The sequence below is a fragment of the Bos javanicus genome, chromosome X (genome assembly GCF_032452875.1).
Source record: "Bos javanicus breed banteng chromosome X, ARS-OSU_banteng_1.0, whole genome shotgun sequence".
NCBI lineage: Eukaryota > Metazoa > Chordata > Mammalia > Artiodactyla > Bovidae > Bos > Bos javanicus.
Genome location: NC_083897.1, coordinates 95947422 through 96019510, shown reverse-complemented (window position 1 = coordinate 96019510; position 72089 = coordinate 95947422). Strand labels below are relative to the sequence as shown.

The 72089-nt window shown below is 38.2% G+C and overlaps 1 long non-coding RNA gene across 2 annotated transcripts; it reads right to left on the bottom strand.

Annotated features, from left to right (window-relative positions):
* Positions 1–21615: 21615 nt before the first annotated feature.
* LOC133243402 (uncharacterized) lies at positions 21616–62500 on the bottom strand. Of its 2 annotated transcripts, none has more exons than XR_009735073.1 (3): positions 48810–62500; positions 43108–43246; positions 21616–24454 (listed from the first exon to the last, which is right to left on the bottom strand). It is a non-coding gene; the product is annotated as an uncharacterized LOC133243402 (long non-coding RNA). The 2 variants fall into 2 exon arrangements; XR_009735072.1 differs by having other exon boundaries at positions 43108–48946; positions 49365–62500.
* Positions 62501–72089: the final 9589 nt, after the last annotated feature.

Sequence of the window (72089 nt, the reverse complement as noted above, 5' to 3'; positions counted from 1 at the left end):
TGGGAAAGACTAGAGATGTCTTAAAGAAAATTAGAGATACCAGGGGAACTTTTCACGCAAAGAGGGGCACAATAAAGGACAAAAACGGTATGGACCTAACAGAAACAGAAGATATTAAGAAGAGATGGCAAGAATACACAGAACTATACAAAAAAGATCTTAATGACCCAGATAACCACGATGGTGTGATCACTCACCTAGAGCCTGACATCCTGGAATGGGAAGTAAAGTGGACCTTAGGAAGCATCACTATGAACAAAGCTAGTGGAGGTAATGGAATTACAGTTGAGCTATTTCAAATCCTCAAAGATGATTCTGTGAAAGTGGTAGATTCAATATGCCAGCAAATTGCAAAAATTCAGTAGTGGCCAAAGGATTGGAAAAATTCAGTTTTCATTCCAATCCCAAAGAAAGCCAATGCCAAAGAATGCTCTAGTTACTGCACAATTTCATTCATCTCACACGCTGGCAAAGTAACACTCAAAGTTCTCCAAGCCAGGCTTCAACTGTATGTGAACCGTGATCTTTCAGATGTTCAAGCTGGATGTAGAAAAGGAAGAAGAACGAGAGATCAAATTGCCAACATCCATTGAATCATCAAAAAAGCAATATAGTTCCAGAATAATACCTACTTTTGCTTTACTGACTCTGTCAAGGCCTTTAACTGTGTGGATCACAATAAACTGTGGAAAATTCTTCAAGAGATGGGAATACCAGACCACCTGACTTACTTCCTGAGAAATCTTTATCCAGGACAAGAAGCAACAGTTAGAACTGGACATGAAACAATAGACTGGTTCCAAACTGGGAAAGGAGTACACCACGGCTGTAGATTGTCACCCAGCTTATTTAACTTATATGCAGAGTACATCATGAGAAATGCTGGACTGGATGAAACACAAGCTGGAATCAAGATTCCTGGGAGAAATATCAATAACTTCAGATACGCAGATGACACCACACATATGGCAGAAAGCAAAGAAGAACCAAAGAGACTCTTGATGAAATTGAAACAGGAGAATGAAAAAGTTGGCTGAAAACTCAACATTCAGGAAACTAATATCATGGCTTCTGGTCCCATTACTTCATGACAAATATATGAGAAAAAGTGGAAACAGTGACAGACTTTATTCTGGGGGGCTCCAAAATCACTGCAGATGGTGACTGCAACCATGAAATTAAAAGACGCTTGCTCCTTGGAAGAAAAATTATGACCAACCTAGACAGCATATTAAAAAGCAGTGACATTACTTTGTCAACAAAGGTCCATCTAGTCAAAGCTTTGGGTTTTCTGATAGTCATGTATGGATGTGAGAGTTGGAGTATAAAGAAAGCTGAGTGTTGAAGTATTGATGCTTTTGAACTGCGGTGTTGGAGAAGACTCTTGAGAGTCCCTTGGACCAGTCCATTCTGAAGATCAGCCCTGGGATTTCTTTGGAAGGAATGATGGTAAGCTGAAACTCCAGTACTTTGGATACCTCATGTGAAGAGTTGACTCATTGGAAAAGACTCTGATGCTGGGAGGGATTGGGGGCAGGAGGAGAAGGGGACACAGAGGATGAGATGGCTGGATGGCATCACTGACTCGATGGACGTTGAGTCTGAGTGAACTGTGAGAGTTGGTAATGGACAGGGAGGCCTGGCATGCTGTGATTCATGGGGTCGCAAAGAGTCAGACATGACTGAGCGACTGAACTGAACTGAAATGAAAGGAAATCAGTCCTGAATATTCATTGGAAGGACTGATGCTGAAGCTGAAACAACAATACTTTGGGCACCTGATGTGAAGGAATGTCTCATTTGAAAAGACCCTAAAGCTGGGAAAGATTGAGGGCAGGAGGAGAAGGGGATGACAGAGGATGAGATGGTTGGATGGCATCATCAACTCAATGGACATGAGTTTGAGTGAGCTCTGGGAGTTTTTGATGGACAGTGATGCCTGGTGTGCTGCAGTCCATGGGGTCACAAAGAGTCGGACATGACTGAGCAACTGAACTGAACTGAAATGTAATCAAGCATACATATACTTTTTGCAGATGTTTTCTTCTAGGCAGATGTTTCCATGAAGGATCTTAATGCTTTTCTAGATTTGAAGAAATGCAAGAATTGGGCTCATAAATTTGCCTCCTGGAAATATCTAATTATCTGAAGACCTGTACTGTCAGTTTAATCCTAGAACACAGAGTGCTTCATTCCTGATCTCCACCATGAACTCCTTTAAGGGGATTGCTGAAGATCAGCAGCTGCAGCAGCTCATAGTTTTCTCTTTGTAGAGGCAGATGGCAAGTGCCAATTTATAGTTGATGGGCAATTATGATGTGTCATTGTAGGTTCATCAGTTGTAACAAATGCACCAGTCTGGTAAGGGATGTTAATAATGGGGGGAATTATGCATTTGGGGCAGGGAATATATGGGAGATATTTTACCTTCTTTTTAATTTTACTGTGAAATTAAAACTTCTCAAGAAAAATAAAGTCATTAATTAAAATATAATGGATAGTGTTACCCTGGTGGTTCAGTGGTAAATAATCTGCCTGCCAATGCAGGAGACAAGGGTTTGATATCTGGTCCCAGAAGATCTCATATACCATGGAGCAAATAAGCCCATGCCCCACAACTTCTGAGCCTGTGTTCTAGAGCCCATGAACCACAAGCACTGAGTCCACGTGCTGCAACTCCTGAAGCCTACATGTCCTAGGGCCTGTGCTCCACAAGACAGGCCACCACAATGAGAAGCCCACACACCACAGCAGAGTAGGCCCTAGTTCCCACAACTAGAGAAAACTGTCACACAACAATGAAGACCCAGCATGGCCATAAATAAAATAAATAAATATTAAAAAAAATAATGGACTCAGTATGAGAAGGAGAGGGTAGGGTGATTTGAGAGAATAGCATTGAAACATATATATTACCATATGTAAAATAGATAGCTGTGGGAGTTTGATGCATGGTGCAGGGCATTCAAAAACTGGTGCTCTGTGTCAACTTGGAGGGGTGGAGTGGGGAGGGAGAGGGGAGGAAGTTTCAGGATAGAGGAGTTGTATGCCTATGGTCAATTCGTGTTGATGTATGGCAAAAACCATCAATATTGTAAAGTAATTATCCTCCAATTAAAATTTTTAAAAAAAATAATGGATACTGGGCTTGGTGAACTCTTTAGTACATTGGTAACATGACTTGGAAATACGGAAATATTCTTATTGTCTGTGGTTTAAGGTAGGAATAAGTAATATATCTTACCTACCAAGCTTTACATGTTGATTATACATTGGGTTATCATTTGGGGAAAAAAAAAGAGAAATAAAGCACAAGCTCTGTAATTTTAAACACTTAGAAAAACTGCTAAACCAAATCAACTTATTATATAAAGTTGTTATATGATGATGGATAAAAAGCAGAGACATTACTTTGTCAACAAAGGTCTGTCTAGTCATGGTTTTTCCAGTGGTCATGTATGGATGTGAGAGTTGGACTATAAAGAAAGCTAAGCACCGAAGAATTGATGCTTTTGAACTGTGGTGTTGGAGAAGACTCTTGAGAGTCCCTTGGACTGAAAGGAGATCCAACCAGTCTCCTAAAGGAGATCAGTCCTGGGTGTTCATTGGAAGGACTGATGTTGAAGCTGAAACTCCAATACTTTGGCCACCTGATGCAAAGAGCTGACTCATTTGAAATGACCCTGATTCTGGTAAAGATTGAAGGCAGGAGGAGAAGGGGATGACAGAGGATGCGATGGTTGGATGGCATCACCAACTCAATGGACATGGGTTTGGGTGGACTCCAGGAGTTTGGTGATGGACTGGGAGGCCTGGCATGCTGTAGTTCATGGGGTCACAAAGAATTGGACATGACTGAGTGACTGAACTGAACTGAACTGAACTGAATGTGTGCTGCTAATCAAAAGCCAGCTGTATACATCACTGCTGTGTTATCTTCAACTTTTAAATTCATCCTGTAATGATATTAATCATTGTTAGGTGAAAGTGAAAATGTTAATTGCTCAGTCATGTCTGACTCTTTTTGACCCCATGGAGTGTAGCCTGCCAGGCTTCTCTGTCCATGGAATTCTCCAGGCAAGGATACTGGAGTGGGTTGCCATTCCCTTCCCCAGGGATCTTCCTGACCCAGGGATTGAACCCAGGTCTCCTGCACTGCAGGCAGTCTCATTACCATCTGAGACACCAGGGAAGCATTTTGTTAGGTATGTTGATTTAATAAGAACTAAAGCAGGCCTGTAATGCAAATTATATAAAAACTATGATGCCAGATTTTATCAAAAGGGGGAATATTTGTGTTGAGTAAATTTAATGTTCTTGCTTCATTGTGAAAGAATTCAGAGATGAAATGCTAATAAGAAGTGGATTTATTTGGAGAGAAACACTCCAAAGACAAAATGTGGACCATCTCTAAAGGTAAGAGAGAGCTTGGGAGAAACACTACACAGAGTGTGGCCCATCTCAGAAGGCGAGAGAGAGAGAGTGAGCAAGAGAGAGAGAGAGCAAGAGAAAGCAAGGCTGCACTTCAAAATATGACATGGTTAGATTTTATGGACTGAGTAACTTCATAGGCTAATGGGTGAGAATTTTTCCAATTATTTGGGGGAATGGGGAGGAATTTCCAGGAACTGGGCCACCTCTCACTTTTTGGCCTTTTATTCTTGGCCTCAGGACTGTCCTGGCACTTTTGGGTACATCTTTTAGCATGTTAGCTTACTACAGTTAGCATATAATATATAATGAGGCTTAAGGTCTACTGTAAGTCAAATCTTCCACCAACTTTGACCCAGTGGTTCTAACCAGTCTTTGTCATGTCCTATGGCTATATCATTCTTTTAAAGGATGTTCCCTACCCCCTTTACTCCAGTTTTATTTGTGGGAAAAATAAACTTAACTGAAAAAATAAGAAAGAGAAATTAAGGAATCAATCTCATTCACCACTGCAGCAAAAATAATTAAATATCTAGGAATAAACTTACCTAAGGAGACAAAGAACTGTACACAGAAAATTATAAGATACTGATGAAAGAAATAAAAGATTATATAAACAGATGAAGAGATATTTCATATTCCTGAGTAGGAAGAATTAATATTGTGAAAATGAGTATAATACGAAATGCAATCTAGAGGTTCAATGTGATCCCTATCAAATGAGCAATGGCATTTTTCACAGAACTAGGAAAAAATGTCACAATTCATATGGAAACACAAAAGAACCTGAATAGCCAAAGCAGTCTTGAGAAAGAAGAATGGAGCTAGAGGAATCAACCTTCCTGACTTCAGATTATACTACAAAGCTACAGTCATCAAGACAGTATGGTACTGGCACAAAACAGAAATATAGACCAATGGAACAAGATAGGAAGCCCATAAATAAACCCATGAACCTATGGGTACCTTATTTTTGACAAAGAAGGCAAGAATATACAATGGGGCAAAAACAGCCTCTTCAATAAATGGTCCTGTGAAAACTGGACAACTACGTGTAAAAGAATGAAATTAGAATACTTCCTAACACTGTACACAAAGATAAACTCAAAATAGATTAGAGACCTAAATGTAAGACCAGAAACTAGAAAACTCTTAGAGGAAAACATAGGCAGAACACTCGATGACATACATCAAAGCAAGATCCTCTATGATCCACCTCCTAGAGTAACAGAAATAAAACACAAAAGTAAACAAGTGGGACCTGATTAAACTTAAAAGCTTTTGCACAGCAAAGGAAACTATAAGTAAGGTGAAAAGACAACCCTCAGAATGGGAGAAAATAACAGCAAATGAAACAACTGACAAAGGATTAATTCCAAAATATAAAAGCAGCTCATGCAACTCAATGCCAGAAAAACAAACAACTCAATCAAAAAGTGGGAAAAAGACCTAAACTGACATTTCTCCAAAGAAAACATACAGATGGCTAACAAACACATGAAAAGATGCTCAACTTTGCTCATTATTCAGTCAGTTCAGTTCAGTTGCTCAGTTGTGTCCGACTCTGCGACCCCATGAATTGCAGCACGCCAGACTTCCCTGTTGATCACCAACTCCCGGAGTTCACCCAAACTCATGCTCATTATTAGAGAAATACAAATCAAAACCCCAATGATACATCACCTCACACCAGTCAGAATGGTCATCATCAAATATCTTTAAACAATAAATGCTGGAGAGGGTATGGAGAAAAGGGAATGCTCTTGCACTTTTGGTGGGAATGTAAATTGATACAGCCACTATGGAAGACAGTATGGAGATTCTTTAAAAACCTAGGAATAAAAGCACCATATGACCCAGCAATCCCACTCCTAGGCATATAACCTGAGGAAAACAAAATTGAAAAAGACACATGTATCCCATTGTTCATTGCAACACTATTTACAATAGATAGAACATGGAAGCAACCTGGATGTCTTTATCCATAAATGGATAAAGAAGTTGTGGTACATATACATAATGGAATATTACTCAGCTATAAAAAAGGAACATGTTTGAGTCCATTCTCATGAGGTGGATGAACTTAGAAAATATTATACAGAGTGAAATGAGTCAGAAAGACAAAGATAAATATCATATTCTAACACACATATACAGAATCTAGAAAAATGGTACTGAAGAATTTATTTACATAAATCGATGCTTTCAAACTGTAGTTTTAGAGAAGACTCTTGAAAGTCCCTTGGACTGCAAGGAGATTCAACAAGTCCATCCTAAAGGAAATCAGTCCTGCATATTCATTGGAAGGACTGATGCTGAAGCTGAAACTTCAATACTTTCACCACCTAATGTGAAGAATTAACTCATTGAAAAATACCCTGATTCTGGGAAAGACTGAAGGCAGGAGGAGAAGGGGATGACAAAGGATAAGATGTTTGGATGGCATCACTGACTCAATGGACATGAGTCTGAGTGAGCTCCGGGAGTTGGTGATGGACAGTGAAGCCTGATGTGCTGCAGTCCATGGGGTCACAAAGAATCGGACATGACTGAGTGACTGAACTGAACTAAACTGGTCTTTATGATTTCTTTCCGCCACCTAACTTTAGTTTTTTTTTTGTTCCTCTTTTTCTAGGTGCTTTGGGTGTAAGTTTAGGTTGTTTGTTTTATCTCTCTGTCTCTGTCTCTCTCTTTTTTTTTTTTTTTTTTGAGGTTGGCTTGTTTTGCTATGAAATTCACTCCTAGCATTACTTTTACTGCATTCCACAGGCTCTAACCTAAGGCACAGCCTGGCCTTCTCACAGAAAAAAAGGATTGAGCAAATACCGGGGGAGAGCTAGCCAGCCATGGGCTGGCCCATCCCCCTGACAGAGGCAGAGAGGCAGGCAGGCAACAGCAAGAGCCAGAAGGCAAGGGGCATTCTAAGCCCCAGAGAGGAGATTCTCTATCAAATTGTGAACAGGCTCCCAGTTGCTAACCAAGTCTTTCTGGGATCCTGGACAGTTGACATCTGCCAGGAGGGTTGTTGCCGGAGATCAGCTCCCCAGAGGAGACACAAGGCACACCTGAGACAGCGGTCTCACAGTGCACCCAGAAAACTAAGTAGCTGGGACCAGGGAGGTGATTAGGATGCACAGCCCACCTGAGATAGTGCACTCACCAAGCACCTGGCCAGCTGAGTTGCTCAGACCTGGGAAGGGCACAAAACGCAGGCCCAGTTGAGTTTGTGCCTTTGTGGAGTACCAAAGAACCTGAACCTGACCAGCTTAGAACTGGGAAGTGTACGAAACCCAGGGTCTGTTTTGGAAAGTTCCCTGCAGAGCAACCTGGAGCCAGAGCAGTGTAGACCAGGAAAGCACATGCACCATGAGCTGGGGAAAACTAGTGTGGTCCATACACTGTGAGTACTCCCCACACATGCCAGTGATATTTGTTTGCAGTGTTCCTCCCTTCCCACAACACAACTGAACAAGTGAGCCTAAATGAGTGACCACCTTCACACCCTTGGGTCAGGGCGGAAATTAGACACTGAAGAGACTTGCAAACTGAGAAGGCCAAAGTAAACAAAGAAGAGCGAACTGCTCTGGGAGTGACAGGTGCAACAAATTAAAACCCTGTAGTTAGCATTGACTAAGCATAGGATGAGGCCTATAGAACTTGAGAAGAAAATAAGCTGTAATAAGGAACTATCTGAAACTGAACTGACACCACACTGCCTTCAACAGCTCCAGAGAAATTCCTACATGTATTTTACTATTATAATTTTTAATTTTTTTTAAATTTTAAGCTCTTTATTACTTAATTTTAATTTTTATAAACTACTATTACCTTTCAAAAAAGGCCCTATTTTTATTTTTTTATAAATTTATTAATTTTAATTGGAGGCTAATTACTTTACAATATTGTAGTGGTTTTGTCATACATTAACATGAATCAGCCACGGGTGTACATGTGTTCCCCATCCTGAACCCCCCCTCCCACTATCCTCCCCATCTCATCCCTCTGAGTCATCCCAATGTACCAGCCCCAAGCACCCTGTCCCATGCATTGAACCTGGACTGGCAATCCATTTCACATATGATAATATAAATCATTCAATGCCATTCTCCCAAGTCATTCCACCCTTGCCTTCTCCCACAGAGTCCAACAGTCTGTTATAGTTCTATACATCTATGCCTCTTTTGCTGTCTCACATATAGGGTTATTGTTACTATCTTTCTAAATTCCATATATATGCATTCATATACTGTATTGAAGTTTTCCTTTCTGGCTTACTTCACTCTGTATAATAGGCTCCAGTTTCATCCACCTCATTAGAACTGATTCAAATGTATTCTTTTTAATGGATGAGTAATACTGCATTGTGTATAAGTACCACAGCTTTCTTATCCATTCGTCTGCTGATGGACATCTAGATTGCTTCCATGACCTGACTATTATAAACAGTGCTGCGATGAACATTGCAGTACACATGTCTCTTTCAATCCTTGTTTCCTTGGTGTGTATGCCCAACAGTGGGATTGCTGAGTCATATGGCAGTTCTATTTCCAGTTTTTTAAGGAATCTCCACACTGTTCTCCATAGTGGCTGTACTAGTTTGCATTCCCACCAACAGGGTAAGAGGGTTCCATTTTCTCCACACCCTCTCCAGCATTTATTATTTATAGACTTTTGGATCACACCCATTCTGACTAGCGTGAAATGGTACCTCATTGTGGTTTTGATTTGCATTTCTCTGAAAATGAGTGATGTTGAGCATCTTTTCATGTGTTTGTTAGCCATCTGTATGTCTTCTTTGGAGAAATGTCTGTTTAGTTCTTTGGCCCATTTTTTGATGGGGTTGTTTATTTTTCCAGAATTGAGCTTCAGGAGTTGCTTGTATATTTTTGAGATTAATTCTTTCTCAGTTGCTTCCTTTGCTATTATTTTCTCCCATTCTGAAGGCTGTCTTTTCACCTTTCTCATAGCTTCTTCATCGTGCAAATGCTTTTAAGTTTAATTGGGTCCCATTTGCTTATTTTTGCTTTTATTTCCATTTCTCTGAGAGGTGGGTCATAGGGGATCCTGCTGTGATTTATGTCTAAGAGTGTTTTGTCTGTTTTCCTCTAAGAGTTTTATAATTTCTGGTCTTACATTTAGATCTTTAATCCATTTTGAATTTATTTTTGTGTATGGTGTTAGAAAGTGTTCTAGTTTCATTCTTTTACAAATGGTTGACCGGTTTTCCCAGCACCACTTGTTAAACAGATTGTCTTTTCTCCATTGTATATTCTTGCCTCCTTTGTCAAAGATAAGGTGTCCATAGGTGCGTGGACTTATCTCTTGGCTTTCTATTTTGTTCCATTGATCTATATTTCTGTCTTTGTGCCAGAGCCATACTGTCTTGATGACTGTAGCTTTGTAGTATAGCCTGCAGTCAGGCAGGTTGATTCCTCCAGTTCCATTCTTCTTTCTCAAGATTGCTTTAGCTATTAGAGGATTTTTTGTATTTCCTCGAATACAAAATTGTGAAATTATTTGTTCTAGTTCTGTGAAAAATACCATTGGTAGTTTCATAAGGATTGCATTGAATCTATAGACTGCTTTGGGTAGTATACTCATTTTCACTACATTGATTCTTCCAATCCATGAACATGCTATATTTCTCCATCTATTTGCGTCTTCTTCAACTTCTTTCATCAGTGTTTTATAATTTTCTATATATAGATATTTTGTTTCTTTAGGTAGATATATTCCTGAATATTGTATTCTTTTTGTTGCAATGGTGAATGGAATTGTTTCCTTAATTTTTCTTTCTGTTTTCTCATTGTTAGTGTATAAGAATGCAAGGGATTTCTGTGTATTAATTTTATATCCTACAACTTTACTGTAATCATTGATTAGCTCTAGTAATTTTCTGGTGGAGTCTTTAGGCTTATCTATGTAGAAGATCATGTCATCTGGAAACTGAGTTTTACTTGTTCTTTTCCAATCTGGATTCCATTTATTTCTTTTTCTTCTCTGATTGCTGTGGCGCAAACTTCCAAAACTATGTTGAATAGTAGTGGTGAGAGTTGAGAACCCTTGACTAAAGGGATAATGCTTTAGTTTTCACCATTGAGGATACTGTTTGCTGTGTGTTTATCATATATGGCTTTTATTATGTTGAGGTATGTTCCTTCTATGCCTGCTTATCAATAATTACCTTAAATGTAAATGGGTTGAACGTCCCAAACAAAAGACAAAGACTGGCTGAATGCATACAAAAACAAGACCCCTATATATTCTGTCTACAAGAGACGCACGACAAATTAAGGGACACATACAGACTGAAAGTGAAGGGCTGGAAAGGGATATTTTACACAAATGGAGACCAAAAGAAAGCAGGAGTATCAAAGCTCATATCAGATAAAATAGACTTTGAAATAAAGGCCATGAAAACAGACAAAGAAGGACACTACATAATGATCAAAGGATCAATCCAAGAAGAAGATATAACAATTATAAATACATAGGCACCCAACAAAGGAGCACCACAATATGTAAGGCAAATGCTAGCAAGAATGAAAGGGGAAATTAACAGTAGCACAATAATATTGGGAGACTTTAATACGCCACTCACACCTACAAATACATCAACTAAAAAGAAAATTAACAAGGAAACACAAACTTTAAATGATACAATGGTCCTGTTAGACATAATTGATATATATAGGACATTTCACCCCAAAACAATGAATTTCATCTTTTTCTCAAGTGCACACTGAACCTTCTCCAGGATAGATCACATCCTGGGGCATAAATCTAGCCTTGGTAAATTAAAACATACTGAAATCACTTCAAACATCTTTTCTGATCACAATGCAGTAAGATTAGATGTCAACTACAGGAAAAAACCATTAAAAATACAAACATATGGAGGCAAACACGCTTCTAAATAACCAACAAATCACTGAACAAAGCAAAACATAAATCAAAACATGCATGGGAACAAATGAAAATGAAAACACAACAACCCCAAACCTATGGGATTCAGTAAAAGCAGTGCTAAGGGGAAGGATCATAGCAATAAAAGCTTACCTGAAGAAACAAGAGAAAATCAAATAAGCAACCTAACTCGACATCTAAAGCAACTAGAAGAAGAAGAAATGAAGAACCCCAGTGTTAGTAGAGAGAAAGAAATCATAAAAATTAAGGCAGAAATAAATGAAAAAGAAACAAAAGAGACTACAGCAAATATCAACAAAACTAAAACCTGGTTCTTTGAGAAGATAAGTGAAATAGACAAACCATTAGCCAGACTCATCAAGAAAATAAAGGGGGAAGAATCAAATCAATAAAATTAGAAATGAAAATGGAGAAATCACAACAGATAACACAGAAATACAAAGGATCATAAGAGACTACTGTCAGCAACTATATGCCAATGAAATGCACAGCATAAAAGAAATGCACGAATTCTTATAAAAGTATAACCTTCCAAAACTGAATCAAGAATAAACAGAAAATATTAACAGAGACATCACAAACATGGAAATCAAAACTGTAATAAGAAATCTTCTAAAAAAACAAAAGCCCAGGAGCAGATGGTTTGACAGATGAATTCTGCCAAAAATTTAGAGAAGAGCTAACACCCATCCTACTCAAACTTTTCCAGAAAATTGCAGAGAAAGGTAAACTTCCAAACTCATTCTTAGAGGCCACCATCACCCTAATACCAAAACCAGGCAAAGATGCCACAAAAAAGAAAACTACAGGCCGATAACACTGATGAACATAGATGCAAAACTCCTCAACAAAATTCTAGCAAACAGAATCCACCAACATATTAAAAACATCATACATCATGACCAAGTGTGCTCTATCCCAGAGATGCAAGGATTCTTCAATATTCACAAATCAATTAATGTGAAACACCACATTAACAAATTGAAAGATAAAAGCCATATGATTATCACAGTAGATGCAGAGAAAGCCTTTGACCAAATTCAACATCCATTTATGATTAAAACTCTCTAGAAAGCAGGCATAGAAATATACCTCAACATAATAAAAGCTATATATGATAAACCCAAAGCAAACATTATCCTCAGTGGTGAAAACTTGAAAGCATTTACCCTAAAGTCAGGAACAAGACAAGGGTGTACACTCTGACCACTACTATTCAACATGGTTTTGGAAGTTTTGGCCACAGCAATCAGAGAAGAAAAAAAAAAAAAGGAATCCAGATTGGAAAAGAAGTAAAACTCTCACTGTTTGCAGATGACATAATGCTCTACACAAAAACGTAAAAACACCACCAGAAAATTACTAAAGCTAATCAATGAATATAGTAAAGTTGCAGGATATAAAATTAACACAGAGAAATCCCTTTCATTCCTATACACTTAAAATGAGAAAACAGAAAGAGAAATTCAGGAAACATTTCCATTCACCATTACAATGAAAAGAATAAAATACTCAGGAATAAATCTACCTAAAGAAACAAAAGATCTATGTATAGAAAGCTATAAAACACTGATGAAGGAAATGAAAGATGATACAAATAGATGGAGAAATATAGAATGTTCATTGATTGGAAGAATCAATATAGTGTAAATAAGTATCCTAGCCAAAGTCAACTATAGATTCAATGCAATCCCTATCAAGCTACCAATGGTATTTTTCAGAGACCTATAAAACATAATTTCACAATTTGTATGGAAAAAAAAAAAAAAAAACCTCGGATAGCCAAAGCAATCTTGAGAAAGAAGAATGGAACTGGAGGAATCAACCTGCCTGACTTCAGGCTCTACTACAAAGCCACAGTCATCAAGACAGTATGGCACTGGCACAAAGACAGAAATATAGATCAGTGGAACAAAATAGAAAGCCCAGAGATAAGTCCATGCACCTATGGACACCTTATCTTTGACAAAGGAGGCAAGAATATAAATTGGAGGAAAGACAATCCTTTTAACAAATGGTACTGGGAAAACTGGTCAACCACTTGCAAAACAATGAAACTAGAACACTTTCTAACACTATACACAAAATTAAACTCAAAATGAATTAAAAATCTAAACATAAGACCAGAAACTATAAAACTCCTAGAGGAGAACATAGGCAAAACACTCTCTGACATAAATCACAGCAGGATCCTCTATGACCCACCTCCCAGAATAAGGAAAATAAAAGCAAAAATAAGCAAGTGGGATCTAATTAAACTTGAAAGCTTTTGCATAACGAAGGAAACTATAAGCAAGGTTTAAGGACAGCCTACGTAATGGGAGAAAATAATATTAAAGGAAACAACTGATAAAGAATTAGTGTTCAAAATATACAGGCAACTCCCACAGCTCAATTCCAGAAAAATAAATGGCCCAATCAAAAAATGGGCCAGAGAACTAAACAGACATTTCTCCAAAGAAGACATACAGAAGGCTAACAAACACATGAAAAGATGCTCAACATCACTCATTATCAGAGAAATGCAAATCAAAACCACAATGAGGTACCATTTCATGCCAGTCAGAATGGTTGCATTCAAAAAGTCTATAAACAATAAATGCTGGAATGGGTGCAGAGAAAAGGGAACCCTCTTACACTGTTTGTGGGCATGCAAACTAGTAGAACAATTATGGAGAACAGTGTGGAGATTCCTTAAAATGCTGGAAATAGAACTGCCATATGACTCAGCAATCCCACTGTTGGGCATACACACCGCAGAAAGCAGAATTAAAAGAGACAAGTGTACCCCAGTGTTCATCGCAGCCCTGTTTACATGTCTACCTGCAGAAGAATGGATAAGAAACTGTGGTACTTATACACAATGGGATATTTCTCAGCTACTAAAAAGAGTGCATTTTTATCAGGTCTAATGAGGTGGATGGAACTGGAGCCTATTATACTGAGTGAAGTAAGTCAGAGTGAAAAACACCAATACAGTACATTAACACATATATATGGAATTTAGAAAGATGGTAACGATGACCCTATACGCGAGACAGCAAAAGAGACACAGACATAAATAATAGACTTTTGTACTCTGTGGGTGAAGGCGAGGGTGTGATGATTTGACAGAGTAGCACTGAAAGATGTATATTACCATATGTGAAATAGAACACTAATCCAGTCTTGATGCATGAGACAGGGTGCTCAGGGCCAGTGCCCTGGGTTGACCCCAGGGATGGGATGGGGAAGGAAGATGGGGGGGGGAGGTGGTTCAGGAAGGGGAACACAAGTACACCTATGACTGATTCATGTCAATGTATGGCATAAAGCACTACAGTATTGTAAAGTAAATAGTCTCAAATCAAAATAAATAAATTATTTTTTTTAAGAGTCTTCTCCAAAACCACAATTCAAAAGCATCAATTATTCAGTGCTCAGCCTTCGTTACGGTCCAACTCTCACATCCATGTATGACTACTGGAAAACCATAGCTTTGACTAGACACACCTTTGTTGGCAAAGTAATGTCTCTGCTTTTTAATACTTTCTAGTTTTTCATAGTTTTCCTTCCAAGGAACAGGCATCTTTTAATTTCATGGCTGTAGTCACCATCTGAAGTGATTTTGAAGCCAAAGAAAATAAAGTCTATCGGTGTTTCCATTCTTTCTCCCATCTATTTGCCATGAAGTAATGGGACCTGAAGCCATGCTATCTCATGCTACGAGACTACATATCTCATGGCTTTACTTAAAAGCTTAGTTGCAAGCCAGGTTTTGCAATATAAACTTAGTAGTTTAAAAAGAGTTGGAATACAAAGTTGGAATTAAAGTTGCTTGCTCAGATGATTTAGACTTACCATCTGTAAGCTTTGGCTGAGGGAGCATTCCCAGCAGTTTGAATTTTAAAACTACCACTTTTATCCCCTTGGTTTCAAGTCTTGCCTGATTGAGGTAACTAGGTTCAGTGTCAGGTCCTTGTGGCCTGAATTTACATTTTGGGTTTTAGAGATTTGCAAGAGAAAGTCAATTACTTTTAGTTTCCCAAAAAACAGTTCTATTACCTAATACTAAATTAGTGACAAGATTTTAACTAAACTGAAATTTTACAAGTTCTATGTTCTGTAACTTTAATTTATCATACCATCAAATATTTGTTTAAAGCATTCAGCAAAGACCTGAGCTTACTGATTAAACCCAAAGCCAAATTACTTTTTAAATTTTTATTAGTCCTTTCATATTAGTTCTCAGTTTTTGCTCCCTTGTATGGCTCATGCACTGAATATGCCAGCAAACTTGGAAAACCCAGCAGTGGCCACAGAACTGGAAAAGGTCAGTTTTCATTCCAATCCCAAAGAAAGGCAATGCCAAAGACTGCTCAAACTACCACAAAATTGCACTCATCTCACACACTAGCAAAGTAATGCTCAAAATTCTCCAAAACAGGCTTCAACAGTACATGACCTGAACTTCCAGATGTTCAAACTGGATTTAGAAAAGGCAGAGGAACCAGAGATCAAATTGCCAACATTTGTCGGATCATGAAAAAAGCAAGACAATTCCAGAAAAATATGTACTTCTGCTTTATTGACTATGCCAAAGTCTTTGACTGTGTGGATCACAACAAACTGTGAAAAATTCTTCAAGAGATAGGAATACCAGACCACCTTCCTGCCTCCTGAGAAATCTGTATGCAGGTCAAGAAGCAACGATTAGAACTGTACATGGAACAACAGACTGGCTCCATATTGGGAAAAGAATACATCAAGCCTGTATATTGTCACCCTGCTTATTTAATTTATATGCAGAGTACATTATCCAAAATGCCAGGCTGAATGAAGCAGAAGCTGAAATTAAGATTTCCAGGAGAAATATCAATAACCTCAGATATGCAGATGATACCATCCTTACGGCAGAAAGTGAAGAAGAACTGAAGGATCTTCTTGATGAAAGTGAAAGAGGAGAGTGAAAAAACTGGGTTAAAACTCAACATTCAGAAAACTAACACCATGGCATCTAGTCCCATCACTTCATGCCAAATAGATGGGGAAACAGTGGAAAGAGTGAGAGACTTTATTTTGGGGGGCTCCAAAATCACTGCAGATGGTGACTGAAGCCATGAAATTAAAAGACACTCGCTCCTTGTCAGAAAAGCTATGACCAACCTAGGCAGCATTTTAAAAAGCAGAGACATTACTTTGCCAACAAAGGTCCATCTAGTCAAAGCTATGGTTTTTGCAGTAGTCATGTATGGATGTGAGAGTTGGCCTATAAAGAAAGCAGAGCACCGAATAATTGATGCTCTTGAACTGTGGTGTTGGAGAAGACTCTTGAGAGTCCCTTGGACTGCAAGAAGATCCAACCAGTCCATTCTAAACGAGATCAGTCCTGGGTGTTCATTGGAAGGACTGATGCTGAAGCTGAAACTCCAATATTTTGGCCACCTGATGTGAAGAACTAACTCTTTGGGCAATTCCCTGATGCTGGGAAAGATTGAAGGCAGGAAGACAAGGGGATAACAGAGGATGAGACGGTTGGATGGCAGCATCAACTCTGTGGACATGAGTTTGAGCAAGCTATGGGAGTTGGTGAAGCCTGGCATGCTGCAGTCCATGGGGTTACAAAGAGTCTGACACAACTGTGCAAGTGAACTGCACTGAACAGTGTAATAATATCAAATCTTGTTTTTAATCACATAGATATCCATTTTACTTATCCCATTTTGAATAAGCATTTATAGATTTCTTTATTCATTTAATATAATTTCTCTTAAAACCTTTTTTACCTTGTTGCAAATATTGCTAGGCTTTCCTTACAAGTGTTTTATTAATGTTAATTATTCTAATGTTCTTACTGGCAACTGTAAAACTCATTGAGGAGAAGTAACGTCCACAATATAAGCTTCCCAAACAAGTTGTTCTTACTTGGTCTATTTAATATCAGATTTTTTTTTCACATTTAACTTGATTTTTTGTTTTATAGGTACCAATAAAACAGCTGTTTACATTGAGAGGGCACAAGGTTTACCAATTTTTAGTTTCTCCGATTTTATTTATTTATTAAATTATTTTAGTTGGAGGCTAATTACTTTACAATATTGTAGTACTTTCTGCCAAACATTGACATAAATCAGCCATAGGTGTACATGTGTTCCCCATTCTGAACCCCCTCCCACCTCCCTCCCCATCTAATTCCTCAGGTTCATCCCGGTGCACCAGCCCTGAGCACCCTGTCTCATGTATGGAACCTGGACTGGCGATCTGTTTCACATATGATAATATGCATGTTTCAAGGCTGTGCTCTCAAATCATCCCACCCTCACCTTCTCCCACAGAGTCCAAAAGACTGTTCTTAACATCTGTGTCTCTTTTCCTGTCTCACCTATAGGGTCATCATTACCGTCCTTCTGAATTCCATGTATATGCGTTAGTATACTGTATTGGTGTTTTTCTTTCTGACTTACTTCACTCTGTATAATAGGCTCCAACTTCATCCACCTCATTAGAACTGATTCAAATGCATTCTTTTTAATGGCTGAATAATAGTACATTGTGTATATGTACCGTGGCTTTCTTATCCATTTATCTGCTGATAGATATCTAGGTTGCTTCCATGTCCTGGCTATTGTAAACAGTGCTGCGATGAACATTGGGGTACATGTGTCTCTTTCAATTCTGGTTTCCTTGGTGTGTATGCCCAGCAGTGGAATTGCTGAGTCATATGGCAGTTCTATTTCTAGTTTTTAAAGGAATCTCCACACTGTTCTCCATAGTGGTTGTACTAGTTTGCGTTCCCACCAACAGTGTAAGAGGGTTTCCTTTTCTCCTCACTGTCTCCAGCATTTACTGTTTTTAGACCTTTGGATAGCAGCCATTCTGACTGGCGTGAGATGGTACTTCATTGTGGTTTTGATTTGCATTTCTCTGATAATGTATTTCTCCAGTTTTAAAAGGGTCCATCATTTGGACACCAATAAAATATATGTCAATAGATATTCAAGTCATTAAGACTCAATAGACCACCCCCTAAGTCACTGGGGGAGGATGTTACCTAAATTTGGAGAGTTTATTCTAAAAAACAGTGTAGCAAAGGACAAGTTTTTAAAAACGTGAACAAACAAAATGCACAAACACAGAGTGACCTAGGGAGATCAGGTAGAACTGTATTAACATGTAAAAGACATAGAAAAATGCAAATTTCCTCTTAGAAAGCCTTTATTTAAATCAGAATTCTGAAGATATTTTTATCAAGCCAGGTTGTTAACCTTTATTGAGTGCTTACCCAATAAAAGAGCCCCCTCATTTTAGGGCAAGATATCCTTGGTTAGATGGCATCACTGACTCAATGGACATGAGTTTGGGTACACCCCAGGAGTTAGTGATGGACAGGGAGGCCTGGCATGCTGTGGTTCATGTGGTCACAAAGAGTCGGACATGACTGAGCAACTGAACTGAACTGAACTGATACTTTAGTATAATTCCCCCAATTAACTAGGTATGAGTTCTGTACTCACTGTATGTGAATCTGGCTAGGGTGTTAATTGGAAGTTGACTTTCTGATGCCCCTTGTTTTTGAGAGATTTTATTTCCCATTTTAAGTTGAACCTGGCAGGAATAAATTTTACTAGTGAGATTTTTTGGTGGGCCTATATGGTGCTTGTGGGCTTAACTCCTCCAGGAGTCATCCCAGAGTCATTTCAGCTCATTTTACATGTCTTGAATTCTCCCTCCAGTGGTCTAAGACCATAGAGGATGCTCAGATCACTGAATTGCCAGTTCTTATTTGTGACCCCTGGATGAGCAAGTGTTTTAATTAATAAGTAAGTTTCCCTATGGGACCATTTCATGGTAAGAGGACTCAGCCTCCACCACCACTGTAAATTTCTCAGTCACCTGAGAAAACCATAACTAGCTGGGAGGAGTCTTGTCCCTTTACTTTAGAGCAAAGCTCTCATGCAGTATCTTCACTTTTTTTTTTTTTTTTGTCCAATAAATTCTGTGAAGGCAGCCGAATTGAGGAAAAGCATCAGATAAGATCAGCCTCTTACCTAACTACCCAGCACAGACCACACAGTCTCCTACAATGGAGCAACCTTGGTATCTTTCAACCAAGCCCCAGGTATTCCTCTGTATCTTTCAACTGAGCCCTCCCCACCTTTCCACTGAGTGGATATTCCCTGGTATCTTTCTCTTTTTTTTTTTCCTGGTATTTTTCAATCAACCTCCTCCCAATATCTTTCAACTGGGTGGATATTCCTGGTATCTTTTAACCAAGCCCCACCCAGTATCTAGACCTTGAGTGAGTATGCCCCAGTGTCTTTCAAGTGAGAGAGGGTAGGTACCTGCTATACTCCATCAAATAAAACTCAGGATCATCAACCAGTACAGAAGATCTGAGAACCAGGAGAGCCTCACTTAAATCTGTCTGGACTCCCAGAGGAGGCAGATGGGCAAAAGGGGCCACTGCTGGTATCAAGGCTCTAGATCCTTGTAGAGTTCAGGTGGAGGAAAAGAATCTGCTCTGCTGCCTTCATTGATTGCCATAGCTGTTCACTTAAAAAATCGTGACATCCTAAAAGTTGAGAGTTATGTTTTATTTAGTGGAAATTTTAAGGTCTTAAGCCCAGGAGGCAGCATCTCAAGTAGCCCTCAGAGAATTGCTCTGAGGAGAAAGGGGCAGGGGGGAGTCAGGTTATATAGAAGTTTGCAACAAAGGACAGGTAGTTTTAACATCAAAAGTATCTTTGTGAATTAAAGAAAAACAAGTATCAAGGAATTTAGTGCTATTCCATGTATGGGAAGATGCATGAGTCTGGACTCACTGAAATCATTCCTTTCGTATGCATCTCAGCTATCTGGGGCCAGAATCTTGCATTTTTCACATCCTGAGCCCCTCAGTGCTCACCACAGGTAGTGCCTGCAACCTTATTACTTCCAGATAGCAGGTCTTTTTCTTCTTCCTGGGTGCCTCCAGGGCTCAGAAATTCACATTTGGAGGGTTGCTGATGGCTTTACCATCCTTGTTTACTGACATTGCAGAAATACTCCACTTCTCAATGCTAAAGGAAACCATCAGGCTTACCTGAACTCACATAACATGAAGCTAATATCAAGGAGCTAATACTACCAATAATGGAGTTTTTCTTTGCCTCTAGGATAAATTGCACTGGGTTTAACTTGTGTATACAGAAAAAGGGACTTGGTCCAAACTTTTAAAGGCATTATAAATTGAACTCTGAAGTTCTCGTAGAATTCTTGATTTCTAGTTTAGTTGGAAATCTTCTTGAAGATATAAAGAGACAAATTAAAGAAAATGTAGCTATACAAATCAATCTTTGTATAGAATTTAGGTAGCAGAAATGTTCTTTGGGAAATTAAAAGCAACTATTTTTGTTTTACAAATCTCTACAAAGCAGAAATGTAAGTACAACCCACAAGGACTTGAGAAAGTCTAATTAACTCAATCAAGTAGATTCAAAACCAGAAGAAAAAGAAAGGGAAAAGTCTTTAAAAGTTAAGAGTTCTAGATATTATATGTAATTAAAAGTAATAAAATTAATAAGGGTCACATCTTTGTATGAAAGGGAGAAAGATACAAGGAATAGAAATGCAGTTTAAAGGGAAAAGAAAGTAATTTTTTCCTGGAAAGAAAACAAACAAACAAAAAAAGGGTTAATAGGACAAAATTTGAAAGTAAAAAGGAAAATTGTAGAAGGTTTGCTGGAAAAGAAATCTGAAACAAGAGTTTTGTGCATGGTCAGGATTGGGTGATATTAAAAGAAAATTTAATTGAGTAAATAAATTTTAATACTAAAAGTAAGCTGTTACAGACCTAGAATTGGTTTTCTCTCCATGTTGTTTTCCCCTATAATATTCAGATGATATAATATAGTAACATTTTCCCTATTATATTCAGGTGATAAGACAGTATTATCAAAGAGATTACAGAATCTTCTTTGGTGGTATCAGTGATGCTCAAAGTTTAATGTATAGGTGTTGATAAAAGTTCTCAAGAAAAAACTTCACTTATACTGAAGGATGTAGCAAAACTTTTTTAGAGATTCTTGTTAATTCTTAACTAATATTCAGAATAGTATGAACTAATGACTGATTGATAATAGTTTATCTCCATCCAGTACTGTACATACAAGTACAAGAGCCAGTGGCGGGTTTCTGATTCAGCTCATTCTCCTTTATTTCTATATCTTACTACATAAGTAAAAATATCAAAGAGAATGCTTAAATATGATTTTTGCTTCTTTTTTAGTGCCTGAAAGAGGTAATTCAAACTTAAATCACTTCAGGAGTAGAACAGATAACAAATATTCAGAGCTCCTAATGAATGACAGTAGGGGTCTGTGAACTGTGACTAAAAGTATTTACATAAGCACACACACACACACACACACACACACACACACACGGGGTCTGTGAACTGTGACTAAAAGTATTTACATAAACACACACACACACACACACACACAGAAGTAAAAGCCTGAGCCAATGTATCTGGGAGATATTCCTGACCTCAAGTTATAAAAATCTCCTAAATGGGAGGATCATCCTCAGGATGAATATGACCTGCAGCTAATATAATCTCAACAGACCAAGACTTGACTGATGCCAAAAACACATCTTTGGTTTTTCAATTTGTTCAAAGCCATGAGTGATTAAATTGGGTCTCAAAATATAATAAGAAATAAAGCTGTACAAACATAATAATAAGAAGTAAAGAAACTACAGCTTCCCTCCAATAGCCAGCTTGGTCGTCGTTTCTTATAGTGCTCTCCCCATCACCTCAACTGACTTCATCTCCTATGTATATAAAAAAGCATGCTTCTCTTTGGTCCTTCTCCTCCTAGGGTGTTAATGTCAGTGGGAGGTTGAAACAGGGAGGTAGGTGGTAGGTATATCTCTCATAAGCATATTTCCATAAAAGCCCATAAAGGTAATGAGAGCTAAATACAACTTATTATATAAATAGAAGAAATAAGCAATTTTACTGCCTGGGTTATATTGACCATATTATTTTTGATACATGGTATAATATAGTTTGATCCAAAACTTATTTAATCTATTAACTCTGATTTTTTTTTCAAATAATAAGACATTTTAATTTTGAATATTTATAAATCATAAAAGTGAAACCAATAATACTTTAAATGATTTAACTGACAACTGAAAACTAAGAATCAGACAAGCTCAAAATCGCACAGCTGATTGAAGACTCAAAAGTTTCCCAAATTCTTGGAAAATATATTCTCCCAAAAACCTTGCTGGCTTATCCAGAATGATCTCTCTCCATCTAGGTTTGCAGATTTAGCAAACAAAAGTACAGTCGTTTAAATTTGAATCTCATATAGATATCAACTAACATTTTATTTTATTTTTTAATTTTATTTTATTTTTAAACTTTACATAATTGTATTAGTTTTGCCAAATATCAAAATGAATCCATCACAGGTATACATGTGCTCCCCATCCTGAACCCTCCTCCCTCCCCATACCATATATATAGAATTTAGAAAGATGCTAACAATAACCCTGTGTACGAGACAGCAAAAGTGACGCTGATGTATGGAACAGTCAACTAACATTTTAGTTTAACTATGTTCCATGCAATATTTAGGACATACATGTGCAATATACATAATACATATTATGTGATACTAAACACTAAAATATACTAATTTAACAGACTAAAAACTGCAATACTTACAACATATTTATACTAAAAATATTTATTGTCTCTCTGAAACTCAAGTTGAACTGAGCACCCCGTATTTTATCTGGCAATCTATTTATCCCAATAGTGTTTTAGAAACCGCTTAGGCTGCAGTCCATGGGGTCGCAAAGAGTCGAACATGACTGAGTGACTTCACTTTCATTTTTCACTTTCACACATTGGAGAAGGAAATGGCAACCCACTCCAGTACTCTTGCCTGGAGAATCCTAGGGACAGGGGAGCCTGGTGGGCTGCCGTCTATGGGGTCGCACAGTGTTGGACACGACTGAAGTGACTTAGCAGTAGCAGTTAAGTTTTATGTTCATTTTTTCTTTTTATGGCAATTCTAGTTCACTTTTTAGTCATCTACATTGTCTACAAAACAGATGTGTATAAAGCATAGCTTTAAGTTTATCTGATAAACTTAGGTCTTCATAAATATATAAAAACCAATCTTATTACTTTTTTGTCACTGTCTCATTCTCATTTCAAAACTTGTTCCTTGTTCTTTTTGGTATGTGTTCATGGTCATCTAAGTCCTTATAGAAGCTGTATAAGTTTGTCTTATAATTATAAATTTATTTGGACCTTATGATCTAAAGCTTATATATGAAAAATCCAGGTCAGGAAACACTATCGGTTAACTTGTAAGGCATATTAGCAAGTCCAAATTATCATTTTAATTTTGGAAATGGCTGTTTTCCTTGACCTCACTTCGATGTACCATTTTTTCTGCTAAACTCAAGTATAAAAAGCTTCAAATGGGTTCAGCCAGTTCATGAACTGAACCAGGTAGGTGTAGTTTGCTGCCAACAGCTTGCCCCCATATTCTTCTAGGATGCTTGTAATGCTGGTGTGTCATCATCCTTCAGTACTGAATGCTGCCTGCAATCAGAGGTCTTGGGAAAGAGCTCTTGGGAATTTGTTACCACATCAATTGACATAAACCTGAGAGTGTGGCTTGCATTGCTTCTAAGACTCTTCAAATAGTTTCTGAACTTCCTTTTATTCTGAAGGTTTAATTCAAGGACTCTTATGACAAACTGCTTTCTTGTATAAAATGAGAAATGTCTCCCTCTCAAGGAGAAGGAGCTGGGTAGGGAGTCATTAGTACGAAAGTTCACACAGCTGTTTTTAAAGAAGTTGTTTGTCTCGGCTTTTCCACAATATTTTTCATTTGTTGTCATTGTCAATGGAGCTTATAAAAAGTGAGGAGGAAAAATGAAAGCATTTTCACCCAGAACTGTTCTTCTTATTCAAGAAAAGATTAGTTCATTCATACTTTATCATAACAGTCATTCCTCAGCCTCAGCAATTGAGCAAATGCATTGTAAGTTGAGAAATTGCCTCCTATTGTATCTATTTGTTAGTACTCCATTTGTTTCAATTTCTCTAAAGGAATAGAAAAAAAAACATATCAATATACATTATATAGAACATTATTTTATTTTTAAAAATTAATTAATGTTTTAATTGGAGGATAATTACAATATTGTGATGGTTTTTGCCATACATTGACATGAATCAGCCATAGGTGCACATGTGTCCCCCCATCCTGAACCCCCTTCCCACCTCCCCACCCCATCCCTCTGGATTGTCCCAGAGCACCTTAATATAAAATTCCTGTTTTATTATTTTTATGCCCCAATTCCATTGTTACAACACACAAAACTTTTTTGACATTTTAAATATTTAATCTTAATCAAATATCTGCATTGTAATGACACACTGAAGAAATGACTTGATTATGATCATTGTACTTATAGTACACATTTAAGAGTATAGGGCTCCATGTACACTGAGCTCACAAACATACAAATCACTCTTAAAAGACAAAATGATAAGAAATACACCCTGAGTGCCAAATATGTAAATGGTAACCTGAATTTTCTTACTTTGTTGAAAAGCATGAATCATTAAATTTACAGTTAAAAAATACATACAGAAAGTGCATAATTACATATAATATAACCAAGCTATAAAATACACTTACTTGCATATTATTCTAGAAAGCTATGTGTGTGTGTATATATATATATATATATATATATATATATATATGTGTGTGTGTGTGTGTGTGTGTGTGTGTGTGTGTATGTTTGATGTAAACAGTCTACTAGGGACGAGATTATAGTATAGGGGAAAAACAAAACAAATTTTATTTCTTCACATGGCATACAAAGAGTGTGTGTGTGCTTAGTAGTTGAATCATGTCGGACTCTTTGAAACCCCATGAACTGTAGCCCACTAGGCTGCTTTGTCCATGGGGATACTCTGGGCAAGAATACTGGAGTGGGTTGCTATACCCTCCTTCAGGGGATCTTCCCAACCCAGGGATTGAAACCACGTCTCCCTCATTGCAGGCAGATGCTTTATTGTCTGAGCCAACAGGAAAGCCCATCCCTTCTCCAGGGAATCTTCTCTACCCAGGAATCGAATCAGAGTCTCTTCCACTGCAGGCAGATTCTTTACCAGCTGAGCTACAAGGGAAGCCACATGGTTATGTTTAAAATAGGAGCTTCTCAGGTGGCGCTAGTGGTAAAGAACCTGACTGTCAATGCAGGAGACTTAAGATACATGGGTCCAATCTCTGGGTTGAGAAGATCCCCTGGAGGAGGGCATGGCAACCCACTCCAGTATTCTTGCCTGGAGAAGCCAATGGACAGAGGAGCCTGGCAGGCTACAGTCCATGGGGTTGCAAAGTCGTACACAACTGAAGTGACTTAGCAGGCACATGTAAAGATTATTCATTTTTTCCACAAAGAAGGAAATTAATACAGGCAAGGTGTTAAGCTAACATTCAATATTTATATTACTACAACAGTATAAATATTGAGAACTGACTTATCAGTAAAACTGTGGTTACACTTCTTTATTAGAGACACAGCTTTCTTTCCCCACCCCACCCCTAGGATTAATCAGGTCTAATTTCTAATATTAACGTATTATTTGGTTGTTTAATTTGCTCCTGTGGCATATAAATATCCTATGGAAATTGCAAATACTTCAGAATTCTGCCATGTTTTCCTTGTTAGGCCATCCCAGCTTCAGTCTCTGTCCTCCACTTCCATTCACACTAATTGCCTGCTTAGCTGCACAAATCTCATCTTGAATGTCTCCTCTCCTTCACCCCTTCTTCCTCTTCCATGGATCTATTGTTGTCTGAAACCCAAGACTTTCCATTTCTCAGTTTACTTCCTAATTTAATGGAGCATACCCTTTAATATTCCCAAGGTTCATGGGAATTATTCAGATTTTCATTACATGTCTGAGGATAACTTTATCTTCCCATTTGATAAAGGTGAGCTTTTGAGTTGAAATCACTCTTCCTCTGGATTATTAGGAGATCACTCTATCTTCTTCTAGCATTTAGAATTTCTACTGAGAATTTCAATACTATGCATATTGGAAATATTTTGTATGTGAAATGTTTTTCCCTCTGAAGACTTCTAAGCTTTTCATTTGCATTTATTTCATTAGAATTTCTATTAAGAATTAATAATCGTACATGTGTAGAGAGTTTCTTCTTATCCATCATTAAGGGAATTTGATGATCTTTAAATATTGAAATTCAAGTTTTTCATCCTAGAATATTTTCTTGAAACATATTATTTAAATAACTAATTTATTTACAACATTGTGTTGCATTTTGCCATACATCAGCCACAGATATACATGTCCTCCACTTCTTGAACCTCCCTCCCACATCCCACCTTGTCCCACTCCTATATGTTGTCACAGGGCTTTGGATTTGAGCTCCCTGCATCATACAGCAAATTACTACTAGCTATCTATTTTAAATACATAGTCAAAGCTATGGTTTTTCCAGTAGTCATGTATGGATGTCAGAGTTGGACTATAAAGAAAGCTGAGCACCAAAGAATTGATACTTTTGAACTGTGGTGTTAGAGAAGATTCTTGAGAGTCCCTTGGACTGCAAGGAGATCCAACCAGTCCATCCTAAAGGAAATCAGTCCTGGGTATTCATTGGAAGGACTGATGCTGAAGCTGAAACTCCAATACTTTGGCCACCTGATGTGACAAACTGACTCATTTGAAAGACCCTGATGCTGGGAAAGATTGAAGGCAGGAAGAGAAGGGGAAGACAGAGGATGAGATGGTTGGATGGCATCACTGGCTCAATGGACTTGAGTTTCAATGAACTCTGGGAGTTGGCAATAGACAGGGAGGCCTGGCATGCTGCAGTCCACGGGGTCACAGAGAGTTGGACACAACTGTGTGACTGAACTGAACTGAATGTATGTTTCAATGCTACTTTCTCAATTCATCCAATCCTCTCCTTCCCCTACTGTGTCCACAAGTCTGTTCTCTACGTCTGTGTCTCCATTCATTTCAGTTCAGTTCAGTCTCTGAGTCGTGTCCAACTCTTTACAACCCCATGAACTGCAGCACACCAGGCCTCCCTGTCTATCACCAACTCCCAGAGTTTACCCAAACCCATGTCCATTGACTTGGTGATGCCATCTAACCATCTCAACTTTTGTTGTGCCCTTCTCCTCCTGCCTTCAATCTTTCCCAACATCAGGGTCTTTTCAAATGAGTCAGTTTGTCACATCAGGTGCCCAAAATATTTGAGTTTCAGCTTCAACATCAGTCCTTCCAATCAACACCCAGGACTAATCTCCTTTAGGATGGACTGGTTGGATCTTCTTGCAGTCCAAGGGACTCTCAAGAGTCTTCTCCAACACCACAGTTCAAAAGCATTGATTCTTCTGTGGTCAGCTTTATTTATAGTCCAACTTTCACATCCACACATAACTATAGGAAAAACCATAGTCTTGACTAGATGGACCTTGTTGACAAAGTAGTCTTTGCTTTTTAATATGCTATCTAGGTGGGTCTCCATTGCTGCCCTACAAATAGGTTCTCCTTCCTGAAAACCTTCTGGCTAATCCTGTTATCTTAAAATGTAAATTATGGGAGTGGGTCTAGTAAGATCTTTACAATCTCCAGACATTCTTTTGATTCATTGTAATAACTAATTAAAAAGTATATAACTCCCTTTCTAACACTAGCGAGGGGGCACTCTTTTTTCCCTTCTGATGTCTTTGTCAGAAGCTTTCTTTATCTCTTTTATACTTTAATAAAACTTTATTACACAAAAAGCTCTAAGTGATCAAGCCTTGTCTCTGGCTCTGGATTGAATTCTCCTCCTCCAGAGGCCAAGAATCCCAGAGTCTTTCATGGTTCAGCAACAACCTTTCAATTGTTTGTAGAGATTTTGATTGTGTCAACTCTGACAGGTGTGAGGTGATACCTCATTGTAGTTTTGATTTGAATTTCTCTAATAATGAGGAAGTAAAGTTATGACCAACCTAGATATCATATTAAAAAGCATAGATATTAATTTGCCAATGAAGGTCCGTCTAGTTAAGGCTATGGTTTTTTCCAGTGGTCATGTATGGATGTGAGAGTTGGACTGTGAAGAAAGCTGAGCACCGAAGAATTGATGTTTCTGAACTGTGGTGTTGGAGAAGACTCCTGAGAGTCCCTTGGACTGCAAGGAGATCCAACCAGTCCAACCTAAAGGAGACCAGTCCTGGATGTTCATTGGAAGGACTGATGCTGAAGCTGAAACTCCAATACTTTGGCCACCTCATGTGAAGAGTTGACTCATTGGAAAAGACCCTGAGGCTGGGAGGGATTGGGGGCACGAGGTGAAGGGACGACAGAGGAGGAGATGGCTGGATGGCATCACCAACTTGATGCACATGAGTTTGGGTGAACTCTTTGAGTTGGTGATGGACAGGGAGGCCTGGCGTGCTGTGATTCAAGGAGGGGTCGCATAGAGTTGGACACGACTGAGTGACTGACCTGAAACGAATTGAATAATGAGTGACGCTGATGCTTAGTACCTTTTCAAATGTTCATTAGCCATCTGTGTGTCTTCTTTGGAGAAATGTCTGTTTATGTCTTTTGTCCACTTTTGATTGGGTTGTTTGTTTTTCCACTATTGAGTTGAATGAGTTGCTTATATGTTTTGAAGATTAATCCTTTTTCGGTTGTTTCATTTGCTGTTATTTTCTCCCATTCTGAGGGTTGTCTTTTTACCTTGTTTATAGTTTCCTTTGTGGTGCAAAAGCTTTTAAGTTAAACTAGGTCCCATTTGTTTCCTTTTGTTTTTATTTCCATTACTCTAGGATATGTGTCATAGAGGACCTTGCTTTGATTTATTTCAAAAAGAGTTCTGCCTAAGTTTTCTTCTATGAATTTTATAGTTTCTGGTCTTACATTTAGGTCTTTAACCACACATTTTGAGTTGATCTTTCGGTATGGTATTAGGGATGATTCTAATTTTAATTCTAGTTTTCCCAGCACCAGTTATTGAAAAGACTGTCTTTCTCCACTGTATATTCTTTCTTATTTTGTCACATATAAGGTGCCCACAGTTGTGTGGGTTTAACTCTGAGCTTTCTAGCTTGTTCCATTGGTCTGTATTTCTGTTTTTGTTTCAGCACTGTATTTGATGACTGTAGCTTTTTTGTAGAGTCTGAAGTCAGGAAGGTCGATTCCTCCAGCTCCATTCTTCTTTCTCAAGACACTGAATATTCAGGGCCTTTTGTGTTTCCATACAAGCTGTGAAAGTTTTCATTCTAGTTCTGTGAAAAATACCATTTGTAGTTGGGTAAGTATTGCATTGAATCTGTAGATTGTTTTGGGTAGAATAGCCATTTTCACAATATTGAGCCTTCCAATCCTAGAACATGGTATACCTTTCCATTTGTTTGTGTTATCTTTGATTTCATTCATCAGTGTTTTAGTTTTTGCATACAGGTCTTTTGTCTCTTTTGGTAGATTTATTCTTCAGTATTTCCTTTTTTTATTGCAATGGTGAATGCTATTCTTTCCTTAATTTCTGATTCTTATTTTTCATTATTAAAATATAGGAATGCAAGAGACTTCTGTATGTTAATTTTATATCCTGCAACTTTGTTATATTCACTGATAAGTACTAGAAAATTTGCGGTGGCATTTTTAGGGTTTTCTATGTATACTATAATATCATCTACTGAGAGTTTTTTACTTCTTCTTTTCCAATCTTGATTACTTTTGTTTTTCTTTTCTTATTGCCATGGTTAGGACTTCCAAAACTATGTTGAATGCTAGTGGCAAGAGTGGTCACTTTTGTTTTGTTATTGATTTTAGAGGAAATGCTTTCAGCTTTTCACCATCAAGGATGATGTCTGCTATGGGTTTTTCATGTACTGTTCTGTGCTGTGCAAAGTTGCTTCAGTCATGTCCAATTCATTGTAATCCTATGGACTTTAGCCTGCCAGACGCCTCTGTTTGTAGGATCCTCCAAGCAAGAATACTGGAGTGGATTGCCATGCCCTCTTAAAGGAGATCTTCCTGACATGGGATCGAGCCCACATCTCTTATGTCTCCTGCATTGGCACTGGGTTCTTTACTTTAGTGCCACCTAGTATATGGTCTTTAGAAGCAAAAGATATTAAACAGAGGTGGCAAGAATACACAGAAGAAATATTTTTAAAAGATCTTATTGACCTAGATAACCACCATAGCGTGATCACTCACTTAGAACCAGACATCTTGGAGTGTAAAGTGAAGTAGAACTTAGGAAGCATCACTATGAAAAAAACTAGTAAAGGTGATGGAATTCCAGTTGAACTATTTAAAATCCTAAAAGATGATGTTGTTATAGTGCTGCATTCAATATCCTAGAAAATTTAGAAAACTCAGCCATGGCCACAAGACTGCAAAAGGTCAGTTTTCATTTCAATCCCAAAGAAAGGCAATGTCAAAGAATGTCCAAATCACTGCACAATTTCACTCATCTCGTACATGGACATCGCCAGATGGTCGACACTGAAATAAGACTGATTATATTATTTGCAGCCAAAGATGGAAAAGCTCTGTACAGTCAGCAAAAACAAGATTGGAAGCTGACTGTGGCTCAGATCATGAACTTCTTATTGCCAAATTCAGACTGAAATTGAAGAAAGTAGAGAAAGCCACCAGACCATTCAGATATGACCTAAATCAAATCCCTTATGACTATACAGTGGAAGTGAGAAATAGATTTAAGCGACTAGATCTGATAGACAGAGTGCCTGATGAATTATGGATGGAGGTTCGTGACATTGTATAGGAGACAGGGATCAAGACCATCCCCAAGAAAAAGAAATGCACAAAAGCAAAATGGCTGTCTGAGGAAGCCGTACATATAGCTGTGAAAAGAAGGGATGCAAAAAGGAAAGGAGAAAAGGAAAGATATACCCATTTGAATACAGAGTTCCAAAGAATAGCAAGGAGAGATAATAAAGCCTTCCTCAGGGATCAATACAAAGAAGTAGAGGAAAACAATAGAATGGGAAAGACTAGAGATTTCTTCAAGAAAATTAGAGATACCAAAGAAACATTTCACGCAAAGATGGGCTCAATAAAGGACATAAATGGTAGTTATCTAAGAGAAGCAGAAGATATTAAGAAGAGGTGGCAAGAATACACAGAATAACCGTACAAAAAAGATCTTCACGACCCAGATAATCGTGATGGTGTGATTACTCACGTAGAGCCAGACATCCTGGAGTGTGAAGTCAAATGGGCCTTAGGAAGCATCACTACGAATAAAGCTAGTGAAGGTGATGGAATTTCAAATCGTGAAAGATGATGCTGTGAAAGTGCTGCACTCAATATGCCAACAAATTTGGAAAACTCAGCAGTGGCCACAGGACTAGAAAAAAGTGAGTTTTCATTCCATTCCCAAAAAAAGGCAATTTAAAAGAATGCTGAAACTACTCCACAATTGCACTCATCTCACACGCTAGTAAAGTGATGCTTAAAATTCTCCAAGCCATGTTTCAGCAATAGATGAATTTTGAACTTCTAGATGTTCAAGCTGGTTTTAGAAGTCAGAGGAACTAGAGATCAAATTGCCAACATCCAATGGCTCATTGAAAAAGCAAGAAAGTTTCAGAAAAACATCTATTTCTGCTTTATTGACTATGCCAAAGCATTTGACTGTGTGGATCACAATAAACTGTGGAAAATTCTGAAAGAGATGGGAATACCAGACCACCTGACCTGCCTCTTTAGAAACTTGTATGCAAGTCAGGCAGCAACAGTTAGAACTGGACATGAAACAACAGACTGGTTCCAATAGGAAAAGGAGTACGTCAAGGCTGTATATTGTCACCCTGCTTATTTAACTTATATGCAGAGTACATCATGAGAAACACTGGGCTGGAGGAAGCACAGGCTGGAATCAAGATTGCTGAGAGAAATATCAGTAACCTCAGATATGCAGATGACACCACCCTTATGGCAGAAAGTGAAGAAGAACTAGAGCCTCTTGATGAAAATGAAAGATGAGAGTGAAAAAGTTGGTTTAAAGCTCAACACTCAGAAAACTAAGATCATGGCATCTGGTCCCATCACTTCATGGCAAATAGATGGGGAAACAGTGACTGATTTTATTTTTCTGGGCTCCAAAATCACTGTAGATGTTGATTGCAGCCATGAAATTAAAAGATGCTTGCTCCTTGGAAGGAAAGTTATGATCAACCTAGACTGCATATTGAAAAGCAGACATTACTTTGCCAACAAAGGTCCATCTAGTCAAGGCTATGGTTTTCCAGTGGTCATGTGTGGATGTGAGAGTTGGGCTATAAAGAAAGCTGAGCACTGAATAATTGATGCTTTTGAACTGTGTTGTTGGAGAAGACTCTTGAGAGTCCCTTGGACTGCAAGGAGATCCAACCAGTCCATCCTAAAGGAGATCAGTCCTGAATATTCATTGGAAGGATTGATGCTGAAGCTGAAACTCCAATACTCTGGCCACCTGGTGTGAAGAGCTGACTCATTTGAAAAGACTCTGATGCTGGGAAAGATTGAGGGTAGGAGGAGAAGGGGACAACAGAGGTTGAGACAGTTGGATGGCATCAGTGACTCAATAGACATGGCTTTGGGTGAACTCTGGGAGTTGGTGATGGAAAGGGAGGCCTGGTATGCTGTGGCTCATGGGGTCGCAAAGAGTAGGACATGACTGAGCGACTGAACTGAACTGAACGCACGCTAGTACAGTAATGCTCAAAATTCTACAAGCCAGGCTTCAACAGTACATGAACCAAGAACTTTCAGACGTTCAAGCTGGATTTAGAAAAGGCAGAGGAACCAGAGATCAAACCGCCTACATCTGGTGGATCATAGAAAATGAACAAGAATTCCAGGAAAACATCTACTTCTGCTTCATTCACTATACTAAAGCCTGGACTGTATGGATTATCAGAAACTGTGGAAAATTCTTCAAGAGATGGGAATACCAGACCACCTTACCTGCCTCCTGTGAAACCTGCATGCAGGTCAAGAAGAAGTAGCTAGAACTGGACATGGAAAAAAAATGACTGGTTCCAAATTGGGAAAATAGTACATCAAGGCTGTATATTGTCACCCTGCTAATTTAACTGATATACAGAGTACATCATGGAAAATGCCAGGCTGGATGAAGCAGAAGCTGGAATCAAGATTGCCAGAAGAAATGTCAATAACCTCAGATATGTAGATGACATTACCCTTATGGCAGAAAATGAAGAAGAACTACAGAGCCTCTTGATGAAGGTGCAACAGGAAAGTGAAAAAGCTGGCTTGAAACTCAATATTCAAAAAACTAAGAACATGGCATCCAGTTGCATCACTTCATGGCAAACAGATGGGGAAAGAATGGAAACAGTGACAGACTTTATTTTCTTGGGTTCCAAATTCACTGCAGATGGCAACTGCAGCCATGAAATTAAAAGACATATGCTTCTTGGAAGAAAAGCTATGACAAACCTAGACATAATTAAAAAGCAGAGACATTACTTTGCCAAAAAATGTCCATCTAATCAAAGCTCTGGTTTTTCCAATATTCATATATGGATGTGAGTTAGACCATAAAGAAGGCTGAGCACTGAAGAATTGATTCTTTTTAACTGTGGTGTTGGAGAAGACTCTTGAGAGTCCCTTGGACAGCAAGGAGGTCCAACCAGTCCATCTTAAAGGAAATCAGTCCTGAATATTCATTGGAAGGACTGATGCTGAAGCTGAAACTCCAATACTTTGGCCACCTGGTGAGAAGAGCTGACTCATTAGAAAAGACCCTGATATTAGGAAATTAGAAGGCAGGAAAAGAAGAGGATGACAGAGGACAAGACAGTTGGATGGCATCACCAACTCAATGAACGTGAGTTTGAGCAAGCTCCAGGAGGTGGTGAAGGACAGGGAAGCCTGGTGTGCTGCAGTCCATGGGGTTGCAAAGAGTTGGATATGACTGAGCAACTGAACAACAGTGTTGAGGTACATTCCTTCTTCGGGGCTTCCCTGGTGGCTCACACATTAAAGTCTGCCTGCAATTTGGGAGACCTAGGTTCAATCCCAGGGTCTGGAAGATCTCCTGGAGAAGGAAATGGTAACCCACTCCAGTACTCTTGTTGGAAAATCCCATGGATGGAGGACGGAAATCCCATGGACAGAGGATATGGTGTATCACATTGATTGATTTGTCTATATTGAAAGATGCTTTCATCCCTGGAATAAAGCCCACTTCATCATGATGTATGGTCTTTTTAATGTGTTGTTTGCTAGACTTTTGCTGAGGATTTTTACATGTATGTTCATCAGTGATATTGGCCTGTAATTTTCTGTGTGTGTGTGTGGGGGCATCTTTATTTGATTTTGATATCAGGGTAATGGTGACCTCATACAATGAGTTTTGGAATTTTCCTTCCTCTGAAATTTTCTGGAAGAGTTTGAGCAGGATAGGTATTAGCTCTTCTCTGAAATTTTGGTAGAATTTCCCTATGAAGCCATATGGCCCTGAGTATTTCTTTCTTTCTTTTTTTCCTTTTCATTACAGTTCCAGTTTCCCTGCTTGTGATCACCTGCTCAAATATTCTTTCTTCCTGGTTCAGTTTTGGATGGTTATACTTTTCTAAGAATTTGTCCATTTCTTTCAGGTTGTCCATTTTATCAGCATATAGTTTCTCATAGTAGTTAGTCTCTTATGGTCCTTATTTCTTATTGTCTGTTGTAACTTATATTTTATTTCTAATTTTATTGATTTGAGTCTTCTTTCTTTTCTTGATGAGTCTGGCTAATGATTTGTCTTATGTGCTTATCTTCTAAAGAAACCAGCTTTTAGTTTTACTGATCTTTGATATAGTTCCCTTCATTTCTTTTTCATTTATTTCTGCTCTGATCTTTATGATGTCTTTCCTTCTACTAACTTTGGAGTTGTTTTGTTTTTCTTTTTCTAGTCGCTTTAGGTTTAAGGTTAGGTCATTTATTTGCTATTTCTCTTCTTTCTTGAGATAGGCTTATATTGTTACAAAATTCCCTCCTAGCACTGCTTTCAGTGCATCCCATAGGTCTTGAGTTGTGGTGTTTTCATTGTCATTTCCTTCTAGGTATTTTTTTTATCTCCTTTTTTATTTCATCAGTGACCTCTTGTTTATTCAGAAGTGTATTGTTTAACCTCCATGTATTTTTGTTTGTTTGTTTGTTTTCCCCCTGTAGTTGATATCTAATTTTACAGCACTGTGGTCAGAGAAGATGCTTGAGATGATTTCAATTTTTAAAAATTTACCAGTGCTTGATTTGTGACCCAAGATGTGAACTATCCTGGAGAGTGCTCCATGTACACACACACACACACACACACACACACACGCAAAACCTACCGTTTTTGGATGAAATGCCGCATAGGTCCACTTAGTCCAATGTATCAGTTAAGCCCATGTCTCCTCATTTATTTTGTATCTGGATGATCTGCCCATTGGTGTGAGTGGAGTACTAAAGTCCCCCAATAATATTGTGCTACTGTTGATTTCCCCTTTAATAGTTGTTAGCATTTGCCTTATGTATTGAGGTGCTCCTACACTGGGTGCATATATATTTATAGTTTTTTTATATCTCCTTGGATTGATCCCTTGATCATTATGTAATATCCTTCATTGTCTCTTGTAACAGTCTCTATTTTAAACTCTATTTTATCTGACATGAATATAACTACTCCAGCTTTCTTTTGATTTCCATTTGAATGTAATATCTTTTTCCAGATCCTAACTTTCAGTCTGTATGTGTCCCTAGGTCTGAGGTTGGTCTCTTTTAGACAGAATATATAGGGGTCTTGTTTTTGTGTCCATTCACACAACCTGTGTCTTTCTTTTGGTTGGAGCATTTAGTTCACTAATATTTTAAGGTAATTCTTTATATGTATGATCCTATTATCATTTATTTTATTTTTTTATTTGTTTTTGTAGGCCTTTTCTTTCTTTTATATGTCCTTTCTAGAGAAGTTCCTTTGCCATTTGTTTTAAAACTGGTTTGGTGGTGCTGAATTCTCTTAACTTTTGCTTACCTATAAAGTTTTTTATTTCTCCTTTGAATCTGGATAACGATGTTTACTGGATAGAGGAAAAAAAGAGAGAAATATAGAGACAGACTGGTAGTAAGAATGTCCTTGTGATTCCTTTCTTTTCCTCTTCACACAGTGTGCTCCAGTCAATCTGCCTACTCAGAACATCCTCCAGTATTTTTAGGAAGGTCTCTGGACCTGTTGTGGGCAGTGTGGGTTCAGCACAGACTCACATCTTGCCTGACACCAGTTTGTACTTTTTCCCAAAGTCCACAGTTGCACCTAAATTCCACAATCTCTCCTTTACTCATGCAGCCCCTGGTACTACACTTTGGCTTTCAGCTTGCCTTTGCTTGTCAGCCACTCTCTGTTGTCTATTCTCAGTGCAGACATGAGGGAGGGAATGTAGCAATTTTTTGGGCTCACTTGATCAGTTGGGCTGGGGAGAGGGAAAGGTATGGCAGATACAGCTGGGATATATCGGGAGTGCCTGCTCCAGCTGAGACCTACAGTTAAGTTGCTACAGCCCAAGATGGTTCATGTGCCTTCCCCAGGGAGTTGGCTCCTGGTTGTAGGTCTCTTGGCAGAGCCAAGCTGATCTGACTCCCAGGAAGATGTGGGCAGTGGCCCATGCCCACTCATAGCTTGGTTGCTGCTGAGAGCCCTGAGGTCAAGACCATAGTGGCCTCTGGTCTTCTGCCTGTGGGACTGATGCCATGTTTCTTACATCTGGAGTTGCAGACCACAGGTGGCTCATCCCCCTACAGGCTTTGTGAATGCAGAGTCCTATGTTCTGTGGGCTTACTGTGTCAGAATATTCCTGTGGCAATGATCTTTTGCCTCTCTGACAGGCCCAGGCTTTTCCCTGGACTCCCTCAGATATGTCATACTAGCCCCCTCAGAGTATCATCACGGCAGTCAACCCCAGTCCTCTTCCTGATGTCTGACCCCCGAAGCATGAGCCTGAGCTCCAAGCCACCACTTGCTGCAAGTGTGCAAGTTGTTTCATGGCTTGGAAGTGCCATTCACAAATTATCTCTGTCATTAATTCTCTCGAGTTTGCCTTTAGAGCAACTGTCGCTATGCTCTCCTCTGAGATTCCCAAGCTCCCCTGATCCCATCTGTGAGCAGGTTTCCAAGTATGTGGAAACTTTTCCTGCTTCACGACCACCTTTTGGGGCTCAGGTCTCCTTCCTGAAATCTGTTGTCCTTTTTTTTTTTTTTTTAAATCTTTATCTTTTGCCCTACCTCATTCTGATGAGATTGGCTTGACTTCTTGGAAGTCTAGGGTCCTCTGCCATCATTCAGAAGGTGTTCTGTAGTTGTTCTACATGCAGATAAATTTTTGTTTTATGTTTGTGGGGCTGAAGGTGATCTTCCCATCTTACTCCTCTGCCAACTTGAAAGTCTCCAAAATTGTAATATACCATGTAAACCTCAACTGATACTAATGTTTACAAAATAGGTTCATTCTTTAGTTCTCTGTTAAATGAGTTAGGTGGATTTCCATATAAATTGAGTTTATGCATATCTAAGTTAGCTACCAACACAAATTCTTTTCCCAGGCAAGGCACTCACATGTATAGGATAAAATAGGCAGCCTTATTCATAAGAAGTGCAGTGACAGACTTATTTGACTTAGGTTCTCAGGGTCTTCCCTACCAAGACCCTGTCCTTAAAAAGAAAATAAAAATGGATACTCTGCTCACAAACTGCAGGAAACATAATCCCTTTTACACCATACCATGCACACCACACACATTAATGTCTCCAATAAAATAATACAATATATCCCATTGGAATTTTGTAAAACAGTGCCTTTTGACTTGAAATCCTGAAGTACTTCTTGTTTCAAAATAACAAAGTATCTCTGCAATGCTGCTGCTACAGTAATACTCTTTCTTATAGTACTACCTTGACCAGATACCTTGTATTGCTATATCTTGCAAATTTCATTGGGCACTGAGGCCTGATTCACCAATATCACTACCAGTCCTCCTGGAGAATGTTCTGTGGACTTTCTGCTGAATGTCCAAAGACTGCAGCTACTCATCTTCACCACAGTGTCTCACCTGTGTATTTCTACTTAACCTTCCCTTAAGAGCAATTAGAAGTTTGTGTAACCTATAAGTTTGCTTACAGAGGAACCTACTCAAAATGATGAGTGAAGTGGACATAGGCAATCTGCCCAAAAAAGAATTCAGAATGGTGATCACAATGGTGAACAAAAAATTCAGGAGAAGAATGGATGCACAGAGAAAGTAGCTAAGTAGATTTTGACAATGAGTTAGAAAACATATAGAACAACCAAAGATGAACAATACAACAAATGCAAAGGAAAATACACTAGGAGGAAACCATAGTACTTTAAATAGTATAGAGGAACCAACCAGTGAGGTGGAATAGAATAGCAGAAAACACTGATGCTGAATAGAGATATTTTAAAAAATGAAAAGAAAGGTGGTGTTTTTAAGAGACCTCTGGGAAAACATCAAGGGCACAACCTCCCTAATATTTGCATTAGGGGGGTTTCAGAAGGAGAAGAGAGACACAAATGGGTTGAAAACATAACTGAAGACATACCTGAAAAATTCCCTAACATGGGAAAACAAAACAAAAACAAAAACAGATATAAGTCCAAGAAGCACTGAGAGTGACAAATAGGATTAACCTAAAAAGGAAATCAACAAGAATCCCTGTAGTTAAAATGGCAAAAACAAAAGATAAAGAATAAATATTAAAAGCAGCAAGAGAAAAGAAACACACGACATATGCAAATACTTTCATATGGCTTTCAGATGACTTTTCAACAGAAAATCTACAAGCCAAAAGTACGTGGCAAAATATATTTAAAGTAATGGAAGAAGAAAATGTACAAATAAGAACACTCTATGTGGCAAGGATCTCATTTGGATTTGTTGGAAAGGTAAAACGCCTCCCAGATAAACAAAAGCTGAAAGACATGAGCACCATCAAGTCATCATTAAAAGAAATGTTAAATGCACTGTTGTTGTTCAGTTACTCAATCATGTCCAACTCTTTGCAACCCCGTGGACTACAGCACGCCAGGCTTCCCTGTCTTTCACCAACTCCCGGAACTTGTGCAAACTCATGCCAATGGAATTGGTGATGCCATCCAACCATCTCATCCTCTGTCATCCCCTTCTCCTCCTGCATTCAATCTTTCCCAGCATCAGGGTCTTTTCTAATGAATCAGCTCTTCTCACCAAGTGGCCAAAGTATTGGAGCTTCAGCTTCAGCATCAGTCCTTCCAATGAGTATTCAGGATTGATTTCCTTTAGGATGGACTGTTTGGATCTCCTTGCTGTCAAGGGACTCTCAAGAGTCTTCTCCAATACCACAGTTCAAAAACATCAAATCTTTGGCACTCAACTGTCATTATGGTTCAAATCTCACATTCATACATGACTAATGGAAAAACCATAGCTTTGACTAGACGGACCTTTGTTGGCAAAGTAATGTCTCTGCTTTTTAATATGCTGTCTAGTTTGGTCATAGCTTTTATTCCAAGGAGCAAGCATCTTTTAATTTCATGGCTGCAGTCACCATCTGCAGTGATGGTGACTGCAGGAAAATAAAGCTTTTCCTTGGAGCCCAGGAAAATAAAGTCTGTCACTGTTTACATTGTTTCCCCATCTACTTGCCATGAAGTGATGGCATCGGATGCTGTGATCTTAGTTTTTGAATGTTGAGTTTTAAGCCAAGTTTTTCAACCTCTTCGTTCATCTTCATCACTAGTCTCTTTAGTTCCTCTTCACTTTCTGCCATAAGGGTGATGTCATCTGCATATCTGAGTTAATTGATATTTTCCCCAGCAATCTTGATTCCAACTTGTGCTTCATCCACTCTGGCATTTTGCATGAGGTACTCTGCATATAAATTAAATAAGCAGGGTGACAATATACAGCCTTGATGTACTCCTTTCCCAATTTGGAACCAGTCCCTTGTTCCATATCTGGTTCTAGGTGTCGCTTCTTGACCTGCATACAGGTTTCACAGGAGGCAGGTAAGGTGGTATTCCCATCTCTTGAAGAATTATCCACAGTTTGATGTGATCCACACCGTCAAAGGCTTTAGAGTAGTCAATGAAGTAGATGTTTTTCTGGAATTCTCTTGCTTTTTCTATGATCCCCCAGATGTAGGCAGTTTGATCTCTGGTCCCTCTGCCTTTTCTAAATCCAGCTTGACCATTTGGAAGTTCTTGGTTCACATACTGTTGAAGGCTAGTGTGGAGAACTTTGAGCATTACTTTCTAGTATGTGAAATGAGTGTAATTATGTGTTACTTTTAACATTCTTTGGCATCGGCTTTCTTTGGGATTGGTATGAAAACTGACCTTTTCCAGTCCTGTAGCCAATGTTGGGTTTTCCCAATTTGCTGGCATATTGACCATAGCATTTTAACAAAATCACTGTAGCAGCAGCATTGGAGAGATCCTTTGTTATTTTGAAACAAGAAGTACAGATTTCAAATTACAAATGGCATTTTTCACAGAACTAGAACAAAAATATCTCATAATTCACATGAAAATGGAAAAGACCCTGAATAGCCAAAGCAACCTTGAGAAAGAAGAATGGAACCAGAAGAATCCACTTTCCTGATTTTTGACTATACTACAAAGCTACAGTCATCAAGACAGTATGGTACTGGCATAAAACAGAAATAGAGACAAACGGAACAAGATAGAAAGCCCAGAGATAAACCCATGCACCTATGGGCACCTTAATTTTGACAAAGGAGGGAAGAATATACAATGGGGCAAAGATAGTCTCTTCAATAATTGGTGCTGGGAAAACTGGACAGATACATGTTAAAAGAATGAAATTAGAACACTTCTTAACACCATACACAAAGATAAACTCAAAATGGATTAAAGACCTAAATGTAAGATGAGATACTATAAAACTCTTAGAAGAAAACTCTTAGCAGAACAGTCTATGACATAAATCACACCAGGATCCTCTATCTACCTCCTAGAGTAATGGAAATAAAAGCAAAAGTAAACAAGTTGGACCTAATTAAACTTAAAAGTTTTTGCACAGCAAAGGAAACTATAAACAAGGTGAAAGGACAGCCCTCTGAATGGGAGAAAATAATGGCAATTGAAACAACTGACAAAAGATTTATTTCCAAAATACACAAATAGCCCATATAACTCAATACCAGAAATACAAACAACTCAATCAAAAAGTGGGCAAAAGCCCTAAATAGACATTTCTCCCAAGAAGGCATATAGATGGCTAATAAACAAATGAAAAGAAGCTGAACAACTCTAAATGCTGGCAGAATTCACCTGTGAAGCCATCTCCTCCTGTACTTCTGTTTTGGGGGCATTTTTATAATTGCTGATTTGATTTCATTACTAGCCATTGTTATGTTCATATTTTCTATTGCTCACTGGCCCATTCTTTAGAGACTGTACTTATCTGTGAGTACAACATTTAGAGAAGAGATAAAACGTATTTTTCTCAAATGATTAAAAAAAATACAGAGGAAACAATGCCTCCAAAGTCTTTCTATGAGGCCAGCATTACCCTGATATTGATAGCTTATGTGTATGGTGAATAGTGCTGCCAGATTAGTGGTCTCTGAATGAGAAGATTTAACTCCAGAACCAAAGACAGTCTCAGTCAGAGATTTGTGTAGATTTTTATTTAAAGTGAAAGTGACAGAAAAAGCTTCTGATACAGACATCAGAAAGGAGCAAGAGAGTATCCACATTGCTAATTTGGGTAGGGCAGTATATACTCTTCTGCTAGCTGCTGAAAACAGATAAAAAGAATATATCAAGGTTGTAAGAGTTACACTAGACCCTTTCCCAAGGCATACATCCTGAGATAACTTTGACACAAGATTAGCCTGGGAGAATGTGTTCTAGGCAATGTCTCTGGGCAAGATATACTGTTGCTATGTAATCAGGGGTACAAGTCTTGAGAAACAGGTTTCAAGGCAAGATTTGTTACAATTAAAATTATTAACATGAATCTAAGAAAAGCATTTTCATGAGTAAGACCTTGTGCTGGGTGATCATTAGCTCCTAAAGAAAAGTCAGTTCTCAAGCAAGATACATTGTTGCACAAGATTTAAGGAAAGCATGAGTGAGAATATTCACCTACTCCTTAAAGGGCCTTAATTTTTAACTCTTTCAATATCAAAACCAAAGACATAACAAAAGCAGAAAGAAAATCACAGGCAAATATCACTTATTAACATATATGCAACAGTCCTCAAGAAATATTAGTAATCCAAATCCAACAATATATCAAATCAATTGTTTACCCAGATCAACTGGTGTTTATTCCAGGGATGTATACCTTTTTCAATATTGACAAATCAATGGGATATACCATATTAACACACTGAATAATAAAAACCTTGTGATTGTTTCAGTATGTGTTTAGTCACTCTGTCGTGTTTGACTTTGTGTGACCCCATGGACTGTAGTCCACTAGGGTCCTCTGTCCATGGAGCTTTCCAGGCAAGAATACTGGAGTAGGTTGCCATTTCCTACTGCAGGGGATCTTTCTGACCCAGGGATTGAACCCAGTCTTCTTCATCACCTGCATTGGCAGAAAGGTTCTTCTGACAAAATTTAACACCCTTCCACTTACATTAAAAATTCCAGAAAGTGAACATAGATAGAACATACCTGAATGCAGTAATGGCCATATACGACAATGCTGCAGCTAATATCATACTCAGTATTAAACAATCAGCCTTCCCATTAAATTCAGGAACATAACAGGGATGCCTATTCTTGCCACTTATATTCAACATAGTATTGGAACCTGATGAGAAAAGGAAACAAAAGTTATATAAACTGGAAAAGAAGAAGCAAAATTGCCACTATTTGCAGGTGACATAATACTCTATATAAATACCCCTAAAGCTGTCACACAAAAACTGTGAGATCTAATATGTGAATTCAGCAGGGTAACAGGATACAAGGTTAATATACAGAAGTCTCTTGGATTTCATCAGAAAGAGAAAATGAAGAAAAAATTTCCATTTAAAATGGCATCAAAAATAATAAAATATCTAGAAATAAACTTAATCAAAGAGATGAAAGACCCATCTGCTGAAAACTATAAAACACTGATAAAGGAAACTGAAGATGATTCAATGAAATAAAAAGGTATGCATTGTTCCTGGATCTGAAAAATTAATATTGTTAAAATGGACAAACTACTCAAATAAATCTACAGTTTTAATGCTATCCTCTATCAGAATTCCAATGACCTTTTTCACAGAGCTAAAATGAATAGTTCTAAAATTTATATGGAACTACAAAGACGCAGAATTGCTAAAGCAATCCTGAGGAAAAGGGCCAAAGCTGGGGGCATAATCTTTCCAGACTTCAGACTATAACAGAAAGCTACAGTAAAAGTAACGTGAAACTGGCACAAAAACATTCATGTAGATAATTGGAACAGAACAGAGAGACCAGTAATAAATTCACTCACAGATGATCAATTAATCTATAATAAAAGAGGCTATAATATACATAGAGAAAAGCCAGTCTGTTCAAAAAGTGGTATGTGAAAACTGTACTTATACATCAACAAAAAGGTAACACTTTCTCATGCCATTATACAAAATAAAATCAAAATGGTTTAAAAACATGAAACCAGAAGGGAAAGAGACACGTGTACCCCAATGGTCATCGCAGCACTGTTTATAATAGCCAGGACATGGAAGCAACCTAGATGTCCATCAGCAGATGAATGGATAAGAAAGCTGTGGTACATATACACAATGGAGTATTACTCAGCCATTAAAAAGAATACATTTGAATCAGTTCTAATGAGGTGGATGAAACTGGAGCCTATTATACAGAGTGAAGTAAGCCAGAAGGAAAAACATAAATACAGTATACTAACGCATATATATGGAATTTAGAAAGATGGTAACAATAACCTGGTGTACAAGATAGCAAAAGAGACACTGATGTATAGAACAGTCTTATGGACTCTGTGGGAGAGGGAGAGGGTGGGAAGATTTGGGAGAGTGACATTGAAACATGTAGAATATCATGTAAGAAACGAGTTGCCAGTCCAGGTTCGATGCGCGATACTGGATGCTTGGGGCTGGTGCACTGGGACGACCCAGAGGGATGGTGTGGGGAGGGAGGAGGGAGGAGGGTTCAGGATGGGGAACACATGTATGCCTGTGGCGGATTCATTTTGATATTTGGCAAAACTAATAAAATTATGTAAAGTTTAAAAATAAAATTTAAAAGAAAAAAAAAATGTAGGACATGACATCATAAAATTCCTAAAAGGGAATATAGACAAAACATTCTCTGACATTCTTCATAGCAATAATTTCTTTTTTTTATTTTTTATTTTATTTTATTTTTTAACTTTACTCTTAGATCAGTCTCCAAAGGCAAAAGGAATTAAAGCAAAAAATAACAAATGGGGCATAATCAAACTTAAAAACTTTTGTACAGCTAAGGAAACCATGAACAAAATAAAAAGATAACAGAGAAAATGAGAAGCATTTGCAAATGATGCAATACACAAGTGGTTAATATGCAAAATATACAGAGAACTCTTTTTATCACTCAATACCAAAATAACATACATCCCAATTTAAAAAAAAATGAATAGAACCTAAATAGACATTTTTCCAAAGAATATGTACAGATGTGCTATAAGCCCATGGAAAGATGTTCAATTTCACTACCTCTTAGAGAAATGCAAATCAAAAACCATAATATCAGCTCAAAACAGTCAGAATGGCTATGATCAAAATATCTACAGATAAATGTTGGAAAGGGTGTGGAGAAAATGGATGGAAACCTCCCAACTACTGGTGGGAATGCAATATAAATTGATGCAGCCACTGTGGAAGGAACTACTGAAGTTCCTCATAAAATTAAAAATAGAGCTACCATATCATCCAGCAATCCAACCACTGGGCATATACCTGGAAAAGACAAAGCCTTAATTCAAAAAGATATATGCACCCTAATGTTCCTAGCATCACTACTTACAGGAGCCAGGAAATGTAAACAACTCAGGTGCTCATCAAAAGATGATTGCTTAAGATGTGGAATATATATAATGGAATATTATAAAATAATATAATAGTGCCATTTGCAGAAACATAAATGAAGCTAGAGAATATTACACTTAGTAAAGTATGTCATACAGAAAGACAAATACTATTTCACTTACATGTGGAATCTAAAAACAATATAAATGAATCTATATACAAAAGAGCAAGAAGGTCTTAGATAGAAAAAATACTTTGGTTACCAAAGAGGTGAAGGAGGGAGAGGAATAAATTAGGAGTAAGAGATTAACACAAATTACTATATATTCAATATATAAGCAATAAGAATTTACTGAATAGTTTATGATAACATATAGTGGTATATAATTGGGAAAAAGTTACTGAATCATTCTGATGTGTACCTAACACAATATTGCAAATCAACTATAAATAAATAGTAAATAAAAAGCAAAAATAAATGGGACATAATTAACATAAAAACTTTTGCACAGCAAAGAAAAACATTGACAAAACAAAACAATACAAAAAAACAACCTACTGAATGGAAGAAAATTTTGCAAATGACATGTCCAATAAGAAGTTAATACCCAAAATATATAAGTGGTTCATACAATTCAACTTCCAAAAAAAAAAAAAGTGCTGAATAAACAATGAGCAGAAGTCCTTTCTAAAGAAGATGTCAAAGATGACCAACAGGCACATGAAAAGATGCTGAATATTATTAATTATAAGAGAAATGAAAATTAAAACCACAATGGGATATCACCTCAAAACTGTCAGAATGGTTATCAACAACAATAACAAAATACAAATGAGAAATGTTGGTGAGGATGTGGAGAAAAGGGAGCTGTTGGTAGGAATGTGAATCGGTGCAGCCACTACAGAAAACAAAATGGAAGTTCCTAATAAAACTCAAATTAGTGCTACTGTATGACTCAGCAATTGGACTTCTGGGAATATATCTGAAAAAAAAAAAAACACTAATTCAAAAAGATACATGCATTCCAATGTTCACAGCAGCCTTATTTACAATTGCCAAGATATGGAAGCAACCTAAGAGTCCATCAACAGATGAATGGAAAAGGAGATTTGGTATATATATATAGGATGTGAGAGTTGGACTGTGAAGAAAGCTGAGTGCTGAAGAATTGATGCTTTTGAACTATGGTGTTGGAGAAGACTCTTGAGAGTCCCTTGGACTGCAAGGAGATCCAACCAGTCCATTCTAAAGGAGATCAGCCCTGGGATTTCTTTGGAAGGAATGATGCTAAAGCTGAAACTCCAGTACTTTGGCCACCTCATGCGAAGAGTTGACTCATTGGAAAAGACTCTGATGCTGGGAGAGATTGGGGGCAAGAGGAGAAGGGGACGACAGAGGATGAGATGGCTGGATGGCATCACTGACTTGATGGACATGAGTCTGAGTGAACTCCGGGAGTTGGTGATGGACAGGGAGGCCTGGCGTGCTGTGATTCATGGGGTCACAAAGAGTCGGACATGACTGAGCGACTGATCTGATATATATATTATATATATATATACACACAATGCAATGCAATTCTGAAAGAATGAAATTTTACTATTTGTACAACATGGATTAACATTGAGGGTATAATGTTAAATAAGTCAGACAGTGAGAGACAATTACAGTATGATATCACTTATGTGTGGAATATAAAAAATAAACTTGTGAGTATAACAACAACAAAAATAGGGGGATTTTTTGCTTATCCAGTGGTTAAGAATCTGCCTTCCAATGCAGGGGACATGGATTTGATCTCTGGGTCAGGGAACTCTGACCGCACATGCCATGGGGCAATTAAGCCCAAGCATCGCAATAAGAGAAGCCCCCATTCTGCAACAAAGATTGAGTGCAGCCAAGATTAAAAAAAAAAAAAGAAATTAAAAAAAAAAAAAAGAAACAGACTCACAGATATGGAGAACAAAGAATGGAGGAGCGGCAAGATAGAGGTAGGGAGTTCAGGGGTTCAAACTACTATGTATGAAATAAATAAGTTACAAGGATCAATTGTGCAAAACAGGGAATATAGCCAATATTTTACAATAACCATAATGGAATATAATCTTTTAAAATTGTGAATCAGTATGTTGCACACCTGAAACTCATATAATATTGTAAATCAACTATACCTCAACATAAAAAGAACAAGATGAAAGCAAAAATGAAAAAAAGCAATCCTTTGTAGACAGTAATATTATTATCCTAATTTACATGAAATACATTGAGATACAAAGAAGTTATAATTAGCCCAAGGTCACATAGATGGTAAATGGTCCAGCTAAGACTCCACTCCAGATAATTTGGCTCCATGGCCACTGGTTGTGTGACGTGTGGTCAGGCATTGTTGTGGAGAAAACTTGGGCCCATTCTGTTGACCAGTGCTCACTGCAAGTGTTGCATTTTCAGTACATCTCATTGATTTTTCTCAGCATACTTCTCAGATGGAATAGTTTCACTGGGATTTGGAAAGCTATAGTGGATCAGACCAGTAGCAGACAACCAAACAGTGACCATGACCCTTTATTTTGGTGCAAATCTGGCTTTGGGAAATTATTTTGAGCTTATTCTCTGTCCAACTACTGAGCTGGTAATTGCTGGTTATTGCATAAAATCAACATTTCATCACATGTCACAATCTGATTGGGAAAGAGTTCATTGTTGTTGCATAGAATAACAGAATATGACACTTCAAAATGATTTTTTTTTTTAATTTTTAGTCAGTTCATGAGGTACTCACTTATCGAGCTTTTTCACCTTTCCAATTTGCTTCAAATGCCAAATGACCACAGAATGGTTGGTGTTGAGATCTTTGGCAACTTCTCGTGTAGTTGTAAGAGGATCAGCTTTGATGATGCTCTCAGCTGGTCGTTGTCAACTACCAATGACTGGACACTACCTCCTTTGTAAAACTTCTTGAACCACCACTGCACTGTATGTTCATTAGCAGTTTCTGGGGCAAATGCGTTTTGATATTGTGAATTGTCTCACTTGCTTTACAACCCATTTTGAACTCTAGTAAGAAAATTGCTTGAATATATTTTTTGTCTAACATCATTTCAGTAGTCTAAAATCCATATAAAATAAACAGCAATATTAACAACAAAAAAACCCATAAAGCAAGAAATGTTCATTAAAATGATGTATCACATAACCACATTTATTTAAAAATGTATTCCAATATCAAATGGCAAACTTCAACAATGAAAAACTGAAATTATTTTTGCACGAAACCAAGTAGAGTAAAATAAAGAATGAAACAAAATGAGGACAGTCTTAGAGATTCTCTGGAATAAAATTTATGCACCAACCTTAGAATTATAAGGGTCCCAGAAGAAGAGAAAAAGAAAGGACATGAGAAAATATCTGAGGTGATTACAGTTGAAAACTTCCATAATATGTTAAAGGAAACAGCAACCCAAGTCCAGGAAGCTCAGATAATTGCATACTGGAAAAACACAAAGAGAAACATACCAAGACACATATTAATCAAATTAACAAAAATTAAACACAAAGAACAAATATTAAAAACATCAAGAGAAAAGCAATAAGTAACAAATATGGGGATTCCCATAAGAGTAACAGCTGATGTTTCAACAGAAACATGGCAGCCCAGAAGGGAGTGGTAGGATATATTTAAAGTGATGAAAGGAAAAGAAACTTACAGCCAAGATTAGTCTACTCAGCAACAGTCTCATTCATATCCATCCAAGAAATCAAAAGCTTTACAGATAAGCAAAAGAAAATTCACCATCAAGCCAGCTTTACAACAAGTGCTGAAGGAACTTCTCTCTACAGGAAACACAAAAAAAGAAAAGACCAACAAAAACAAGCCCCAAACAATAAAGTAAATGGCAGAATCTTACTGTGATTTATGTCAGAGAGTGTACTGTCTATGTTTTCTTCTAAGAACTTTACACAGGAGTAAACTTTTATGATCTTGGCTTTGTAAGGGGCTAAAAATCAAAAGTAACAAGAAAAAATTGATAAATTGGATTTCATAAAACTTAAAAGCTTTTGTACATCAAAGGATATTTCAAGAGAATGAAAAGACAACAGAATGGCAGTAAGCAGTTTCAAACCATATATATATATATGGTCTACTATATATATATATAGGTCTACTATCCAAAATATATATTTAAAATTACTTGAAACTCAACAATTAAACCAGAAAAAGTCCAACAAAAAAATGGACACAGGACTTGAATAGATACTTGTCCAAAGAGGTTATACAAATGGCCAGTAATCACACAAAAAATGATAAATGCCATTTATCATTCAAGAAATATAAATCTAAGTCACAGTGAGATAACATTTTATACACAGTTGGATAGCTATCATTTTAAAAATTGAAAAATGTTGGCAAGATGCAGAGAAAATGACACACTCTTACATTGCTGGTGAAAATGTAAAAGGGGGGAAATTTTGGTGGTTCTTAAAGTTAAAAATAGAATTGTATAATCCAGCAATTTCACTTCTAGGTATACACACAAAATAACTGAAAACAAGTATTCAAATATTTTACATGAATATTCATAGCAGTATTATTCACAATGGCCCAAAAGTTAAAACAATCAAATTTTCCACCAATGGATGAGTGAAAAAACAAAGGGTTATACTGATGTATCTATAGAATGGAAAGTTATTCAGCTATAAAATGAAATACTGATACATGCTACAACATGGATAAATGTTGAAAACATTATGCCGAAAGAATCCAGACACAAAAGGCCACATTATAAATGATTCCATTTATGTGAAATATCCAAAGTAAGCAATTCTTCAGAGACAGAAAGTAGATTTATGGTTTCCAGTGGCTGGGGACACAGAGGAAGGGAGAGTGACTGCTTAATGATTATGGTGTTTCTCTTTGGGGTTATGAAAAATGTCTGGAACTAGATAGTGGTGCTAGTTGCACAACATTGTGATTGTACTTAATGTTACTGATTAAGATGGTTAGAATGGGAAATTTTATGTCATATGTATTTTACTATAAAAAATTAAGTACAATAGAACACTTCCTTTTTCTGCAATTCATAGTCATATCTCCCTTACTCTTTTCTTCTTAGGAGTCAGAATGCTAGGGCTCACTCAAACTTTCTAAGTTTCTAGCCTCTAGTCTGTACTTGCATAGTTTGCCCAACTCACAGAAATTAATCTGCTTTTAATCTCCTGTGTAAATCCTGAACAAAGGTATATAATTTTTTTCTGGTACAGCGACTCTTTGCTTCCTACAATTTCAGGAATCCTGATTGCTTTTCCTAGATCTTACTATACCTTTTTTTCCTATCATCATTTTTTTGGACATCATAGTATTTGCATGGTTTTTCTGTTATCCAATCCCCTGCTAGTCCCTTTTACTGCTGTTCATTGAGCTTGTGAGACTGTTCTCCCAGTTTAACTGTCTGGCTGTTTACCCACTTATGACAGGCATTTTAGACTATATTAAACCTTATATGGGGGCTCCCCAGGTGGCTCAGTGGTAAATAATCCACCTGCCAATGCAGGAAACACAGGAGATGTGGGTTCAATTCCTGGAATGAGAAGATCCCCTACAGAAGGAAATGGCAATCCACTCTAGTATTCTTGCCTGAAAAATCCCATGGACAGAGGAGCCTTGTGGGCTACAGTACATGGGGTTGCAAATAGTCAGACATGACTGAGATGCATGCATACAAGCCCTATCTGATGAATGTCCAATAAATAATAGGCCCCAAAGCTAACTGAGAATCACACACACCAGAGAAGCAGTGACAGAAATCAACACTGGAGACCAGAAGGAGATACCCTAGAGGAGTGATTAAGCTCTTGGGCTCCAGAATCAGACTCCCTAAATTTGAATCTGGATTCTGGACTTACCTGCTGTATGACATACACAGGCAAATTTCTTAACCTTTCTGTGCTGTGGCTTTCTTGAGTATAAAATGTGGATGAGAACAACAAGTAGTATCCACTTTCAAAAACAGTTGGAAGATTAATACATTGGAGTACATGGTAAATGTTAGCTATTTCTTTTGTTTGATTTTCTGTTTCTCTCTTCCTCAAGGCAACTGGGGCTTCCCCAGTGACTCAGCTGTAAAGAATCTGTTGTAACACAAGAGACACGGGAGATGTGGGTTGGATCCCTGGGTCAAGAAGATTCCCCTGGAGGAAGGCATGGCAACCCACTCCAGGATTCTTGCCTGGAGAATCTCATGGACAGAGGAGGCTGGCAGGCTATGGTGTATAGTGTCACAAAGAGTCAGACATGACTGAAGTGACTGAGCACAGCACAGCAAGGCAAGTGAGTCTCAACTTTGGTTGTACATTAGAATAATATGAAGTAATTAAAAAAATCATGACACACCTCAGACAAAAAAAAAATCTGAATCTTGGGGTTGTACCTAGTCATCAAAATTTTTAAATTAAGAGATTAGGTAGGGATTAAGAAAGTAAAGAAATTAGGTGAGGGTAAAGGAAAGACAGAAAAAAAATACTTTATATGTGTTCCAAGTATTTCATATGGCAAGCAATGAAACAATGAATATGACTATCCCTATGTTTCCTGCAAGGAAATTCAGACTAGACCAATCAACTTGACATATAGACACATAGTCAATGGAAGTGGGGCTGAATTTAACAGTAACATGTATGAATTATACTTAGGGGTTTACTTGATTAAATTTAATATAAATCAATAGTGTAATTTTGCTACCAAAAAGTTAATGTGATCTTGAGTAACTTCAATAAAACTAGTGGAAGTTTCACCCTGCTTGTCAACCACACCTAGAATATTGTGTTCTGTTCTTTAAGATGTCACACTAAGGAAAAACAGAGTAGCAGAAATAGGATAGAAATACATTTGAAACCACAGCATTAGGAGCAACAGTGAAAGGAACTGTATTCTGCCAAGACTGCAAAGCAGAAATTTTAGTATGTACATAATTACTGACTTCAAAAATTAGGAAGTCTGCCAGACAAAGGGAAAGAAATGAGATGTACTTTATACTACCTAAATAGCATAACTTGAATATACAGTAGAAAACTACAAAACCTACCTAAGTTTGACCCAAGGAAGATTTTCCCAATAATTAAAGCTGTTTTAAAACATAACAAATTCCAGGAGGTTATATTACCAAAAATGCCAGAGCAATACAACACCAATTAATAAAGTGGGGGAAAAAAAAAAAAAAACTGTTAGAATCAACTTTTCCAGGACTCTGGGATCTAGCCAAAAACTTACGACCTTAAGTTTTCAAAAGCTTAATGAAGATAAAAGTGTTTGCATTGTGGTAACAAAGTCCTACAACTTCAGATTTGTGGTGTCTATGGAGTTAGTAGACTGCACTCATGGTGCAAGTTGCTAGTGCCAAAGGAAGTAATAAAGACATTTTCTCAAAGAATTGTGTTTGTTTTGGCCTGTCTGGTGGAAACCTGAAAAAAACAGTAAAAGGGTTTGCCTTGTTTCATCTCACTCTGAGCATTCCCAAGACTGAAGCACCTTCCCTAGCAGCATGTGTTCAAAACATTTAAAGGGAAAACCATTGGCCAAGCAAACTGAGACTACGGCTAACAGTCAGAAGAAGCAATGAAACTACGAAGGATCTAGAAGGGAAGAGGTTTGGGAAGGAAATATACGGTGAAATAAAAGTTTTGAAAAGCTCCTCTGTTATACTGAGGAATCATGAAGCCATGCACATGACCACAGCTGGATGCATGTTCAGAAAAGGCCTGAGAAATCCCCATTTTTCATCTCTGGTTAACCTTAATGCTCTAGGCATGCAGGAAGTAAAGCCTAAGGCAGAGTTGTAAATGGACAGGGTAAATGTTGAAGGAGTATCCCCAAAACAAATATCCAATCTACAAAGACTGAGAGAGTATTCCCCCCTTTTTCTTTATCTTTTTTTCTTTTCTTGTTTTGGCTTCAGCTATTTAAGGAAATTCTGTCAAAATACTAACTGACAACTAAGGCAATAAAATATAGACTTCAGTGATCACATATGACTGAGAATATAACCTATATAGGAGAATTCAGAAAAAATTAAGAAAGCTAAGGACATGTCTAGGCAAGAGGAACACTGAGAAAAGTACTGAGAATGACTTAATCTTTCACCCCATGCAGATTCTTGGGCTCAGGGCAAGCTTAGCTAGACAGTGAAGGACCATCCAAGCAGAGTCAGTCTGCAAAAATTTGAAAAAAAAAAAAAAAGATTGTTTTATCTTTTACATTTTTGGTATTTTTTAAAACTTGGTTATGTGTTCCAGCTCCTGGGAAATCTGAAAATCTCTCAAAAGATTAACTGTCTTAAAGGAAGTGCTACTTCATTGAGCACACAGTAAAAGGAATAATCTTATAAGAGTGTTTGAAAAAGTCTCAAAACAAACTATTGTAGCCTTCAACAATCAAACAATAAATAGAAAATCATGGAAAGGAGGAGAATATGATTTCTAAAGTTACCACATTATGAGTATTAAATATCCAACTTCCACAAAATAACAAGGGTACAAAAAAAAAAAAAAAAAAACAGGAGAAGATGGCTCATTCAAAGGAAAAGAACAGGAAACATCCCTAAGGAAGGCTAGCTATCAGACTTACTAGATAAAAACTTTAAAATATATTTCTTAAAGAGCTCAAAGAGCCATGAGAAAGAACTAAACAGATCAGAAAATTGACATATAGAAAAAGTAGAACTAGCAACAAAGTGACGCAAATGATAAAAAAAAAAAAAACCAGCAGTTGTCAAGTTGAAAAGTACAATAACTGAAATAAAAATTTTACTAGAGAGGTTCAAGAGCAGATTTGAGCAGGCAGAATAAAGAATCAATGAATCAGTAGACAAGTCAATTAAATTTATCAAGTCTGAGGAGGAGAAAGAAAAAAAGGATGAAGAAAAGTGAACACAGCCAGTGGACTATGTGGGACAACAAGAAAAATGGAAATATAACATTCAGTATGGGAATCTCAAAAAGGAGAAGAGAAAGAGAAAAGAGTAGAAAAATTATTTCAAGAAATGTTGGCTGAAAATACCCCAAATTTCATGAAATATATGACTATATAAATCCAAGGAGCTAAATTATTAGGTTGGTGCCAAAGTAATTTCAGTTCCGCATTGTTGAAATTTACCATTTGATATTGGAATACATTTTAAATACATGTGGTTATGTTATACATCATTTTAATGTCCATTTACTGCTTAATTTTTTTCCTAATGAATTGTTACTTGCTGTTTATTTTATATGTATTTTATTTTATTTTTTTTTTTTTTGAGACCAAATTCAAATGATACAGGTAAGAGAGTTCAGAGTAAGATCTAAATAATAAAACATTTGACATAACATTCACAATTCTAGAGTCCTTGGATGGCTAAATGGTAAGAATCTGCCTGCAATGCAGGATACCCAGGTTCAATCCCTGGGCTGGGAAGATCCCCTGGAGAAGGGAATGGCAACCCACTCCAGTATTCTTGCTTGGAAAGTTCCATGAACAGAGGAGCCTGGTGGACTACAAAGAGCCGAACATGACTGAGATACTAACAAACACTTTCACTTTCTCAATTCTAGCAGATGTAATAGTTACAAAGTATGAGGACATTCTTATTTGCTTATTTCAGAGTAAGTGCAATTAACAATCTGGTTCTTCTCATTACATTGCTACTTTCAAAGATCAAATTCTTCAAAGACCAAGCTATAGTTCCATGAGTTCCATTAGTACTAAAGCCTAACAGGCTTTAGTAAAGCCTGTTAGATGATAGACTCAGAAACAAACAATCTCTATGACTCTTGCTGCTGCTGCTGCTAAGTAAGTCGCTTCAGTCATGTCCGACTTTGTGCGACCCCATAGACGGCGGCCCACCAGGCTTCCCCATCCCTGGGATTCTCTAGGCAAGAACACTGGAGTAGGTTGCCATTTCCTTCTCCAACGCATGAAAGTGAAAAGTGAAAGTGAAGTCGCTCAGTCGTGTCTGACCCTCAGCGATCCCATGGACTGCAGCCTTCCAGGCTCCTCCATCCATGGGATTTTCCAGGCAAGAGTACTGGAGTGGGGTTAGGGAAAGTTTTATGTGCTTCAGTAGGTCAAAAATAGTTGACACATGTTTAACATTACATTAGTTCTGAAAGGTTGTTGTTGAATCACACGAATACACCGGGATTCTTGGCCCCCGGAGGAGAAGAATTCAATCCGGGGCCAGAGACAAGGCTTGATCGCTTGGAGCTTTTGTGTAATAAAGTTTTATTAAAGTATAAAGGAGATAGAGAAAGCTTCTGACATAGGCATCAGAAGGGGGTAGAAAGAGTACCCCTATGTATTTTAGACTATGGAAATGATGTTAGACAAAAACAAATTCAAGCAATTTTCTTACTAGAATTCAAATGGGTCATAAATCACCAGAGAAAATTCACAAACATCAACAAAATATTTGGCCCAGAAACTGTTAACAGACATACAGTACAGTGGTGGTTCAAGAAGTTTTGCAAAGGAGATGAGAGCCTTGAAGATGAATGGTGTAGTGGCTGGCCATTGGACGTTGACAATGACGAACCGGGAGTATCATTGAAGCTAATCCTCTTAAAACTACATGAGAAGTTTCTGAAGAACTCAATGTCAACCATTTTATGGTTGTTTGGCATTTGAAGCAAATTGGAAAGGTGAAAAAGCTGGATACATGGATGTCTCACGAACTAACCAAAAATCAAAAGAAATCATCATTTTGAAGTGTTGTCTTCTCTTATTCTATGTAATAATAATGAAACATTTCTCAATTGGATTGTGACAAAAACTGGATTTTATACAACAACCAGCTCAGTGGTTGGATGGAGAAGAAGCTCCAAAGCACTTCCCAAAGCCAAACTTGCACCAAAAAAAAAGGGCCATGGTCACTGTTTGGTGGTCTGTTGACAGTATGATCCACTACAGCTCTCTGAATCCTGGTAATCCATTAAACCTGTGAAGTATGCTCAGAAAATCAATAAAATGCACTGAAAACTACAATGTCTTCATCCAGCATTGGTCAACAGAAAGGGTCAAATTCTCCACAACGATGCCTGACTGCATGTTACACAAATAATATTTCAAAAGTTGAGTGATTTGGGCTATGAAATGTTGCCTCATATTCCACATTCACCTGACCTCTCCCCAACCAACTACCACTTCTTCAATCATCTCAAAAACTTTTTGCAGGGAAAATGCTTTCACAACCAGCAAGACACAGAAAATGTTTTCCAAGAGTTCATCAAATCCCAAAGCATGGATTTTTTTTTGCTACAGGAACAAACTTATTTCTCATTGGCAAAAATGGGTTGATTGTAATGGTTCTTATTTTTATTAATAAAAATGTGCTTGAGTCTAGTTATAATGATTTAAAATTCAGGGTCCAATACTTCTATTACTTTTGCACCAACCTAATAACTCCAAATAAGATAAAACCAAAGAGACAAACATTGAACCATTAAAATCTAATTACTGAAAGACAAAGAGACAATTTGGAAAGCAGGAAGAAAAAAAGCAAATGTCATATACAAGTGTTCCTCCTGCACTGCTGGTGGAAATGTAAATTGATACAGCCACTATGGAGAACAATATGGAGTTTCCTTGAAAAAGTAGGAATAAAATTACCATATGACACAACAATCCCAATACTGAGCATATACCCTGAGAAAACCACAATTCAAACAGACATATGTACCCCAATGTTCACTGAAGCACTATTTACAATAGCCATGACATGGAAGCAACCTAGATGTCTATTGACTTATGAATGGATAAAGAAGATGTCATATGTATGTACAATGGAATATTATTCAGCCATAAGAAGAATGAATTTAAGTCATTTATAGTGAGGTGGATGATCCCACAGCCTGTTACACAGACTGAAGTAAATCAGAAAGAAAAACAAAACAAATATCATACATTAATGCATATATATGGAATCTAGAAAAATAGTGCTGATGAACCTATTTTCAGGGATACAATGGAGACATAGATCTAGAGAATGAACTTGTGGACACAGTGGGGGAAGGAGAGGGTAAGATGAATGGAGAAAGTAGCATTGTCATATATACACTACCATATGTAAAACAGCTAGTGGAAATCTGCTATATAATACAGGGAGCCTAGCCTGGTGCTCTGTGATGACCTAGATTGGTGAGATTGCTCTCAAGGGGAGAACAGTGAGCAGTCCTGAAGAGAAATTTTAGTTTCCTGTCCAGGAATTAAACCTGGGTAGCCTGGATGCAAAGCAAGAGTCTTAGCCACCGGTTCACCAGGAGCTAGAGGCTAGAAGCAAAGTGATCTTGGCTCTTGCCCTTGTTTGAAAGCAAGAATGTTTCAAAGAGGTAAAAACTGTAAAAGCAGGTACAAAGTTTATTATTAGAGACATAGCACAGCTTTGGGGAGAGCACACAAAAAAGTTTTTTTTAGCTCAGAAGCAGGGCAGAGATACACACCCAGAAAGAAAGGGTATAGGCATTCTCTCTAATGAGGAGGAGAGCAGTAGGTCAGAAACTAGGCAGAAATATACACCCAGAGAGGAGTGCAGGGGTTGTGGAAGAGGATGAGCACAGTACATCAGAAACCAGGCAGAGACACACACCCGGAGAGGAGTGTAGGTGTCCTGAGTGAAGAGGAACATGGTATGGAGGTGACATAAATCACTAATATAGGACAGTCCTCCTGGGTCTTTGTTTACCTTTGGTGAATTACCTTGTTTCTTTCTTCACACTTGACTGGTCCATGGATCCTCCCCAAGATGCATGTGCAATATTTTGCTACGATGGATCTCACTGTGTAGAGGTCTATGGGTGCATGTTCATGCTTATTATGGGGTGGGGCCCCCTCCCTTTTCGATCCTCAAAAAACCTTGTGCATGTGGAGACAAGGAAGTTTCCTTGATCTCAGGAGTGGACACCTTATCTCCTTGCTTTAGCAGAGCTCAGTTTTTACCATTAGTTTTGTCCTTGGAGTGTCTGGGTGACAAAAAGCCTCAGTTTAAAAAAAAATGGCTCAGTTTTATTCCATTTGACAACCAACAGGAATCTGGCTCAGAGGCCCACTGTTTCCTACCTCAGGAAGGGAATGAGGAGGGAGGCTCAAGAGGGAGGGGAAACACACACACACACACACACACACACACACACAATATATAATTATGGCTAATTCACATTGTTGTATGGCAAAAAACAACCAACATTATAAAGCAATTATCCTCCAAGTAAAAAATAAAATTAAGTAAATGAATAAAAAGGTACATAAGTTGAAAGTGAAAAGATTGAAAAATATAGTCCATGCAAATAGTAACCACAGGGGAGTTGTGATGGCTATATTAATATTAGACAAAAATATTAACTCAAAAACTGTCTCAAAAGTCTAAGTAGTACATAATATATTGATAATTGGATCAATGTACCAGAAAATAAAAAAAAAAATTATATGTGCACTAAATATCAGAAATCCAAATCATGAGGCAAACGCTAATTGAACTGAAAAGAAAAATAGAGAGGTATAAAATAATAGTTGGAGACTTCAATATTCCATTTATAATAATGGATAAGACAACTATGAAGACATTTCTTAAGGAAATAAAGGACTTGAACAACACCAGAAACCAAAAAGAGAGAAGACTCAAATTACTAAACATTAGATAAAGACTAGAGATCTCTTCCAGAAAAGGCAATGGCACCCCACTCCAGTACTCTTGCCTGAAAAATCCCATGGATGGAGGAGCCTGGAAAACTGCAGTCCATGGGGTCACTGAGGGTCAGACACGACTGAGCAACTTCACTTTCACTTTTCACTTTCATGCATTGGAGAAGGAAATGGCAACCCACTCCAGTATTCTTGCCTGGAGAATCACAGGGACAGGGGAGCCTGGTGGGCTGCCGTCTATGGGGTCACACAGAGTCGGACACGACGAAGTGACTCAGCAGCAGAGATCTCTTCAAGAAAATTAGAGATACAAAGGGAACATTTCATGCAAAGATGGGCTCAAGAAAGGACAAAAATGGTATGGACTTAACAGAAGAAGAAGATATTAAGAAGAAATGGCAAAAATACACAGAAGAACTATGCAAGAGAGATCTTCATGACCCAGATAACCATGATGGTGTGATCACTCACCTAGAGCCAGACATCCTGGAATGTGAAGTCAAGTGGGCCTTAGAAAGCATCACTACGAACAGAGCTAGCGGAGGTGATGGAATGCCAGTCAGCTATTTCAAATCCTAAAACATGATGCTGTGAAAATGCTACACTCAATATGCCAATAAATTTGGAAAACTCAGCAGTGGCCACAGGACTGGAAAAGGTGAGTTTTCATTCCATTCCCAAAGAAAGGCAATTCCAAAGAATGCTCAAACTACCACACAGTTGCACTCATCTCACACGCTAGCAAAGTAATGCTCAAATTTCTCCAAGCTAGGCTTCAACAGTATGTGAACCGTGAACTTTCAGATGCTCAAGCTGGATTTAAAAATGCAGAGGAACCAGAGACCAAACTTTCAACATTTACTGGATTATCAAAAAAGCAAGAGAGTTCCAGAAAAACATATGTTTCTGCTTTACTGACTATGCCAAAGCCTTTGACTGTGTGGATCACAGTAAACTGTGCAAAATTCTGAAAGAGATGGGAATACCAAACAACCTGACCTGCCTCTTGATACATCTGTATGCAGTCCAAGAAGCAACAGTTAGAACTGGACATGGAACAAAAGACTAGCTCCAAGCAGGGAAAGGAGTACGTCAAGGCTGTATATTGTCACTGTGCTTATTTAACTTATATGCAGAGTACCTCATGTGGAATGCTGGGCTGGATGAAGCACAAGTTGGAATCAAGATTGCCGAGAGAAATATCAATAACCTCAGATATGCAGATGATGCCACACTTATGGCATAAAATGAAGAACTACAGAACCTCTTGATGAAGGTGAAAGAGGAGAGTGAAAAAGTTGGCTTAAAACTCAACATTCAGAAAACAAAGATCATGGCATCCGGTCCCATCACTTCATGGGAAATAGATGGGGAAACAGTGTCAGACTTTATTTTTCTGGGCGCCAAAATCACTGCAGATGGTGACTGCAGCCATGAAATTAAAAGACGCTTACTCCTTGGAAGGAAAGTTATGACCAACCTAGACAGCATATTGAAAAGCAGAGACATTACTTTGCCAACAAAGGTCCGTCTAGTCAAGACTATGGTTTTTCCAGTGGTCATGTTGGACTGTGAAGAAAGCTGAGTGCCGAAGAATTGATGCTTTTGAACTGTGGTGTTGGAGAAGACTCTTGAGAGTCCCTTGGACTGCAAGGAGATCCAGCCAGTCCATTCTGAAGGAGATCAGCCCTGGGATTTCCTTGGAAAGAATGATGCTGAAGCTGAAACTCTAGTACTTTGGACACCTTATGTGAAGAGTTGACTCATTGGAAAAAACTCTGATGCTGGGAGGGATTTGAGGTAGGAGGAGAAGGGGACGACAGAGGATGAGGTGGTTGGATAGCATCACTGACTCGATGGACATGAGTTTGAGTAAGTTCCAATAGTTGGTGATGGACAGGGAAGCCTAGCATACTAAGCATACTACAGTCCATGGGGTCATAAAGAGTCAGACACAACTGAGCAACTGAACATAACGGGGGCATTACTGTAAATATTATATATATATATTTTTTAAAAGCTTATGAAAATACAATGAAAAAATTGTATACAAATATTTTAAATAACATAGATGATCGAATAAATTTCTTAAAACACAGAAACTACCACAATTGACTCAAGAAAAAATAGTCAATGTAAATAAGCCTATAACAGGAAATTGAGTCATTAGTCAAAAACCCACCAACAAAAAAAAAACTGGGCACCACAGGTCTTCACATGTGAAGTCTACCAAAATTTTAAAGAAAATTAACATCAATTCTTCTCAAATTCTTTCAAAAAAATTGAATAGGAAGGAACACTTCCTAACTCATTCTATGAAGCCAGTATTCCTCTGATAACAAAGTCAGATAAACACATCAGAAGAAAATAAAAACTATAAACTAATATACCTTACGAATATTAATAGAAGAATCCTAAACCAAATACTTGCAAAGCAAATTTAACAGCATATCAAAGAAACTGCAGATGAAGACCAAGTGGAGTTTCTCTTCAGAACACAATATTGATTCAAATACAAAACAAGTAAAAATGATCTTATATGCAAGACAGCAAAAGAGACACAGATGTAAAGAAGAGACTTTTGGACTATGTGGGAGAAGGTGAGGGTGGGATGATTTGAGAGAATAGTATTGAAACTTGTATACTGCTAAATGTAAATAGATGACAATGATCCTCCAATTAAAATAAATAAATTAATTTTTAAAAATACAAAATTAGACAGTAATATGCTAAGAAAATGGGGAGGTCTATGTGAAACAAACACAATCATCTCACTTGTTTCAGAAAAAAATATTTGACAAAATTTAACACTCTATCATAATAAAAGTATGTGACAAATGATGAATAGAAGGAAACTTATTTAACATGATAAAGAAATTATATAAAAACCTGCAAGTAACCTCATAGTCAAAAACAAGATAAGAATTACTAATTCTTCACTTCCATTAAACACAGTATTGAAGTTCTAGCTCGATCAATTAGGCAATAAAAGAAATAAAAGATATCCAAATTGGACAGGAAGAAGTAAAACTATATGCACTTAAGACAATGATCTTGCAAAGAGAAAATAACAAAGATTTCATTAAAAGATTAGTAGTGCTAATAAGTGAATTCAGAAAATGACACAGGATGTATACAGTAACAATGAAGAATCCAAAAATAAAATTAAGATACAAGTCCTTTTAGAAACACAGAGAAAATAATAAAATACTTGGGAATAAACTTAACCAAGGAAGTGAAAGACTTGTGCACCAAAACATACGAAACATTGCTGAAAGAAATTAAAGAAAACCTATATAAATAGGAAACACTCCATTCTTATGGATTAGAAGGTTTAATATTGTTAAGATGTCAATTCTACCCCAAGCTATCTGTAGATTAAAAGTAATTCCTATAAAATTCCTAATGATGCCATCTTTGTGTGTGTGTGTGTGTGTGTATATATATATATATATATATATATATATATATATATATATATATAAACACACATCCTAAAATTTATATGGAATCTCAAAGGATCCCAAATAGTCAAAACAATTTTTTAGAAAAGCTGGAGATGTCAACACTTCTTAATTTTAAAATTTACTACAAAGCTACAGTAATCAAAACAGTGTGGTACTGGCACCAATCATTGGAGAAGAGAATGGTGAACCACTTCAATATTCTTGCCTTGGGAACCCCATGAGCACAATGAAAAGGCAAAAAGATGACAAGTGAAAGACAGGTAAGCCTGGCGTACTGCAGTTTATGGGGTTGCAAAGATTTGGACACGACTAAGAGACTGAACAGAAACAACAACAACAACTGGCACCAAAGACTCCTAAATAGACCAATAGACTACAGTAAAGTGACCACTGTTGGTGGGAATGCAAACTAGTACAGCCACTATGGAGAACAGTGTGGAGATTCCTTAAAAAACTGGAAATAGAATTGCCATATGACCCAGCAATCCCACTGCTGGGCATAAACACCAAGGAAACCAGAATTGAAAGAGACACGTGTACCCCAATGTTCATTGCAGTGCTGTTTACAATAGCTAGGACATGGAAGCAACCTAGATGTCCATCTGAAGAAAAATGGATAAGAAAGCTGTGGTACATCTACACAATGGAATATTACTCAGCTATTAAAACGAATGCATTTGAATCAGTTCTAATGAGGTGGATGAAACTGGAGCCTATTATATAGAGTGAAGTAAGTCAGAAAGAAAACACCAATATAGTATATTAATGCATATATATGGAATTTAGAAAGATGGTAATGATGACCCTATATGTGAGACAGCAAAAGAGACACAGATGTAAAGAAGAGACTTTTGGACTCTGTGAGAGAAGGCGAGGGTGGGATGATTTGAAAGACTAGCATTGAAACATGTATATTACCATATGTGAAACAGATCACCAGTTCAGGTTTGATGCATGAGACAGGGTGCTCAGGGCCAGAGCACTGGGATGACCCTGAGGAATGGGACTGGGAACACACGTACACCCATGGCTGATTCATGTCAATGTATGGCAAAAACCACTACAATACTGTAAAGTAATTAGCCTCCAATTAAAATAAATACATTAATTTAACAAAGGAGACCAAAATTAAATCTCACACACTAGTCAAATAATTTCAACCTAAGTATCAAGACCATTTAATAGAGCAAGAATAGTCTTTTCAACAAATTGTCCAGGGAAAGCTAGATACTCAAATTCAAGAAAAAATAAAGAAAAATGAAGTTGGAACTTCACCTGACATCATATTAATATATATTTGGCAAAACTAATACAATATTGTAAAGTTTAAAAATAAAATAAAATTTAAAAAAATAAAATAAATCAATGCTTACTTATTTCAAAAAAAAAAAAAAAAGACCTCAAATCAGGTCAATGACCTAAACATAGGAGCTAAAAGTAAAACTCTTGGAGGAAAACATAGGAGAAAACTTCATGACAATAGATTTGGCAATAATTTCTTGTACATAACAACAAAAACACAGACAAGAGAAGAAAAATATAGATAAATTGGAGCTCACTAAAATTAAAAACAACAACAACAACAACTTTCAGGCTCTATCAACAGAGTGAAAAGGTAGCCTATACAATGGGAGAAAATATCTTCAAATCATATCTGATAAGATTAATATCTAGACTATATAAAGAACATCTACAACTAAAGCAACAACAAAAGCAATGTGATTTAAAAAAAACCAGACAATACAAAGTGGACACATAGGAGTATTCATTTACAAATAAAAAGGAACATCTCTGTCAACAGTAAAAAATAAATTATTTACTCAAAGTCCCACAAAAAAGGAAACAAAAAATTTATTGCAAAGCTACAGTAATCAAAACAGTGTGATACTGACATAAAGACAGACATATGAACCAAGGGAACAGAACTGATTTTTGACAAAAGTGTCAAGGTTATTCAATCAGGGAAGAATTATCTCTTAAATTAATAATGCTGACATAACAGTAAGTTTACATTATTGTTGTTGTTATTCAGTTACTATGTCATATCTCACTCTTTCATGACCCCATGGACTATAGCCCACCAGGCTCCTCTGTCCATGGAATTTCCAAGGCAAGAATACTGACGTGGGTTCCCATTTCCTTCTCTAGGGGATCTTCCTGACCCAGGGATCGAACCTATGTCTCCTTCATTGGAAGGCGGATTCTTTACCACTGGGCAACCAAGGAAGTCCATGGGCCTTTATAGTCATGATTGACTTAAATTGAGGCCTTTAAAGTATGTCCTAATCCAATATAGCTAGTGTCTGAGAGGGTAACAGTCAGGAAGGCCAGGGGTCTCCAAATAGAGGAAATAGCCTGCAAGTGTCAGACATTTTTATCTCTCTTAAGCGGCAGGGGGAAACAAACTAGCAATATTTTTTCCTTCTCTATACAAATTTAAAGGGAGGTTTCTCTTAAAATACTGTGTTGCCATAATGACACCCGGTTTCGCCTGAAGTTAGCTATTCTCGAGTCTAGAGATAACCAATGCCTTTTTCTTATGGAAATGTTTGTCTTAAGCTATGCTAATGTACTATGCCTTTACCCCAAAACTCTGTCTCCAAGTCGGTTCCGCCTCTTGGCCCAGAACCTACTTGACAAACCAGTATGGATATTGTTCCCCTAATCTATGTAAATGAAACTATTTGTATGGTGGTCTGCCCTTCTTCAAGATTCAAGTTAATCATTTTATGGCCCAGGATAAACCATTTATCCCAAAATGCATCTTATGGGTGAGGGGCCTGGTGCCATTCTGAATTTTAAGACATTCCTTTCTTTCATTAACAGACTGCTAGTGACTATATAACATCCAGCTAAACACTAGCAGGGGGGTACTCTTTCTGCCCCCTTCTGATGCCTATGTCAGAAGCTTTCTCTATCTTCTTTATACTTTAATAAAACTTTATTACACAAAAGCTCTGAGCGATCAAGCCTCGTCTCTGGCCCCGGATTGAATTCTTCTCCTCCGGGGGCCAAGAATCCCGGTGTATTCGCGTGATTCAACAACAACCTTTCATCTTGGGGGCTCGTCCGGGATCCTTCAGGACAAGGTAAGGATGCTTGGAGCTTTAGTTCTTTGTTCTCTTAGCGAACACGTTTTCTGCTATGCTTTACTAACTCTACCGTGTGCTTGTGTGAATGAATGGCATGCCCTGCGTGAAACAAGTAAGGAGCCCTGCTCTGTGGTTCCACGGTGATCTCATACGGCTTATGACAGAAACCTGTCGGGGCGTTATACCGACCTGCCAATGCCAAGAGGCACCCAATGTCTCCTTCGGGAACCGACCAGAAATGGGCAAAGCGTGTGGACCGAACTCTCCTTTCTTGGTCAAACTTTTCGGTCTCTTTGACCATTTCATAACTCCTTGGGAATTAGAAGTACTAACCTAATCTATCGGATCATAGACTTTCAAGGGACTTGTGATCTATACTGTTACTGTGTACTGTGGCTTAGGTCCCAAACTTGGATTGGTAGTCAAGAAAGTGTCTAGCCTTGCTAGGAATTGAAAGTTCGGAAGCTAGATGGAGCTCTAGCTCCCAGAACATCTCTGAGGTTAAAGGTTACTCAGATTGGGACTGCGATGGGTTTTTTTTTTTCCTTTGGTAATGCCGGCTCTTAGTGGATCAGAGGAGGCTGTTATACTGGTGTGGTGATGCTTGGAAAGAACATCTCAGTTTAATGTTCGCGTCGGTCTTATTGTGGTCAGGAAATACTCAGGGTCGTGCACAGGCACTCAGGTGACGAATGTTTCCCACAATGGTCTTAGCTTGGGAGGCATTCCGGGAGGTTACTCTGATTCACCCCGGGTGACATCAGAGGCAAGCAAGGTTAAGGGTGAAGAGCTGGACGTCAAGTAGGGATGCTATCAAGTCTACCCCTGGTACATCCCCACCCCGTCTCGGTGGTAGAACCGGGAGGGACGAGTACGGCCCCTGCGTCGGTAAGGGACAGACTAAGTCCGACCAGGAAGGAAAAGCTTTTGGTGTAACGTCTGTCTACACCCCCATCTAGAGCAGGGAGGGATGCCTCCGGTAGAAAAAATGGCGCTGGTCGCTTTTTTCTCTCTTACAGATGGGAGCTAACAATTCCAGCCTCACTCCTTTGAACTGTATCCTGAAAAACTGGGATAGATTTGATCCCCAGGGCTTAAAGAAGACACACCTGGTCTTCCTATGTGATACTGCATGGCCACGGTATCCATTGGAGGATGGCGAACGGTGGCCAGTTGGAGGGTCTCTTAAGTATAATACTGTTCTACAATTAGACCGGTTCTGTAAGGAACGAGGGAAATGGGTAGAAGTAGCATATGTGTTGCCCTTTTTCTCTCTGCGAAATATGCCAGACTTATGTCCTAAGGGTATAGATTTGGGTGTGCAACCTTCAGCTCCTCCCTATCCTCTTCCTTTGCCCCCGTACCTGGGACTCCAAACTGGGATTCAAATTGCCCACATGGAGGTCCAAACAACTCCTGTCTCAGTACGACCTCAGACTACTATGGTTTCAGTAGAAACTCAGACCATCGAAGTAAGCGATGAGATGGAGGACAGGAGACAAAGAGAAGAGGAAAAACAGGTTTCTCCAATCTATCCCTGGGATCATATGCGCAGAGCAGCCAGAGAGACTGAGGAACAGCCACACAAGCTGTTGCCTCTTTATGAAACACCCACCGGGAGAAATAATCAGTCTGTGAGAGTTAATAAGCCTTTTTCTTATCAAGAAATACAAAGAATCAAGGAGGATCTGGGAGACTATTTAGAGGACCCAGAAAAATATATCAGAGCTTTTAAAGGTGTTACTTTGCTTTATGATCTCACTTGGAAGGATGTGATGTATATCTTGGGACAAACGCTGACTCCTGAGTCAAAGACTCGAGTTTTGGGAAAAGCGGTTGCTTATGGAGATGAGTGGCTTGGTAATGAATCAGTAGGGAAGAGGGAGAACGAGATAGCGGCCCTCCCCACTGGGAATCAGGCGGTCCCAACTATAGAACCAGACTGGGACTACAACACAGCTAAAGGAAGATGGGATCAGAGTCATTTTGTTAGATGTATTCTTGAAGGACTTAGGCAGGCGCGTTCTAAGCCTTTAAACTATGGCAAATTGGCAGATATAGAACAGGAAGAGAAAGAAGCTCCTGGTAAATTCCTAGATAGACTGAGAGAAGGCCTTTGCAGATTCACTGAGACTGATCCCGAAAGTGAAGAGGGAAAAGTGATCTTAAAGGATAGATTTCTCACTCAGTCGGCTCCAGATATCCGCCGTAAGCTATTAAAACAGGCGTATGGACCAAATCAGTCTTTAGATACTGTTACAACTGGCTCAGACAGTCTATTATGGTAGGGAATATGAGGAAAAGAAAGAAAGGCAAAAAAAGACAAAGGAAAAGGCGGAAGCCTTCGCCATGGCTATGAAAAACGTTCTTAAACAGCCTGAGAAAAATGCCCAGAGGGGCCCAGGTGAAAAGGGATGGGCTTGCTACTGCTGTGGAAAGGAGGGGCACCTCAAGCGGGATTGCCCTCAGGCATCTAAGCCGCCCCCGGCTCCATGTCCGGTCTGCAAAGGACCACACTGGAAGAGAGACTGCCCCCAGAGGCGTAGGTCTCCCGGGTCGGACTCTCAAGACAATCAGGACTGAAGGTGCCCGGGGGTCCCCACACAAGCTCCCATCCTAATTACACCTGAGGAACCCCGGGTATTAATAGTTTTGGGGGGCCAATCCGTCGATTTCCTTTTAGATACTGGGGCAACTTATTCTGTGCTTACTGAAGCCCCTGGCCCACTTTCTTCCCGATCCGCTTCCGTAATGGGACTGTCTCGACGAGCCAAAAGGTATTATTTCAGTTATTCTTTATCTTGCAACTGGGATTCTGTGCTGTTTTCACACGAGTTTCTGATCGTGCCAGAATCTCCCTCACCCCTTTTGGGAAGGGATATACTGAGCAAGGTCCATGCCTCTGTTTTCATGAATATGGAGCCCTCCCTTTCTCTCCCTTTAGTTGAACAAAATGTAAATCCTAGAGTATGGGCTGATGGAAAATCTGTGGGTCGAGCACAAAATGCTATTCCTGTAGTTGTTAAGCTCAAAGACCCACACGTATTTCCACATAAGAAGCAGTATCCACTGAAACCTGAAGTTAAAGAAGGGTTAAAACCCATCATCGAAAATTTAAAGGAACAGGGACTATTAATTCCCTGTAACAGTCCTTGCAACACTCCTATTTTGGGTATTAAGAAATCAAATGGTAAATGGAGACTAGTTCAAGATTTACGAATAATAAATGAGGCTGTAGTTCCTTTACACCCCGTGGTGCCTAATCCTTATACTCTATTGTCTGAAATTCCTGAACGGGCCAAATATTTCTCAGTAATTGATTTAAAGGATGCCTTCTATTCAGTGCCTTTGGCGGAAGAAAGTCAATTCCTATTTGCCTTTGAAGACCCTACACAGCCAGCTTCTCAGTTAACCTGGACAGTTTTGCCCCAGGGATTTCATGACAGTCCTCACTTATTTGGACAAAGTTTGTCACGGGATCTACAAAACTTTAATAGCTCTGAAGCAGTGGTGTTACAATATGTAGATGATATTTTGCTCTGTGCTGAGACAGAGGAAGCTTGTTCGCGAGCCTCAGAAGATTTCTTAAACTTTCTGGCAGGCTGTGGTTACAAGGCATCAAGAGAAAAGGCTCAGCTTTGTCAACAATCGGTTAGATATCTGGGCCTAATCATATCAGAAGGGACTAGGGCCATAGGCCCTGAGAGAATTAAACCTATACTAAATCACCCCCTACCTATGACTTTAAGACAATTGAGAGGATTTTTGGGAATCACAGGTTACTGTCGCATTTGGATTCCGGGTTATGGGGAACTTGCCCGGCCTTTATATAAACTTATAGCTGAAACTCAGCAGGCCCAAACTGACAAACTGGTTTGGTCTCCAGAAACTCAAAAGGCTTTTAAGGTTCTTCAGACTGCTCTCCTGCAAGCTCCAGCTCTGAGCTTGCCCACAGGGTCAGAATTTAATTTGTTTGTCACTGAAAGAAAAGGTGTGGCATTGGGAGTTTTGACACAACCCCGAGGGCCTCACCAACAACCTATTGCTTATCTAAGCAGAGAATTAGATGTAGTTGCACGTGGGTGGCCCCACTGCCTAAGAGTAATTGGGGCAGCGGCTTTATTAGCACCTGAAGCTTTAAAAATAATTAATGGACGAAACCTTACTGTACTGACTTCTCATGATGTGAGTGGAATCTTAAATTCTAAGGTTAATATTTGGATGACAGACAGTAGGCTTCTTAAGTATCAGTCATTGTTGTTAGAAGGACCAGTAACTAAACTTAAAGTTTGTGGAAATTTAAATCCTGCCACTTTCCTTCCTGAGAAGGAAAATGAAACACCTGATCACGATTGTTCTCAATTCCTAACTTTAAACTATGCAGCTCGGGAGGATCTAAAGGATACCCCATTAGACAATCCTGACATGGAAATATTTACAGATGGCAGTTCTTTTGTTCAGGATGGAAAGCATAAAGCAGGTTACGCCATGGTGACAGCTGAACAGGTTTTGGAAGCAAAATCTCTCCCCCAGAGAACCAATGCTCAGTTAGCGGAGCTTGTGGCCCTGACCCGAGCTCTAGAGTTAAGCACAGGGCAGCGGGTGGGCCTGATAATCTATGTGAGTCTACTTCTGCTGACTCCAAATATCCTGAGTCTGCCATTGGATCCTCAAGACAATGTCTTCTTGTCCTGGGCTCACTCCTATGCTGCATTCCACAATCGGTCTAACTGCTGGGTCTGCGGAGCGCTCCCCTCTTCGTCAGTGGAAGGCTTCCCGTGGTGGACATCCCCACTTCAAGAAAAAGACTTTCTCCAAGTCTGTGAATACCTTCGACAACAATCACATGCGATGCCTCTTCTTCATCTGATGACATCTACCAACCCTAAAATGGACTGGTGCAACACTTTGTACTCTAACTATGGACATAATGTGACTTTTAATTTTGATTCTGGTTGTTTTGTTCTTCCTGTTTGCTCCCTGCATCTGTAATTGTATAACTGGATTTGTTTCTAGCCGCATGAAAGCTTTTAAGTTACAAATGGTTGCTCAAACTCCTGCTACTACTGTAGCTACCTCCAGCTACTATTTGGGGCCCCTGGATCAGATATCCTCAATATGAGGATTAGGAGAATATGTTGCCTCACCAATTTAGGGACAACGCCCCTTGTCAGCTCGGAAGTAGTTATGGAATGAGAACGACGCCCCTTTTCCCTAGGCAACATAATTCTCCTAAAAGAAAAGGGGGAATGAGAGGGTAACAGTCAGGAAGGCCAGGGGTCTCCAAATAGAGGAAATAGCCTGCAAGTGTCAGACATTTTTATCTCTCTTAAGCGGCAGGAGGAAACAAACTAGCAATATTTTTTCCTTCTCTATACAAATTTAAAGGGAGGTTTCTCTTAAAATACTGTGTTGCCATAATGACACCCGGTTTCGCCTGAAGTTAGCTATTCTCGAGTCTAGAGATAACCAATGCCTTTTTCTTATGGAAATGTTTGTCTTAAGCTATGCTAATGTACTATGCCTTTACCCCAAAACTCTGTCTCCAAGTCGGTTCCGCCTCTTGGCCCAGAACCTACTTGACAAACCAGTATGGATATTGTTCCCCTAATCTATGTAAATGAAACTATTTGTATGGTGGTCTGCCCTTCTTCAAGATTCAAGTTAATCATTTTATGGCCCAGGATAAACCATTTATCCCAAAATGCATCTTATGGGTGAGGGGCCTGGTGCCATTCTGAATTTTAAGACATTCCTTTCTTTCATTAACAGACTGCTAGTGACTATATAACATCCAGCTAAACACTAGCAGGGGGGTACTCTTTCTGCCCCCTTCTGATGCCTATGTCAGAAGCTTTCTCTATCTTCTTTATACTTTAATAAAACTTTATTACACAAAAGCTCTGAGCGATCAAGCCTCGTCTCTGGCCCCGGATTGAATTCTTCTCCTCCGGGGGCCAAGAATCCCGGTGTATTCGCGTGATTCAACAACAACCTTTCATGTCCTTATAAAAGGAGACCAGGACACATAAAAAGAACCAACAAGAATGTGAGCATACAAGGAAGTATACGGTGAGGATACAGTGAGGAGGTAGCCATCTGTAAGCCGATGAAAGAGGCCTTAAGAAATCAAACATCCTGACATCTTGATCTCAGACTTCAAGCCTCCAGAACTGTGAAAAAATAAATTTTTGTTCTTTAAACTACCTAGTCTGTAGTATTGTTTTATTATGGCAGCACTAGCAAACTAATACAATCAAATGTCTAACAATGGTCTCATATTCAGTGAATATACAAAGAACTCTTACAACTCAAAAACAAAAGAGACAATCAAATTTAAAAATAGGCAAAGGACATCAATAGATGTTTCAGTGAAGAGGATATTGCTGTTGTTGTTCAGTTGCTCAG